The following is a 69,725-nucleotide window of genomic DNA, read 5'->3' as shown; positions in this document are numbered from 1 at the left end:
TCCATTGGATGCATCAGAGAGTAAAGCTATGAACCCTATTGAAAATCACAAAATGAAAATTGTCTGAAGAAAAAGATTATGACTGCTTTTCCCTTCTTTTTTTTGCTACTTTATTGCAAACAGGGCAAAGAAATGGTGGAATTGTTGTATGCAAAGTATGCATTGTTAACTTGTAAACCCAGTTCACATTTAAAATGTCACAACAAGGTTTCTTTGCACACCGAATTTTCACTTCACACAAATTATGTTGTGTCATTGCAACGCTCATGTTTACTCAAAATGAGATTGCATTTATAGAAGTGCACATTAATGTATCTAGACCTGGATGATGAATTATGTAATACTCACAATGAATAAACCAATAACTGAACTGTCACACTTGCTAGTCACATATACATAATATCACAAATGCAAACGTGTTACAATAAATCAAAAGCTACTCAGCTGAAACTTTCGATACAGAGCCTTGATTATAAATTGTAAGCTTCTGGAGTTTTCAACAATTCCCGTGACTGCTGGCTTTGCAGAGGAAACGATACGTCCTTGTGCAGCTCAAGAATGTGGGAAGAAAAGAAGAAAAGGTTTACGGATGAGAAGTCTGAGCGGATTTCACCTTCTCCCACAGTAGAACTAACCACATCGGTTTGAACTACAATAGGGAGGGTTGGAGGTGTGGCCATCTGGAACTGTGCTTGTGATCATCTCTTCGTACTGATAACGGTTTACTTTAACTGCTTTCTCAGTAGACTTTGATACATTTTCATTTTTAGGATACAGAGTTTGGTATTTTGGACGTGAGGCAATTGGCGCTGCGAATCAATCTGTCAAACTGGACCTCACTTTTTCAATAGGGTTCATACTATACTTCCTGGCTGATAGGAAACGGTTTGGAAGCTTTGCTCATCTTTGCCTCGTTTCATTGCACAAAGTACACATTTCTTTACCTCGACTGAAAGCAGACGAGCATGCAGGGATTGTTCTTACACCTCATTTATTAGAAATATTGTCCATTCTCTGCTATGTGTTCCAGGTGATAGAAGTTTCCGCTTTGTGCATTGAAAAGATGTAAAGAATGCATGCTACAAATTGAGGTTGAGAAGGCAGTGTAAACCATTAAAGGAAATGAGTCAAAATGGGAGTACTTTCCCAGTGTTACACTGGTTTTTAATAACATCATGTCGAACTATATTTCAGATTGTAAAAAAACCAAACTATAGTATACAGATGACAGAATTGGAGCAATATTTACAAGGTTAGCCATTAGTTAGATTTCTGCTATTATCTTATTTTGACTCATGGCATTCAGTGCATGATTTGATGTTACTGCTTTGTAGCAATAAAAAGCACATTCTCTCCAGCTGCTCACACCTGTGGCCGTATTACAGAGACATATTCATATTTGTCTTACAGATAGAAATTATGTGCGGGAAGACTCTTGTTTACCCGACCAGGCCAGTGTACTTGAGGATTTGGCAGGCGCGGCCCCTTTGGCTCATGACGATCTAGGCTGCCCCATCAGAAGAGACAGGCTTTACCAACAAGATAACATGGGCGCTACGGCCAAACCTCTGTCCGGACCGCCAGTTTCTCCGAGCCTCTTCAGATGCCCCAGATCTAATGCCCCATCACCAAAAGCCATCAAGGCCAGTATCAAAGAGTCAGCTACCTTGGCTGCAGCCATCAGCATGCAGTGGAAGGAAGAGGTCTCGGCCATGCGTCGAGAGCTGGCCGATCTAAGGAGGGACCTCTGTGTGGAGCTCCGTGCTTTCAACAGTAATTTCAACACTTTCACGCAGCATTACAACACTTGGTCTCCCCAAGGTGGCAACTTGGCTGCAGGAGCTGGGCGAGGTTTTGGTGGACGTGTCGGGGCAGGAACAGGGACGGCCCCGAGGGCAGGAGCAGGGTTGGGTGAAGGGGTGGGAGGACTTGGAACCTCAACGGCAGATGGAGGCACTGGATGCACCGGGGGAGCTAGAGAGAAGAAACCCCAAATATCCAAAGTGTCTGTGGGGACCCAGTCCAGAAGCAAGGTCCTGGTCCGGCAAAGCACCGCAGATGCAGCCGTCAATTGTCCAGAGGAGAAGGAAGAAAAGAAAGGTGCCCGCCGAAATCTACCAAAACAGCTCTCTATGGATCCAAGCATTCTTGCCTTTCCGCAGTCTATGTATGTCGAAAGTGCCATACCACTTTCTTTGGGTCCGATACTTCCAGGGTCCGTTAGGGCCGCAGAACCAGAGACAATTGATTTGACTGCTGTGCCCTCTAAAGCTAAGCCAGAAAAGAAACTAGAGCTAACCGATGATGCAACCGTGGGTTCATCTGGTACGGTTGTTAATGAGCCAGTCGCCACACATGGTACAGTGCCAGTTACCCCAGAAGCAGCCTTAGAGTGCCCGCCGTATTCTGTAACACTGGAACAAGAAGTTATAGTAACTCCACAGCTAATAAGTACAGGGCCAGCTAATGATTCCTATTCGGATATCGAACCATCTCACCTTGATTACATGAGATCCACAGACTCTGATCTAATTGAAAAAGGTAGGATACAGCTACCGAATCCAGTTCCCGTAGTTATTGTGTCTCCACCTGAGGAACATGATGATGAAATCATGTCAGATTCCGAGCCTCTGGATCCCATCCCTGTGGAGAAACATGATCTAGTCTCTCAAGACCCTGCTGCCGTGTCTTTGCCATATTCAGGATTAGATGATACAGATCCTGCAGACCCAACAGAATTGGAATCCAAACCATCAGACTTAGCAATAGTGCCCTCACCTGACCCTGTCAGTCAAGGCCCATTTTCATTATCTGATATACCCACACTTGATCTTGTTACTGCTCCATCATGTAATTTAGAGACTGACATCATATGTCCATCCATTGTGGTGTCAGAGTACCTTGACAATGATTCTCCTACAAGTCTAACTGAAAGTGACACAGATCCAGATCCCATTATAACCTTCCCAGATTATCATCCTGACTCTCCCTCAGAGCAAATGGCATCAGCAACTGCCTTTACTTTTGTAGAAACTCAACCCAACACTGACCCGGAGCCAGAGTGGCCACCCCTTCCTGAACCCCTTGATACAACCCCTATATATCATGCTGATCTAGTTCACTTTGACTTAGTCATGTTGACTTCCCTAGATCAAGATGATCTTGACTCCGTGTTCATGGACCCCGAACCAGATCCGTTTGACCTGAGCGTTGACTATCCATCTATTACAGAGGATTTCTTCTACCAATCACATTGTTCAAGTTCACCCCTACCCACTGTGGACCCTGCCACAGTGTGCCCCTTGGATCCTTCTCTGTCAACAGAACCTGTCCGTCTGGGTCCAGCTGTAGAGCATCGCTTAGCTCACACGCTTCAGGAAGTAGCCTCAGAATTACAAGAGAACCCACAACCAAAGGTCACTGTCACAATATCCCCTCCCAGTTCAGTATCTCCTGATACATCATTGGAAATGGACTTTGGACCGACAAGCCCAGTCCCGGATCCCCTTGAACCAGACACAGATTCAGCACCACCGGATCTTGAGGACATACCCTCAGTGGACCTTGCACCCAAAGACCCAGAGAATAAGATTGCAGAAACACTGGAGTGTATATCTGAATCCCAGGAGTATGGGGAACCGTTGGAAATAAAGGGCGCAGGTAGTCCGGAAACATCCTCAAGCGAGCAGGCCTTCCTGTGGTGCAGGTGGCAGAAGAGAGGCCAAAAACTAGAAATGATGCACAGGAGCGCCAGCGTGGAGCTGTGGAGCGGGAGATACGAGTACAACAGTGCAGAAATCTCATACGTGTCGCTCACTCTGTGAGCTCATACCTCATTTTTAGCAGACAAAATGTAGCTCAAAGTTTATTTATAGCTCACGGATTGTGGCTGTCAGTACGCTGTAGCGCACCGCACGGATCTAAATGCCATGTGGGCATTGGCATTCCAAGCAAGGACCTCCTCATATAAAAACCGGTATTATTCCATGAGAAAAAAAAGCACCAATGTCAAGGATTGCATCATGCAGCAAGAATGCGACGAACCCACGGTGGTGATAAATTAACGGAACAGCCCGGCTTTCAGGACATTTTTGAAAGCACTATGACTTTTTCTGAAGCTGCTGTCACCATTGATGTGAATCATCTTCCTGGACGGTTCTGCCTTTTTAAATCCATGGATACGCTAACAATGAATGTTCTTGTTTTGTCCATGTATTACATCAAAGACATTTTACATCTACTTTAAGAGACTCTGTTGTAAACTACACTGTTGTTTAATGTATACAAGGTCCTGATAAAAAACTCTCTGTTTATTGTCACTCTCGAATTGAGTGAAGTAAATCTTTGCAGTTATCATATAACTATAAGAACTCTCTGTTTACTATGTGAGCTGTTGGATGGACTATAAAGGGAAAGGGTGTGATGCTGTGAAATTTTGCACAAGCCTTGGCTGAGCTGGAATATTGTACTGTTAACAGAAAGTAAAATGTAACTCCAGTTATTCAAATGTGACAAACCAGTACAGTTATGGTATGTAGCCTCTTTGTACACGCACCAGACATACAGCCTATACACATACACACACACACACACAACCTTTCTGGACAATAATTATGAGGTTAGATTTATCTGGAAAATACACATTACATTAATAACAGGCCTTGTTGCGAGGTGATTTGTTAATTGATATCATCTCAATGCTCAGGAATCACAGACTAACAGTCTAGTGCTGGGACACAGGTGGAAAGACGCGTTGACTTGAACTCCTTCGTGAGAATAGGTGCACAACATGTGGGTACTTTTAACACGTGTGACACTGAATGATGAAAATGATGTTGTAATGGCGCATGAGAGACGGCCTCAATATTTTGTGCATTTCGTTTACAGTGCATCATTGTAATTATTTGGTTTCTGTTCATTGTTTCGTTTTCGACAGTCAGTCAGTGCGACGAAAGGAGCCGACATGCTCCAGAATACTCAGACTTCTGCTACCAGCAATGAACAACTCAAAAGCCAGGAAAATCACAAGATGTATCTGCGCTATCTGTCCGATTAAATGGGCTCTATATAGAATCGCCCACTGAAGTCTGTGCTCTAATAAAAGTGTGCTGGAACAAAAAGAATCTTTCAGCTGAACATCAGTGAGCCGCCAGAAAAGGATTTTCCTGTGTGCCGTCTCCCGAAATTGAATATGTGCAGAACACTTGGAAGTTTGATGAATTGACTGAATCTGAAAGGTTTTCAAAGGGGTTGGAAGTTAATTAGGTTGCATTGTTGTATTACTTTTGTTCATTGGCACCAAATGCACCACTTGCGTCCATTTTTAACTTTTCATTTGCAACCTAATTTCTTTTCCAAAACTACCACATAACTGATCCTCTACTGCAGTGGACTTCTGTTTATTCATTAGATATAATCCAGATATTGGAAATACTGCTTCAGGACAGTCACACAATAATATATATGCTTAAAAATCCTTTTGGCGCAGATGCAATGAGTAGTTGTGAAATGTTTGTTCATTTGAAGGTAAGTTGCAGGAAAGCGTTTTTACTTGAACACAGATTCACATCATATTATAAAAAGGCCTAACAAGGAAACCAATTAGTTCAGTGGCTTGCCAGAAGAGAGAACTGCTCTCATGCTGTTCCCATAATTGTTTCGATCGCGCTACGCACACATATTATTTTCTTTATTGAGAATGTCATGCAGTTTATGGGTGTAATTGCAGAAACATTGTCCGATTATGAGGTTTAATCAGGATCATGATCTTGCATCCGAATAAGCACTTAACACATAATACATGCATAGCGATAACGATGCTTTCATTAAACAGAAATGAACATGCATTCTTACACTATTATGAATATAAATGTCTTAACTAATATGGCATACCAGTATCAAGATGGACTCACATTTTCAAGAAATAATGAGTCTTAAGCTAGACTGCTGTTCTTTGGAATCTATTTTCTATATTGGGTGGTATTGTAAAAGTGTAGAATTTTCCGATTAGTGGTCAGGTCATGTTGGGTCAAGGGTCAACCTAAAAAAGACCTGTCTATCCCCAAAAAAACCCCATCAGAAATGTCAAATCCAAGTGCATGGTGATAGATGGAAAGAAGCAGTGTGCGTGCCGGTCGCTCGATGTCCACTCGGCGTCATGTTCTGTGCAGTAGATTGTGCTTTGTGTTTGGGCAGAAATGCCCGCTTCTCTGAATATCCACCCCACTCCCTTGTCTTCAGGGATCCAGTTCTGCCTCCCCTCCACCTGCAGCATCGATCGGACGCTCCAACAAACGCCAGGTAATGCGGATACCAAAGGGGGCGTCCTCCGTGGTTTCAATGCAAGACATTTCATTTAAAACTTTGAGTCGTCCCCAAGCAAGTAGATGTTAAGCACCTGTTTAAATATGGCATGTGATATTCTAACTAGCAGTTGGGATTTCATTGATTCATGAAATGAATCATTCACGTATGGCTTTCATGAAGCACTTGGCTTGATCGCAGCTCTGAGGAAGAAGGTCCGTCTTTCCACAGAAACAATAGCGCCTCGCGTCAAAATGTCTATAATTGCTGCTGAAGGGTTGTTTAGTTTCATCGCAATCTTTAAACTTTTTGTAAACCATCCACGGTCTGTTAAGTGAGTCTGTCTTATTTGAATCTATACTTTTTCTAACGGTAAGCTGGGGTTAGCCGCCGGGCCTCCCTCACCCTGCCTCGCCCCCGCCATCCTCTGCATATCCTTAAAAGCCTGCTGCAAAACAAACTGCAGCGTTTCCTTAACAGGTGATAAATCCAATGGAGAAGAAAGAAACTCGTAACGACGCTTCACTCAGCCCCCTCCCTCTCCCCCACCCCCCCCCCCCCCCTCCCTCATGTTAGCATACAAGCCAGTCCTGATAAATAGAGAGCTCCAACAAAGATGGAGCGGTTAAATCACTGCCTTTGTGTCTCACGTTAATCAAACCCACTGGCACTGTGCTAGTTGTTTTACTGGCACTGTGTGTGTGTCTGTGTGTGTGTGTGAGAGAGAGATTAAATGGAATATTCATATTTAATACATTAAGGAGCTTCTAAAGATGCCGCCGTGGTTGAGAAAGCTTTTTTTTTTAAGCTGTACTCAGTGAACATACTTCCATGCTAAGACAAGGAGACACCCTGCTGCCATGGAGATGTTTACAGAAGCACATTGAGGAGACGTCGTTAAGACGCTGAGCTTCTCTCTAAGATCTTTAGACTTGCATGCCGCGTGAATCGTTGGTCGCTAACTTAGACCTCAGTTTCCCACAGTCTTTTAGGAACGTTATTCCTTCATACCCCCTTCAAAGCAGTTTGTGTTTTGTTTTTTTTTAGATTATAGTGGCTGATTTTGTTAATAATGCGCAGCCTCTCCCTGCCGGATGGAATGTAAATGCCGGGTACCGCTGCCACCGCGATGAGATGGGAGCAAGAATTATGGCTCCTTTTTGCTCGACTGACCGGCTTTATAATGGCTCTATTTTGGTCCTCCTGCTGAATCATGCCCCCTGAATGGGTCATCTCTTTCCCACTTCTTTCTCTACTCCTCGCTGCCTGATTTATCTTCGCTCTCAACACACCAAAAACTCTCCCTCTCGTCCTCTTCGGCACGGACCTGCTCTCCTGTCCCCGCTCTCACCTCTGCATCTCTATTTTCTCTCCTCCGTGCTCTCCCCTAATGCATGAAGTCCATTTTATGAATGGACAGCGGCAGCATGAGTCATGAAGCCCCCCCGCCCCCCCCCCCCCTCCCACCCGACGTCCGGCTATTTATGAACGCAACCAAACGCTGAATGAAAAAACGGCCCCAAAGGCTTTCACGGGTTTGAGGTGAAGCCCCGGCTGTTATGTCTTTAAAAAAAAGCAGCTCATCAACTTAAAACAGATCACATTTTGAACTTGCGATGACCTTCTGGGTTAAGAAAGCAATTTGAAACACGTGACTCAGGCACTCTCAGCTTCGATCGAACCCGCAGCGAGCAAAGCATGCGCTTCAGATGCTTCAGATGCTTTTCTGCCAAAGCCTCGTTTGAAAAGAAAGACACAGTCAGCTTAGAAGCCGCTTGTGACCAGCTCCTCGGGCCCTTCTCTCTGTGGAATACGTCCGTATTCTCATTTGCACTTGAAATAAGGGATCCCCTCCTCTTTCTGTTGTGAAATGGACAGAAAAATAAGATGAAATAAGATAAGAGGCTCCTCACCGGGCTCCTCCACACACGAGTGCTCTTGATTACTTTGGAGTATTTTGTACCGGCATCGTCATTGTGTCGTTTTGAGTGACTTCAAACTCCACGTTACTCCATCGAATCCCGCAAAATATATATATATATATATATATATATATATATATATATCCCTCTCCTACAAAGCCACATTTTCACACCACCAAACCACACTTATTTTAAAACATATACAGGCGTCGTGAACAGAAGGTCCTCACTTGGATTGATAGCGTGAGCTTGGACACGTTTAGTCAGTGGCATCAAGTTGTGAAACAAACGGCGTTGCTGCCTAATGCCCCATCATAATTGGCTTGTTACATTAGCTCGTACGCTAATGAGGTCGTCGGGCGATGAAAGTGAGCTAATTGAGTGACAACATTCATCAATAATCCACCGGAAAGCACTGTCCTGAAACAGCTTGTCGTCACACAACCCCGTTCCATGTGTCGGTGAGAAACAAATATTTGGTGTTAAGTCGAATTTTTTCCTCTCTTACGGGGTTTACTCTTTAGCTGTGGATGAAGTGTAATTGAACTTTTCACACTAGATGCAGCGTTGCGTAACGGCACGATAATATGAATGCAGCATTTGAATGATAAAAAAAAAAGACTTAATATGTTTTTTTACCTTTTTCCCAGCCATCACCTACACCACCAACTACAAGAAGGCCCCTCCTCCCGTCCCGCCCCGTACCACTTCCAAACCCCTCATCTCCATCACGGCCCAGAGCAGCACCGAGTCCACCCAGGACGCCTACCACGAGGGGCGCCACCCTCGCGGCGGGATGTGGGCCCCCGACGGGCTCAGCCTGGCGCTGAATGCGGGCCGGGCCCTCTATAACTCCACCGACAGCCTGGACAGCACCAAGGCTGTGACCATAGCCATGGAGGCCGCCGGGGTCATGGCCGGAAAGAGGCACCCGTCCACCGACAGCCACAGCTCGGTGCTCACCTGCGACAAGGCCGTGCTGGTGTCGAAGGCCGAGGAGTACCTGAAGACGCCCCGATCCTCCATAGGGATACAGGTCAGAGCGCGCTCCCACGCGGGGAGACCTGCGACCTCGAATGCATGCAAATCCAGGTCAAAAGTTTCGTTCGTTTGAAAAAACGTGAACCTTAAAGTTTTGGTCTTAAACATTGAAAAATACAGGGTTTTGACTCTGTTTTAAATATATATATATATATATATTATTATTTTTGTATTCATACACACCCATTTACAGTTGATGCCCCGCCCCCTACGCCACATCAGGTTTAAATGTCTGAATGTGTGAAAATATAAAATCTGCAACCGAAAAATATAGTGAAATATTTAGTGAATATCAAAAAATAAATACAAGTGAAAAAGTTATAAAACTGAGTCAAAACTATATTCAACCTAAAAATACATTTCGTGCGCTTATTTATATTTTGAATACCTTGGTGTATTTTTCAATGTTCAAGACCAAAACTTCCACTTTCAGGTTCACATTAGTTTTTCCAATGAACAAAACTTTGGACCTGGATTTGGCTCCACACGTGAAGAAACACACAAACGCACACGTGCATTCAACTCAGGGGGCAATGTTCCCTCTCAAGAAGCTAAAAATATATGGAGAGTGCGTCACCTCGCCGCGGTCCGTCCATTTAAGACTCAACTGGTGCCGCAGAAGGTTTGTAGTGAATGGTTCACTCACTGCTCCTCCATTTACTAAAACCCTCCTCTCTCTCTCTCTCTCTCTCTCTCTCTCTCTCTCTCTCTCTTTTTCCCACCTGAGCGGAGGTTCACAACCACGGCGCCACTTTATCAGAGCAGACTCTCAAAGGCATTGTGTGAATTTTAGATTTTCAAAAGCATCGCTGGCGTCTTTTTTTTTTGCTCTTTGCATTGTTAGTGGTTGTTTTTATGGGGTTCTTTTTCCTGTTTTTAAAGCCTAAATCTTTAGGTCGTTACTTCCCCTCGTCCGCCTCTAGTTTCTTTCATCTCTCCCTGTGTGCTCAGTAATGAATGCTATTTACTCAGCCCCACACCCAAAATTACACAGGAGCCATTGGCTGTCATACTGGGGAGCCGGTCAGCGAAATGAAGTAAATTGATCCTGCTCCGCTCTCTCACATCGTTGTCTCGCATCCAAAAGAAAGAAGTATAGAAGTAATGTGTTTAAATGGAAGCCATTCAAACACATTACTTCTAGGAGCCTATGGCTTTCAAACCCTCCACCTCCAGCGACGTGTGTTGATGCGACAATGACTTTCACACCTGATGCAGGTGCAGTAAATGTCTGCATTGACAGAAACATCAAAGGGGGGCAGAGATGTGGATGAGGCAGCTTCTACATCGTAGTTTCTGGGAGTTTGCATAAAGGACACTGAGGTGAATTTTGTCTTATTCATATTCAGTGAATTCAATACACAAGAGGGGGGGGGGATTCAGAAGCCAAATCAATACATTCATACTCAATTTGTCTCATTTTGATTTCTTTTGGATTAACAAGAAAAAATGTATTTATAGTTTATGTAAAACGGACTTGTTATCCTCCTTTAGAAAGCATTCAGTGAGACCATATTGGGAAATAATAGTAACAGTAATGCGTTACTTAATTTCCTAATAATTTCCAAGGATATTTTCTAAATCTTTTCCATTCCGATTCTAATTTACAGTTAATTATTTCAAATATAATTTGGTTTGTTTACACGCAGCTGAGAACTACTGCTTTTAAAGTCACATATAATATTTCATTTTTCACACTTCAATACGGAAACCACCGAGTTGTTGTCTGCTTAGATGAGATGGCGACAAGGCGTCGCAGCAGGCAGCTCAAGGGGCAAGTTTTGATTTCCCTATGAAGCAGATGTCTTCATCCTGCATCGGCTTAGTATCTCCTGGCCAATCAGTGTGCTTCTCCGCCGGCATCGTTGACCTCCGTTAGCCTGCCGCTGTGTCGATTGGTTGTTTTCCGGTTTGACGCCTCCATGCCGGAGAGGGTCAGCGTGTCTTTGACCTTTCGACCTTTCGACCACTTCCCGTTGTCCTTAAGGACTCCTTCGTACAACAGAGCCATCAGCTAAAGTACAGGCGTGTTTGTGTTCCAGGGTGCAAAATTGTTGCATCTACAGAAATGGCTTTTAATCGGAGGATTTAAGTCGAACATTTTAACCCTTTAAGCACATCACGGGGAAAATGTCACCAGGTGGCGTTTCTTGTGTTCTGGCTTCCTCACATGTGCTGACGATGAGACTGTATGTAATTACTGATGCAGTGTGTCTGTGTGTAACTCATTCTGTTTTCTGGTTTTTACACATGGGCGCCCTGTGAGTGCCTCATGAGCTGAAGGTCCGTCGATGCCCGAGGATCTAAAGGGCCTCGTGTGGCTATTTGTGGCTCTTCCACTGGCTCTCGTTTGGATGGGGAAGGCCTCGTGGTGATTATTGTTGGTAGGACAGGAATAATCAGATATTCTAGCAGCCGTTTGAGGATTTTCTCGGGCTCAGTGGTGCTAAGATTTTTAATTGGCGCCGAACGCAGAGCGCGTCTGAGGCAGATGGGAATGTCATTCGTGTCCTATTATCGATCTTCGGTCACTAACCGAAAAATTGGATGGCATGTCTCTCATTATACGGTCCTGGGCTGGGCAATATATTTATTTAAAAACCATGACATGAGAACAGATTCTGGATATCCTATTATGGCGTAATACGTGTCTTTCCAGCTTAAAAAGGCTGCATCGCAGTTTTTTTCCATTCTGTTTTAGCGGCCCAATTCCATAATTATTGATCAACATATTTTGTAAAGCCCCTTCAAACAGTCGGATACAGATGGATAGAAGTTGGACGGTGAGACACGGGGCTCCTCCCTCACATCCCATAATAACCACTAACGCTGGCCTATCCGTCACTGTGTGGTCGCACAGCGGCGGGTACTTGACAAGATCGATCCACACTTTTCAACTTTGAGTACTGAACATTTTTCTTTTTTTTTGCCTTTAGTTCAACAGTTTCCTATTTGCACATTGAGTAGACATGGACACCACAAGTTATACATTAAATGACACAAAGCTGACAATCACATGGGAGCAAATGTGGTGATTGTTTGATCACCGTGTGTTGTGCAATACAACATACAGCACATTCTACTTTTTCTCATTTTTTAGAACCTAAAATCAAGGAAACCTCCTCCGTCTCTTGGCCTTTGCTGCCTCCATAAATCACGCAGTGTTTACTTTCCGACAGCCTGTGCACAGTTAAGCTGCTCCGTCCGGTACCGAGCCAATAAAGCCCGAACGGACCCCGGGGGTCCGTGTGGAGGCTTGCATAACGAGAACCACCGGTTGGTTTGTCTCGTTTCTTCAGGTCGAAGCGGCCACGGACTCCGAGTCCGAAAGCAAAGGTCTGCGAGAGTACCACTCCGTTGGGATCCAGGTGGAGGACAACAAGAAGGGGTGAGCTAACGGTCCTGTGATTTGAAGCTCATCAGAACCCCTGTCTTCCATCTCGCCGTTAGCGGGCCCAGCACGCGTTAATACGTCCTTTTCCCCCCCAACCGCAGACAAGGCCGCTTCAAGCGCTCCAACAGCGTGACGGCGGCGGTGCAGGCCGACATGGAGCTGGAGGGCTTCCCCACCATGGAGGACAAGGGCCTGCAGTTCGGCGGCGGCTTCCAGCGGCACTCGGAGCCCAGCACGCCCACGCAGTACGGCGCGGTGCGAACCGTGCGCACCCAGGGGCTCTTCAGCTACCGCGAGGACTACCGCGCCGCCTCCGCCGAGCCCTCCAGCCCCCGGGAGAGCAGCGGCGAGGGGCCCGGCTGGCAGCTGGAGCCGCCCTCCCCGAGGAAGGGCGCCGCCTCGCCCGGCGACTCCGGCCGGGCGTTGCCCTCCCTGAGGAGGGACGGGAGCTGGTTCATGCAGCTTCTCCACACGGAGACCAAGAGGATCGAGGGCTGGTGCAAAGAGATGGAGGCCGAGGCCGAGGAGAACGACCTGTCGGAGGACAGTGAGTGCTGTAATAATGTAATAATGATATTCATCATTTAAGAATGAATATGCCAATTATGGCAATTTCACCCAAATAGAAAGAAAATAGTGAGGCCAGGATATTATGGACGGGGCATACATGCAGGAGGCGGGGCTTCTTGTTTGTCATGTACTGCACTGCATCAGTTAATATGTCCTGTGTGTGTGTGTGTGTGTGTATTAGTCCTAGGTAAAATCCGAAGTGCAGTGGGAAGCGCCCAGCTGCTCATGTCCCAGAAATTCCAGCAATTCTACTGGCTGTGTCAGCAAAACATGGTAAGAAATCCACCCGCGGGAGTTCGGCTTTTTCGTTGATAACGACAACAGAAAGCAACACAAACAACATTTTTTTTGGGCCAGGTGTGATCACGTCCACATGATCACACGCAATCGTCGACCACTGGACAGTCTTCACGCAGCCCTGCGTGATTTAATTCTAACCGTCCATGAAGGGTAAAGCGTCCAACGAAAAAAAAAAGCTTTAGAAAATGCATAAATGTGGGAGAAACAAACCAGCTGCCTTTTTCATTATTCAAACCACTAAATTATCCATTTTTCTCCGCGTTGCTTTTCGTGCGAAGCCTTTGAAGAAAAGTTTCTCTTTGTTATTTCCACGGCGATAGAGGGGTACTTAGCTTTTCAAAGTCCATGTAACGCTCTGGTAAAGCTTCAGATGAACATCCGAAAGCAGAGACGCTCTCCGCTCTCTCCTGTACGCGTACATCAGAAAACATCACATTTAAATGTTCAAGCCGCCGCGCGAACAAAGCAAACCAAAACTGTCACGAGAAACAATTCCACACTCCTTTGTGCGTCCCTCGGCCTTCAGCAGACGTTTGATGCTTCAGCCGGGCGCTGACCAGCTGAATCACAGCTTCTGAGTTGAATTCTTCTGAGTTGTTCTGAGATGAATTGCATGGACAACGCGGAACAATACGTCACCGTGGCAGCGACGATTCCATGTGCAATGAGATGCAACATTTTCTCTGCACGTACTCACTTAATTTCACGTTTAGTTCAGGCTTTGGCCTTAGTGGGAGGCGAAATGAACGTCCCTCAAATTGGCCGCTTAAAAAGACATCTAATTTCTTCACACCTGGATGCGGTTCCGGATTCAGAAAGGCTCCCCCGACGTGAGACGGGCGGTGTTCATCCCTGGGAGGAGATGCGGGATTAAAAAGCGCACACTTTCCGCTGGGCGGCTTAAAAAGCCGACGACTTCGTCCAAATCTGCCCCGTTTCCCTGGGAATGTGCAGCGGGGAGGCGTCTGAGGCTGTTCTGCAGAACATCGCGAGTTCGAGGGTCAGAATAAAGCCGATGAAGTGCAGAGGCTCCAACTTGGCAATTAAAGATAACCGAAATGTGCTCTGTTGCCTGCTTACCTTGATGGACTCCTTCCAGTGAGATTTATATTCATTATTTGGTATAAAAAGGAGAATTATTATAATCTTGTAATGTTATGACAATATCACTATTATAATATTATGTCAAATTAGGAGGACTTAGAGACCAAAGGAGATATTTTTTAAATAACTGTCAACATTAATCCCAGTATCACTGACACAATAATGAGGAATAATTTGTCTAAAATAATCGGATTCAATCATTTGTAACCAAAGGAAAGCTGAATAAAAAGGTGCTTTTCTTTCACATCTTTCAGTTGTTCATTGTGAAGCATTTAGCTTTTATAAGATCATAGCATCTTAGCATTTAGCATCACATATATTGTTTGTTAAAATTCTGTAGTACGACGGGACATCATGCAGGAAAATCCACTAGGGACCAGAAAAAACGAAATGATAATAAATACATGACTGATAAAATGAAGCATGGGAACTAACAGGCACACTTTTTAATGCATTACTCCATCAGACAGCTGCACCCCTTGCCAGCTGATCTAAATGCCATGAGATCTTGGGGTGGGCGGGGGGGGCGGGGGGGGGCCGTCTCTGTTGTAATCGAGTCAACGCGTCCCATCGCAGTTTTAAATTGCTGAATCCTCGGGGCTTTGAGACCGACGGGAAGAAATCCAAAACTGGGACAGCAGGTAAAGCACTAAAACTCTGCAAAGCAATAAATATGTGCGACCACTTTACTTTCAAACCACCACTGCAATCAGCCCTAGCTATTAGCATTATGTCTATGCATCTCACAGACATATCAGCCCACGTCGCCATCCTACACCTCGTTTTGTTAAACATTAAAACTATGTGAGATGTTTGAGAGGTCAAGTAGGTAGGTGTGTATTTATAGTCATAGGTCGCACTCAGTGATTAATAGTGATGCAGCTTGTTGTTCTTTACCAGCATCTCTGTTCATAATTAAATCTAAAAGGAGGATTCGGTGACTTTTTGTGGCTTGTGATTCATTTGACCTAAAATGACCTAATGAAATCTATTATTAGGGGCATTGGAACAGAATCCCATGACTAAACAAAGCTTGCAGCGACTGCGGCCCTTCGCTCCTCGGCAGGATGTTTGTTTTTATGTCATGAATAAAGGCGACGAAAAGACCGAACTGACAACAAGATGATTATTATTTCTGGGCTCATTCTTTGAAATAAGTTAAGATTGGTCTCCATCACAAGCTGTTATCCATCATTTCAACCGAACCCCCCCCCCCCCCGCCCCCCCCCCAAAACTGGCGTTGGTGCATCTTTTGGTGAGTCTGACGAGGACATCTAGTGGCTCCAAGCGGAATGTTCAGTAACTTGTGTCTTTTGAATGTACCGCGTGAGTTTGGAGGAAGCCCAACAATGATTATCATGTGGACTGCATCGGACCGACCCGACGTGAGGCGTGTCTTCTCCCCCCGGCAGGACCCCAGTGCCATGCCGCGGCCCACCTCTCAGGACCTCGCCGGCTTCTGGGACCTTCTGCAGCTCTCCATCGACGATGTCACCATGAAGTTTGACCGGCTGCAGCAGATTAAGAAAAACAACTGGAGGCCCGTGGACAGCCCGGAGAAGAAGGTGAGGGACTAAGACAAAGACATCATTTTGATGTAAACTTCAAACAACATACCCTTCTCTTCTCAGACCCATGTGGTACATGTGCAGACCCCAAGTAAATTGTTGAAGTGGGCGGTCCAAAAACCCCTTGGTAATCCTCTCCTTCTCCTAAAGCCACCAGCTCCTGTACCAAAGAAGGCGGTTCGACAGCGGAGCCTGGTGACCCGGGAGAAGTCCCTGGACCTCCCGGACCGGGGCCGGCAGGAGGCCCGCCGGAGGCTCATGGCGGCCAAGCGGGCCGCCTCCTTCCGGCAGGACTCGGCCTCGGAGCGGGCGGACAGTATCGAGATCTATATCCCCGAGGCTCAGACTAGACTTTGAGACCAACGGGGCTGCAGGGGGTTTGAGGGGGGGGGGGGGGGTCTCCCTGCTCCTACGCTCAAACAACCTTAAGAAACTAGCCTTTTTTTCTAGACCGCTACTCTCTGTAGTCTTCTTTTATCCATCCGTCGCCTCTGGTCCGGACCGCCATCCTCAGCGCCCATCGCCGCCACCGCCGGCCTGCAGGATGCGTCGAGCCTGCTCCCCCATCGCCAGAATAAGTGTTAGCGCATATGTGCATATGTTTGTGTGTGTGTGTGTGTGTGTGTGTGTCTGACATGGGTGGGTTGGGTTTCTCCCGGGGGGTTTTTGCTGGTGATCGCGTCCACGAGCTCTCTCTCATCCAATTTTTCCCGGATGGGTTCGTCCGTAGTTTTTCAGCATTTGCAAAGTGCCATTTAAAAAGTGCAGCTTTGAAAAAACCTACCAGCAAACCAGGCCTTTGAGCTACGAAGAGCAAACGAGAAGAAAAAAAAAATGTATTTCAAGTTGTGCGAAAATGGTCAACGCGAGTAACCCTTCGGTATTTTTCAATAACATGCGTTTACATTGCGACTCTTTTCGTTGTCTTCACGGGGTAAATGTTAAACACGAGCAAAATATCACACAGTTGTTGTAAGTTCAAAAAAACTTTGAAAAGTGCCAATGCTTGAAATACCTCAACTCTGTGCACGTGGCACTGATCACCCCTTCAAGGTCATCCAGGCAGCCCTGGTCAGTGTGGTGAAATGCGTTTTTTTTGGGTGCGAGAATGACATCCGTCACATTTCAAACAGCGTTCCCCATATATCCTCACGCTCCTGTTGCCCCGACTTTCAAAATTGACATATACTTGAAGCTGAAAACATGCAAGTCTCGTGCCAACGTTTTCGCCATGTCGATGCAGTAGAAACGATACGAGGAAAGCTTGTGTTACCCCTTAGATCAAAACGTGTAGACGAATGCACTTATGCACTTAATACAATTCTCTCTATTTCCAAGGGAAATGTACAGACTCAAGTTCACAATAGTACTGTTGTATTTTTGAATTGTGAACGGGAATAATATTCACAGTGTACAATTTTTCTTCCCTCGTGTCCACGTCTCTGTTGCTTTTGGAGGAAAAAAAAAATCATAAGAAATTTGATGGAATTTCAAGTGGCTCCCTCAGCCGCAGTGAATGGGGAGTGAAAGAAAAACTGCCAAAACATTTTAAAAAATCTCTGCATATTTGTTTCATTTATCCCAGAAATTGTTTCTGATCTTCATATTTCTTGAAAGGTTCTGTGTTGGGAAGATCTCCTGGAAGCAGGGTCTTAACTTGATTCAGTCCCTTCAGGAAAGGCTGGAGAAATAATGAAACTAAAGTAGGGCAGAGGCATTCCGTAGGGATGCAAATAGCACGTCCCAAATAACTCAAACTTCAGCCCTCCGCGGCTTTGCGGCGCAGCGCGTGATATTTTGTCATAACACGATTGAACGAAGCGCCGCGTTGTCATTTGCCTTGGAATCCCGTGACAATGTGGAGATGTACCAACAGCACCAGCTCTTCCTAACTTTAGCTCTGTGGTGACAGAACGTCTTTTCAACGCCGAGTGGAGGATTCTACATTTAATGGAAATCGGTTGACCACACAGATAAAAAATCCTGTAGATTAGTACCAGCGACCTTTGTAAAGCTGAGAGGTTTGATGTGGCTCGTTTCACTTTACTATGAGTGGACATCACACAGGCCGCTGCCGGCGCCGGCGCCTAAAAACACCAGACGGCACCGCTGACGTCTCTCTTGGCATGTTCCACCATCAGCTCCCCGCTACCAGGACAACAAGAAAACACCCCATCTGCCCATCTCGGGTATACCTCACCTGTCCCTTCCCATCCCCGGAGGCTGCCAGGATGATTGACAGGTTTAGCAGCTTCACTCACCTGAACATCAGTAAGTGCAATAACAGATTCTTCCTCAAAACAAAATAACAATTAGTCCAGAACAGGTAAGCAGCACATGGCACAGTCCATTGCAGTGTCTCCATCCAGCTAACTGTTACCACTGGCAAAATATTAGCTTGTTAATATATAGCAAGATATTGAGGAGTTGAAGTCTTTACATGAAATATATATTGCATGACATTAGGCTGGAATAATAATATCTGAATTATGAAGAGTTTAAACTTACATTTCATGAGTAAGACACAACTCTTTTGCAAATTCTGGTTTGCATTCATTACTAAATTTACGAAGAGCTGGTGCGACCCAATCATGGTACGTTCTGCGTTGCGGGTTCTTGTGTAACGGTCTGTAGGGGTTATAAAATGTACTTCCAGGTTGTTACCAAACACATTTTTCACATAGTTGTCTCATCTTGAGCCAAAGCTCAAATTCTGCTGCTCTTTATCATCAAACTTTGGAGTCAGAATCTTGAACATCAGTCTTAAATGCGTTGCCAATATTCAAATTACTGACCTAAAAAACAAAGTTTATAGCTAAAAATGTTGGGTAGTCAACCAACTAAATGGTGCTGCTTTTATTTAACAGTACTATACGAACAATCAATGCAACAAAATGCGCTGTCAGCTGATGAACACATCACATGAAAATCTATTTTTATGACTTTTTGGTTAAGTAATGTGTTCCTTATGGGTAGGACCTGGGACGTTTGTCATGTGGCAGTAACTAGAAAATACATTTGGTGTTGTTGTTGCATTTCAGTGCTGACACATTCAGTGTCAGAGAGGGTGAATTTCTTTTTCTAATAACATATAATGCCATTTAATTTTCTTTTTTTGTGCCAAATGTATTATCTAAAAAATGTTAAATGCCATTTTATCCATACGCAGGGGTCTCATGGAACTCTGGGCCTCACCCCCATCGTGACTTTCAAGTATAAATGTCTTTTACTTTCAATTGTTTCCAACCCCTCATCGGATCAGAACGCACGAGGCATCATTTACTCTCCGGAAAGCTGAGACGTGCAATCAGTCGCGGTGCGATACTTTCAATTAAAGATCGGGCTTTTAATAGCCCAAGGCTGAGTGTTAGGTTACACTTTTCTTTAAAAAGCACACCCATTTATAATTCTGCTAGGTGAGGGAGGGAGGGAGGGAGGGAGCGGGGGGTGGTGGTGGGGGGAGTGTTCATGACAGAGGCAGGGATCTTTAACAGTTTGTGCATCTGGGCGTGTGATGCAGTTGGCGGAGCAGAGACGTTCCCCTGCTGTTGCCACAGCGGCAGGCAGACGGAGAACGGAGGGAGAGAGAGGGAGAGAGAGAGAGAGAGAGAGAGAGAGAGAAATAGACGGACCCCGGCCTCACACACACACGCTGGCTCGGAGGAGACGGGGCCGAGCGGCTGGTGGTTTTCCTCCCGCCTTTTGAACAAGCAAAGCGGCTTATGTAAGATTGGGGGTGCTTTGGCGAGGGGGGAAGCAGACAGCCTCCCGGGGCCCTCGAAGCATGCGTCGATAAATGTTTTGCTGAGCCGTGGGCTGGAGAACTTGTTTCCCTCAGTCTGTGCTCAGCTGGTTTTACCGAAGGCTTTCTTTGAAACAACCGAAGGGTTTCTCTTTTGTGCAAACTGATCAGGGCTGTGAAACTCACAAAGTGTATCCTCCGCCTTGGGTTCAGTTTAATACACCTCTTGCTCCTCCAAGAGGCACTCGCGTCACTGCAACGAGACCAGGCCATTTTGGGACGTATCGGGGGAATCATCAGCTAAGCGAAGCATTAACAATATTGCTCAAGTTCTCCAAGCTATATTTAGCTACTTCAAGTCTCCCTTTGATCCCATTGAAAATATTTTCCATTCACGAAAAGCTTCTCACCAGGGACCTGGGATTGAACGGAGGTGGAGTTCGGGTAATGTTTGTGCCACATTTATTTGTCGTGAGGGCGGCAAATAACTCCCAAGTACCATCTTTTTTGACTTCTCTGGCATGCTGTACAATCATCGCTCTACGCTGCCCCATCGTCCCTCATGAGTTGATTTGTGAAAAGTAAACCGTTCATGCCGTCGACCTTCCTGCCCCCCAGTTTCCAACGACGTCTTTCGGTAGTTTGAGCTCGTACCTTGGCATCCGTGGCTTTACTTCTGGTTCAACTGTCTGCTTTTAACTCTTGAACCCGCGATAGGAGCTCTTTCAAGGGGACTTTTTTTTGGTAACCGTGCCGAGAAGAGAGCATCTGCCTCGTACGACACTTCCCTCAACTCGGAATGTGAAACCACTCTATAATTACTAGATCAAATAAAAAAAGGTAGTCGTTTAGCTAAAAACTATTTTCATCTCTTGTATATCATATCTATAGTGAGGATGAATATAATGCCAAATATTCATTATTTGTAAAGAAATATATATAGAAATATAAATATATAATATATGCTTCATTGAAACATGACTATTTTCTGCATTTGCTCATGTTATTGTTGTCATTTTTTCTTTGTTATGGTTATTTTATAAGCTGATATGATGGCATGCGAAATACTGATTCTGAATGTAGACTTAGTGATTCATTTGGGAGAGTTAGAAATTATTCCACCGTCCCACTGAGATGTTACGTATTTATTTAAGTCAATGACATTTGCATTTTTTATGTGTGTTATTTTAGTGGAAGTTGCAGTATCGTTGGGTTCTTTTTTTGTATTATTTAGGTCGTTTGAAACCACAATTGCATTTTCCTCCATTTCTTTCCATGTTGAGCTATTGAAAGACTTTTGCCTCTTTGAGTAGTTTGAGCATTGCTGAGGTCATTCAGTGTAAATAGTTCTGCAATTAAATTTTTTGAAGAAAACATTTGGAATGATTTGTCTGTGTGGTGCTTCTTTACAGAGAGTAAAAAGTTAAGGTTAGTGAAATGTTTTATATGAATCTTGTTTTTACATGTCGTCAGACATTATACATGTTTCAACAGCCATCAGATGCTTGACATAATAACATCGGCCTACCTTTTAGTCTGGATGGTCATCTGTGTTTTTGCCTTTTTTTAGAATATACAGTAGATTTAATATTAAAATGTTTCTAAAACAGACTTCCAGCATAAGTCTGTATTTTGGAGAAAGATTGTTGATATTTGAACTTGGCACCTATAAGTACTCATATAAATGTATATATACAGTATATCCTAGCCTTTCTCAGTTTAGATGACATCAGGAAGATGACAATGTATCTTATGAAATGAGCCATAAAAACCTATTGAGTGCCCATTCCGTAAGGACATTTCTGTTAAAAACTACACAGAACTCAACCCTTGACCTCAATCTAACAATTTCAAATATACGATTAAAGATCCCCCTCTGTTGGAAAAAGAATGAAACGGGTTGATTAGTATTTATAGTTTGTAGTTAGATATCACAGAACAAATGTCCTTTATTACCCCCCCAAAGAGTCTAGATCTAATTTAATTTAAATAATGATTAATCTCTACACAGTGATATCAAAAACTTTTTTTTTCTTTTTTTTACTTTTTACTATTCCGCCAATTAGTTTTGATCCACCAGTGAATGATATCCTCAGGACTTTTATATAGTGCTAAGAGATAATCCACGACCTTTTCAACAGGTGACCTGCTGTTTTCAGTTGCAAGCAGATGGTGAACATTGCAGATACTGTGCCTCTGATAACTGGCTGAGAAGCATATGTTAGCATACATATCGCACTAGTGTAGCAGCTCCTGCAGGTCTGTTATTGGATGGTGTGTGTGTGGAATCCATTGTGGAACCACAGAGCACCTCACATCATAGCCACCAGCCTCTTGTGCTCGGTGCCTGCATGTTGTCCTTGCGTCTCTTTGGATTCCCTCCAGCAGTTCTCTGTGTCAATGTGTGTTATCACTATGGCAACCTGCTTATCACTAAGTGGTCTCTTGCAGCCCACCTATGTAAATGTGGAAATGTTGTCTATATTTTCTTTTTGCACAATCTGTTATAATAAAGTACTGCTATTTCAATTTTTCACCATATAATATAGAAAAGCACTATATAAGTCCGTTTTTATAAATCTGATATTTGTGACTAAGTTATGTTTCACTGACAAATTCCCAAATCACTCAACACATAACCGGAGAGCCAGGAAATAACCAATAGCAGAGGGTGCAAGAGCGGCAATGACCAATGGGATGTCGGTGGGCGTCTTAAAGTGGGCGTCACTTCCTGTTTGGGGTGGGTGTCACATGACCAAATTGAAAGCGTATGATGTGAACGTTCCTGTGATTAACTTTACTTGGGGCTTGAACACAGCACCGGGACATCGTCCATTAGAGCCCCCCGCTGTACGGTACGTATGACAGTGACTTGTTTGTGCCGATAACAAAACAACAACTTAGTAGATAATAGTAAACGTTGCTCCTTGAGACCAGACGTGTTAGCATTCCGTTAGCTTGAGTCGGCTAACGTTACACCGTTTGGTTGCGGTTTTTTTTTTAGTTTACACACTGTTTTAGGTCGAGGTTGACGACGTGAAAATATGAAATATGTAAATGTGTCGTGTTTTTAAAACGTCAAACACGTAACGTGACACTCTTTATTCAGTGTCGAACTAGTTATCGCGTCTTTACCGAGTTACAACATGGACGGGTCGCTCTTACTTAACGTTAATTCATTTCAGGTCCGGTTTGTTGCTGTGTTTTTAGTGGAATAAAATGTCTTTTCTTCCCTTCACCAGGGTTCGGTTGTTCACTACAGGGCCACACACACACACACACACACACCATGCACCCGCCAGTCTCTTATCGCAGTGCCCCCCTGCAGACGAGCCTCTCCTCGGCCTGAGCTCCAGTACTACCCCCCTCCTCCTTCTCCCCCTCCAAACAACATGGATCCCGAGCAGCGGACCGGCCCTCCAGCCCGTCCCGGCGCGGACCACCTCTCGTGGGACCACCGCCTCCAGCTCATCTCCCTGGGCTTCTGCGTCTACGCGGGCATCTTCCTCCTGTCCCACCTGCTGTCCGTGACGCTGTCCCGCACCTACACCTCCCTGGTGGCCAAGGAGAAGGTCTTCTGGAACCTGGCGGCGACGCGCGCGGTGTTCGGCGTCCAGAGCACGGTGGCCGGTCTGCGGGCGCTGACCGAGGACTCGGCCCTGACCAGGGACCGGACGCGGGGACAGGAGGACTGGTCGTGGTTCAACGTCCTGACGGCCACCGGGTTCTTCGTGTTCGAGAACGTGGCGCTGCACGGCTCCAGCGCGGTGTTCCGGTCCTTTGACCTCCCGCTGGCCACGCACCATTTCTTCGCGCTGTCCGGGTTCGCGTCGTTGGTGGTTTGGGACTCCACGGGACACTTCCTGTCCATGGTCACGCTGCTGCTGGAGATGAGCACGCCGTTCACCTGTATCTCCTGGATGTTACTGAAGGTAGAGCATTGGGGGGGGGGGGGGGGGGGGCGGCTCTGTGCCCTTTTCACATTTAAACAGTTGTTGCACTCGCCCAATTGATTTCTTATCCTCTGATCTGCTACCATAGAGATAACTAGAGGACACACGCGGTTTCAGTTCCTTTATAAGCCTTTTGCATGTTAAGATTGTGCAAAGATAGCATTCTTAGAAAGAGGAAGTTCTAAAAAAAAAGGAAGCATTGAACCGGTACCTGAACCTTCTCTGGTCCTCCTGCTCACTCAAGGATGTGAATTTATGTGTTATTGTAACGTGTGAAGAAAATAATCCCAATTCTTAAAATATTGTCCTCCCTGCAGGCTGGCTGGGCACACACCTTGTTTTGGAGAGCCAACCAGTGGGTGATGATCCACTCGTTCCACTGCCGAATGGTGCTCACCTACTTCATGTGGTGGGTGTTCTTGACCCACTGGGCAGAGTTCAGCTCCCACGTGGCCCTCCCCCCACGCCTGCTCCTATTCACCGGCCTCGCTCTGCTGACGTTTGTCATCAACCCCATCTGGACGCACAAGAAGACCATGCAGCTGCTCCATCCCGTGGACTGGAACTTTGGGGAGAAGCGCGCGCCCCTGACCGGGGCCGCGGGGGGTCGGCCTGCGGTGTCCGTCAAACAGCACGCCAGCTGAGGGGTACCGAAGGGGGGGGCGTTTTTCACCATCTCAGAGATGCCATAGCTTTTTCTTTTGCTAATGAATGTTGGAACGCTCTACAAAACAACTTCCTTGTGCTGTAAGTGGACTCTGTTCAGCACAAAGGAAGATTATCAGGTTTTATCTTCAGAATATTTGCCTCCTACATTGTCTTCCTTCAGACTCAATTTGCATAATTATTTTTCTTTTCATCCCGTGTTCTTATCATTTAAAAGGTTTGCTTGTGTAGAGCAGTGGGAAGGAGCACTAGCTTGTTTGCATCGCATTTCGAGACACTGTGTTGGGAAATTTCCAGTTAACCAATCATGTATTTGTTATTTATTCACAACTGAAGAGGATGCATGTGATGGGGCTTCTTACAGGAGCCTCTGAGGTGCTAAAACTTGCAAATCAAAGTCCCGTTTAAAGCGGATGCGTAATACTTTTCGAGGCCACTCTCCACCTACGGAACTGAAAGATTTACACCCGTTGATGCTCAAGGGAGTGTGTATGTTTAAATATATATATTTTAAATATACATGTTTAAATATACACTTCTGCTTTTGGTCTTTTCAGGGAGGGCTTTGTCATGTATGGTTCCTGCGGTGCTTTTACAACAGACATCGTTGTTCAGCAGAGTTAAGTTTTATGAATGGGGCTTGGTCGGTTAGTCATTGAAGCCATTACATACTAAGAGGACAATTGGATCAGTCCACTCATGAGTCACATTGGCGGTTTTGGACTGGGAATCGTCTTTCAGCAGAGACGGGAATGTTCGCCGTGGTCATGAAAGATAAGGCCGTTTAACACAGTCTCTATTCACGCAGGACTGGTCCTCTCCATAAAGGCTCTTTTGTCCGAAATGGAGATGTCATGTGGGGTAACTAAAGCAGTCTACTGATTTTAACCAAGCTATTTGATGGTCATAATGACTTTGGGGTTACCGTATGTGTCAAATTAAGTTTTCATTTTGACATATGCAAAAACTTAAATACAATGGCCTCATTGTATAGGAAGCCTTTGGTTTCTCAGTCGTTATCAAATCTGTCATCAGCAGTTTTGTTTAATTCTCTCTCTGCTGTAAACTCTCATCCTTTACCGTATTTTACATTTACCAGCAGTGTTTTGGCTTTAACGGTATTGTAGCTCATTTTTTATTCTATATATATATAAGCCAGAGAGTATTGGACATTTCATCATTAACATTTTACCATCGGTATTCATCTAACCCAACTTCTTGATGATGGGAATTAACAGTTTTATTTTATTCCACTCTTGTTGGGTAGATATTCTTTTGCTTTTATATACATTGAACAACCTCGGTGACTTTAATGACACATAAGTTTCAAGAAAATGTATTAATAACAACCCTACATCAATTTCCCTCTAACTGTATATTTGAAAAGACTATTGTTACTAAATAATACTTTTCTCTTAGTAATAAAGCCTATAATTGGTACAATGCATTGGGTGGAGGACTCTGTAAGATCCAAGCTTCAACATTTTTGTGTCGTGAAATGCTTTTGATGAGTGACACAATAAAATGTTTGCTGCATTGATCCCTGTGATTTTCTTCAGGCTGTGCAACAGAGCGTCCGCCTGCAGGGGGCGGAATAAGCGTAACTCCGTGTGTTGCCCTAGTTCTGCTCTGACCTGACATCCATGGCGTTGACATGTTTTCCCTGCCCATATAAAGTCCCAAAAAGATGAGTGCATTTATTTTTGAACGTGATGTTGCAAATTATACAAGTTGGTTTTAATTAAAATAATGTTAATTATAATCAAATAATGGTATTATAGCGTAGAGATGTTTTCTTTCTGCGCAGTTTGGAGAGAACACACATTTTCAAGAGAGCACTCTTTCACCAATTGCTGATATTGCGTAGAAGTTCTTTAGTGTGACCCGTTGAGTTTTGTTATATTTAATCATCTTCTGCTGAGGTTGTTTAGTTTATATGCATGTTTCATTACAAGATAGTAGACCGCCATACTCCTTTTTCTTTGTAGAATATCATGCACCTGGCAATAAAAATATATAGAAAAGCTAGTTCAAATGCCCTGTTTAGTTAAAACGTTAAAAATAAAAGAAAAACAAATCAAGTCAAACATCCTCTCTGGCCAGATGTTCAAAGGGAGCCACCTCACGAGTCACGTGGGCACTTTGGCACTCCTGCGTACGATCCCGAACCGATCCCACCGCAAAGAGACGGTGGAAGAGGGATTGGCGTTTGGCGCGGCCAATCACAGCTCGGCCAGGTCGACGCGTCGGCCAATCCGCTACCTGGAGTAGATCGAGCGTTTTCATGGATGGAGTCAGCTTGCCTCGAAGTGAGAAAAGTTAAAACTAGGACACCGGGCGAGCACTGGGTGCGTTTTAATGTGTTTTAATCTGTTTCTACGTCAGAAATGCGTCGCGTTTGACACTTGCGAGGCGTTTCCGCGAGACGGATGTTATTGATTTTCAGTGGAAAAGTCATAAAATGGTGAGTTGAGGACTTTTTTTTTTCACGTTTTCTCTGATAGTTTTAGTTTTCCCCTGAACACCGTTTATATGTCAAACCAGCTGTTAACGCCAGCTCAGCTGTCGCGTTACGTGACACAAACGCGACGTAAAGTACCGGCGCGTTGCTGGTTTTCCAGTGGGAGACATAACGTGGCGCCTCAGTTAACTTGTTGCCAAGTTGCCGATACTGTCAACTAAAAGTCAACTTCCTAAAACAACGTCGACTGTTTCCACGTCAATTACCGCGACGTTTTCTCGACACTAGCAGGCTGCTTGCCAGAAGTGTACCCGCTAAACTTTAGTGTTTTCTTTAATTCTTTTTTTTTTTTTTTAAACTCCTTATGCGTCATGACACATGTTGACGTCTCGGTGCCTTTCTTGCTCCCCCCCCCCCCCCCCCTCTCGCGACCGCAGGTGCACGATAACGTTTTGCCCCGCACACAGAAAAATAAAACAATCCCTGCGGGTTCGGCACGTGGAATGGTAAATAAGTGGCGATGTCCTCCTCCTGCTCTGCTGCAACAACCACACGTCCCAGGTAGTCATGCATGGCATTCCTGAGGCCAAAGCCCTGCACAGCTTCAGTCAACATGCAGTGGGAGCACAAGGGAGCCAAACTATGCACCTGCAAGTTGCCCCCTCCTCTTTCGGGAAATCCATCGCGTTAAGCTTCCAAAAACACTTTCAATATGACCACTGGCTTATTTGATCTTCCTTTTGTTTCATCTAGTTTCTCCTGCGTGTCCTTCCCTTTTACTCGGCCAAGGGGGATGTCACACACACGTGCGTGTACACAACAATTCCCACTGGTAATTTGTTAAGCAAATATCCAAAGTGACGCAGACGCAGCCGCTGCGATGTGTCCCCCTGACGGCACGGATCATTTCTGTCCCTGCTCAAAGCCACTGCGATTTGGTGTGTGACACAAAAAAAAAATCATCCTAATTTCCCTTTTGCTGCGTCATCTTATCAATTTCATCTGTCATTGCGTGATGTCGTCAAATGAGCTGATACCCCCCCCCCCCCGGTCGTTGTCCTCCACGGGCCTTCTGTTTTGAGGTTTCACAGGCTATTGATTGACTGTCCGACCCCACTGAGCCCCCCACTGTGACCCTCAAGCCACAGCTGGGACCCTCGAGCCACCGCTCCTCTGCAGGTGGAGTTGCTCACACACCAGAGGCGTCCTTTCGTTCTGACCTGTTGTTCCCAAGCTGCGAGGGGGCCTCACTTATTTTGCGGCTCGAAGTTGTGTTCGAGTCCGGTTGTATTTATGCCTTTTTTACAACATTTTGTGATGCGTCGTAACAGTGTGTCACACTCTGTGAGCTGATGGACGACACTAACGCAGCGTTGAGTCCCCCCGTGGCAACTCGCAAACCCCACCCCCCCACCCCCCTCGCACGTCCAATAGATCACACCTCGGACATCAAATGAAAACTGCTGCAGGCCCAATCTATTCGCCGCGATCCATTCCCATTCGGCCTTTTAATTATAACCGGTAGCCGCCACTGCAACAAGAGGAGGTTTAATCACGAGTGGGGATTGCAAGCGAAAGCTGTGCTTTTTGTTGCATGTCCATGAATACGCTCGTAGTTTGTCCCTCGCTGATCTGATAACACAACGCTTTGAGTCAGGAGACTACATTTTTGACCTCTTCCAAGGCCAGGGCGAAGTGTTGGTGTGGGTTTTTTTTTTTTTTAGGGTCGGTAGGGCCTGATGCCGTGGCTGACCTTTTGATCCGAGACTTCGCTACGTGCCGCGTCGGATGTACCTCACACCGACTTTCGGTTTTCTTAAAGGGCGTCGTGAGAGCGAGTAAAACACCGTTTGCCATCCGACAGAGAAGCTCAAACCCGTTTTTTTAAAAAGAGGTGGAGCTCTGAAGAGGTGTCTTGGTGTCTTCTTTTTGCCCTTACTTTGTTGAGCCTTGAGTCTTGTCCTGCGCCCTTTTGCAGGCCAGAGACGGGTTGTTGTTGTTTTTTTCTCGGTCCAATCACTGTAATCCTGCCAGAAGAGAAGAGAAGAGAAGAGAAAATTGTGACTCGCCGCTCAATGAAACGCTGAGCCAAAGGCCCGACGCTCTCTCCCAAGCAGCCGCCATCCTCCGGGCCTTTTGTTCGTGCCGTTCGGCCTGCGTGTGGAATGCCACTCGTCGTTAAGTGCGCCCCAGAAACCCCCCCCCGCCAGAGGAAAATCTAAAACCAGGGGGGGGGGGGGGGGGGGGGGGGGGTTCGATGTGGAACGGCTCCCATTTTTTTTTTTTAACACGCTGGTTGGAAACTGTTAAATTCACAGGAGAGTTAGGGACCGTATGTATGTGTCTGCCTGTCAATCATTCCGCGGTGGAGAAGGTGTGTAATTTGTGCGTTATTATGAATTTTAGAGGAAAAAGTGACGTTGCAGGAATGGAGCGCGTCAAGTTCCGCTCGGCCCAGCTCTGAGTTTAAATAATACTAATCTAAAACCGCACATTTTAAACTTGAAACAAAGCTTTCGCAGGCCGAGATGAGACACTGGCAGGTTTGTACTGTCAGCGTGATTTGGATCTTTGTTATTGTCTGTTCTATCGCATGGGTTATGAGGAGAAAAAAAAAAAAAAAAACCCCAGGCGGGTGAATTGTCCGCCTCTCACCGGGAAGGCGTAACAACTCTTTTTCCATTCCGCGGTGCACAACTTGCATCCCAGCGTGTAATGACCCGCTCAGCTGAGCCTGTCACCGCCACCCCCCCCCCCCCCCCCCCCCCACACAGCTGATTCCACGTCTTCCGCTCGGTTTCCCCAATCATTGCTCTCAGATTGGGCCGTACGTTTTTCTCTCTACCTGCCTTGCTGTGAATGAGATGCTGTTCACCATGCTGCTGTTTTGCTGAGATTGCTGGCAGATGCTACAGATGTAAGGAGAGCGCTTTTGGCCTGAGCCAGGTGTTTTAGTGTGTGTGTGTGTGTGTGTGCCCGTACCAGACGTGGTGATGTCTCTCTTCTGTGCCTTCGGGGCACACCCGAATTTTTTTTTACTTCCTCCTGTCGTCGACCTTCGAAGCAACGCGCTTGAAGGGAGGCGTGAGTCAGCCTTCAAAGTCGGGGCCCGGCCCTCTGTGCCCGCTGTGCCCTGCCGACAGGGCGGAGGACAACAAGGAGCAGAGGAATTCACGTGATGTTTAGACACAACAAGCGTTCAGACGCATCCCTTTTGGATGTGAGTGACTCATGCCTTTTTTGAGGTGTGTTTTTTGCTTAACCTCCGTGGTGCGGGGTTTGTCTCATGCTCCGAGGTTTAAACGCTGTGGGCTTTCAGTGTCATTTCGCGGCTCCTGTTGCACGCGTAGATTATGGGGGCGTGCGTGCGTGCCGCGACAATGGGGGGCTTTGTGCGTCGCTCTGGACGTCGGGACTCTGTCATCTGTTCATCCGACTCCTTCCAGAAGTCTGAAAATAGCAGAGCGACAGAAACCGTCACCTCTGGATACGTCGCCTGTGGAACTGTATCGTCTTCAAACAAAGGCCGCGCCGCTGAGGAATGCAATGCTCTCGTGCCCGTGCGGGTCCAAATGTCTCGCCTGCCTCAGCAGGCCCGATGGCGTTTCCCAGGGCTGTCCAAAGGACCCATTGACCTCTGAGCCTTCTGTGGCGCTTACATGTTGTTAGTTGGGCTGTAGTATATCATCGTCACCGGTGGAAACCCAATAGACTCAATGATGTACTTGTTTTTTGCAAGGATGTGTGCACATGTGACTACTGACATTGTGTAGGCAGTTAGGGTGGTAGCTAGGCCCATTTTGTATACCCTGTGACATCACAATTAGCACATGAGACCCGGTGAGCACACTTCAACACGTGGCAGTGTCAACAGTCCCCCGGGGAGGGGGGGGCGCAACATAAGAGCTGCTTTTTGTTCCCATTCATTTGTTCGAGTTTGCTCTGCTCCAGATCCCGGGGTGTTGACACAAAAGGTACCAGACCGTGACCACAACGCGGCCGTGCCCCCCCCCCCCCTCCGCTGACAAATGGCCGCTGTGATTGAGTGACGTAGTGTAAGTGGCGCGGGTTGGGCCTTCGGAGGCTCGCGGGTCCCCCTCCCCCCGTGAGGCTGGCTCCAGCGCTGGATTCGTTGTGTATCAACCCCCGCCTCGTTTGACATTTTACGACGTTTGTCTTTTCCCTGCAGGAATGCGTGTCGGCGTAGTTGATCCCCTACATGCCGCTGTCTGACCAGCTTGTGCAGGAGAAGAGCAGAAAGCATGGACGCGGAAGACTTTCCTCCCCCGCCTCCTGAAAGTAAAGGCCACAAAGCAGACACACACACACACATGTCCGTTATGTTAGTGCATGATGGTAATAACGCCAAGATGGCGTGCTCGATCCACGTCCTTTTGATTTGTCAACGTTCAAAAAGATGCAATTACTCGGGGGCCTTATGTCGAACAAAAACACTGCTAAAGTTGGAGTGTTTGGACCACCTGCCAGCTTCCGTAGGTCATCTCATGGGTTCACGTCGCTTCCCGCGAGGGCTGCTGAAGCTGGACCGTACCAGTAAACAGCACGGATTCCTCTCCTCGGCTTCTCCTCCTCCTCCTCCGCTCCGCTCCAGTGTGTGGGCAGGGGAACGAGGCAGGGAGTGGGGAGGGCACAATGTGCCGTGCTGCTGTGCATACCAGACAATGTGCCTCAGTAATATGCCGAGGGATTGACACGGGCCAGAGAAATGCTTTCGTCTCCTGCTGGCCAGCCACTTGCTTTGTTGCCAGGGCGATGCCGGAGCAGATCGCAGCGCGGTGACTCATGTCGACATGTAGTGGAGTGGAGATGGGCCCGCCGAACTGAATCCATACGGCCGTTATGAATTGACAATGGGCACCTCAGAAAGTGTGTGTGTGTGTGTGTGTCGGTCTTGTACTTTTCCATACCCACATGTCCACCCATGTCTAAAGAACAGAGAAATCCTCTCTCGGTGTGCTTGTGAATGTAGATTAGCGGTTCCATAAGGTTCTACGCATCTCCCTGCATGTGTGTGCGTTTTGGTGTAGCGTGTAGTCGTATGTGTGCTTACGCAACATTTCATGCCCTAAAAAAAAAAAAAAGAGATTTTTAACAATTTGTAAAAATCTACTTCAGTGCATCATGTTCATTCGAATCCTGATCCTCAGCGACTGTGTGTTGCGAGCGTCTGGTGGTTTTTCAGCTCATGTCTCATTGTCTCTGGCCAAAGTCGAAGGTTTTTTTTTGCGTAGGATCTGCCTGCGCGTCACAACACGAGTGCACACACACACACACACACACACACACACATACCACAGTGCTGGACCGTTAGCCAGCTGGTTGGGCCTTATCTTCAGTGTCCTCACCATACATCATCGCACACACGGAAAGAAGACGGATACCGCGTCTCTTCTCTCATAGTTAGTCGTTAGTCGTGGGCGCAGATGGACACATGGGGGGGGTCGACCCCCGGAGCATCAGTCACAGGCCGCTCCTCCATGCGCCCCGCGAGGTGGAACGAACCGCCCCCGGCGCAGCTGTACGGGTGATTTAGGGATGTGCGCATTGCAGAGAGGGACTTCAAAGTCACCGCCTTCTTTAAGTTCAAGATCTACTCTGCCACTTTGAATGGGCCCCGGGGGGGGCGGGGGGTGGGGGGGGGGGCGGCGATGGTGCGAACGGCCTTATCTGCAGAACTTTCAAAGGCCCTGTAAATGCTTGGGTTGACATGGGGAAGGTTGGAAAAGCGTGCTGGATAGTGATTTACGTCAAAAGGGTCTAGACGGGGGTTGAAAGTGACGGGGTCAAGATGACGGTTCCCCCAACTGAGCTATTTCAGCAGAACTTGACACACCTGATTTGTTCCTGTTGGGAAAGCACCTGTGCAAACTTAAAAATCCTCTCGTTATCTTCGCGAACCCGAGATATTGGTATAAGGCTTCAGATTGGACGTTAATCCAACCGAGCTGGGACCACTGATGAAAGTGCTCTCAAAGAATCTGTGGGACGCTGTGACAAAGAACATCATTCTGAGAAGCAGCCGACGGGTCAAATGGAGAGATTTGGGAGTTGCTTCCTTCCCGTCTATCCTTCTGTGAACCCAGTTTAAAGAAAACTCAATATCTTCCACAACATTGAATTCATTTTCTTTACTGGGGTCCTTTTTTTTTTGCCACTGAAACCTGAAGAACTGTCATTTAGACGTTGAGCTCGGGGCCAAAACATGAAGCCGGCTGCTGAAAGTTGAGCCTCTGCATTCCTAATCCGTTAACCCTCTCCTGCCCGCCCCCCCCTCCGCTCCGTTCATCAGATCGGAAATAATGCAAATCTCCCTGCCGCTGGTCACTGGAGGGGAGGGGCGGGGGGGGAGGGGTGGGGGAAGTACCTCCTTCCTGCCGGCCTAAGTGCAGTGTGGAAACCAGGGAGGAGGGTTTGCTGTTCCCTTCCTGTCGAAGCGAGCGTTCACTGCGCCCGCGAGCGCTGCAGCGACCTGATCCACGGGTGTAAGAATGATCTGTCAGAAGAGGGTGGCGCTGCGGCAGACCCCTCCCCTTAATTACAAGTCTGTTTTCGTGGGCTCAGTGTTTTAACTTGAGCAGCCCCGAGGCCTCAATAGTGCCACCCGCAGCGAATCTGTAAACAACCTCTCGAGGACTGCGTGAAATGACAGGATTATACAGTTAAATCCAGCCTCCGTTAAACTTATGTTTAGCCAAGTCCTGAAAAGCATACAATAAGCCTTCATGTCCTGTGTGCTATTAGTCAACGCTAATCTCTACGCAAAGGGTTTATCTACTCGCAGTGGTTAGAAAAAGGTACTTTATTCATACGTCATCACTGTCCATTGTTAAAAGTGGACCGTACAGATTATTTTGTACACCTTAAATGGCACGTGGTACATTGCAGGTGCTAAATATCTACGTTCATCTTGGAGTTTAGATTTGTAATAATAGAATATTTGTGATAGACAATACATTGTTATCTCAGTTTTTATATTTCGGGGGAATTCCATCGCGACTGCGTTTATGGAAGAATATTTGCTTTATGCGAATCCAGTGAATCCATAACCACATTTTAAAGTGAAAGCTACCGCTGACTGATCTTCATCACCTCTTTGTAACCCCTGACCTTTCTGATCTCCGATGTTCTGTGGATCAGCGATGCGTCCCTCTGAAGCCCGCCTCTCTTTGCAGTGTTGGCGGACGACGCCCCCTTCGGCGATGAAGATGAGGGTGAAGCCTTTGAGTTTGACGACAGCGGCGACGACGTCCCCGGAGCGGACCCCCCGCCCCCCGCGCCTCCAGCCCCTCCCGCTGCCGGCAGCGCGGATGACGGCCGGGACGTCGGTCCCCCCGAGGGCCGCCTCGCCGGCCCGCCGCCCCCGCCGCCTTCGTCCACGGCCGCCGCAGCTCCGTCATCGGCAGACGCAACAGCTGCCACGAGCCGATCCACCGCGGCAGGTGGAGCCGCAGCAGCAGCAGCAGCAGGAGGTGGAGAAGAAGGAGAAGAAGGGACATCTGGTGACACAGACTTGACAGACTTGCCCCCACCTCCACCCCCTCCTCTCGATGAGGACGGAGCAGGGACAGATCCTGGAGAAACAGGTTTGCATCCCGAAGCATTTAGTTGTTTGCTCTCGGGGGGGGGGGAGGAAAAGAAGGGAGAGTGGGGAGGAAGGAGGGGGGGGTGTCTCATCTGGCCCCTTCAGCCCCCACAGTGGGTCACTCCGTCTCTCTCGTGACACCACTTGTATCTCTGGGTGCTTTATTTGTCTGGCTTCCGTCTCCCCCCGACTACCCCTCCCCCCCCCCCCCCCCCTTGAAGTTGTAAACCTATGGAAAACACTGTAGTGTGTAACCGAGATGGAAGCAAAGACATTTTTCTTCTCCCATATTCAGAGATGGGGATTTTTGACGTGGACCGTCCCATCAGTTTCTCACTGTTGATACAATTGAAATCTATGGAATAAAACAAACCTGGAAGGGATTTGTATCCCTTTTTAAGTAAAATATTAAATATAGTTTACTATAAAATGACTCTTTGTTGGTCTGTAGTCAATATGTGTAGAGCAGTAATACTCAATGTGTTTCATTATCCCTGTGCCTGCCGTTTGTGACGTATCTTTTGTCCCCCCCACCAGGCAGCGAAGTCCAGGATGACGCTCACCCCCGACAGGCCGTCCCCAAAACCTCCCCCCGAGGCAGAGTCAACCCTTACTCTGTGATTGACATCACTCCTCTCCAACTGCAGCAGCAGCAGCAGCAGCATGACGGACCCTCCTCCTCTGCCCCCGGCTCACCGATGGAAGCGGAGGGAGACTCCCGGGATTCCCCCGCCGGGCCTTCTGCTGGCCTCCCCCCAGGACCCTCGCCCCCGGTGCCCTGCGGCTACGCCACCCCCTCCGGCGTGCCGCTCATCGCGCCGGCGTACACCACGCCCGTCATCATCCGGCACCTCTCCGTGGACGAGGATGGTAAAGAGCTTGAACGGGGGTTCACCGAGGCCGATCAGACGTTGCCCACTGTTTTTTTTTTTTAAAGGCTTAAAATGAAAGAGAGACACAATGCAATGACACGTAATACGCGGCCTCGGGCTCTTCCATCCTCTTTCTTCTTTCTCTTGTTTTTCCTGAAACCTTGGCACAAGGAAGTAGGGACTAAATTTAGCCCTCCCCAAAGATCTGTGCTTGCTGTGAGGGCTTTCCGGTTTCCTTCAAATGTAGCGAAAAGCTGAGCCCGAGCCTGCAGCCCGGCACGCTGATTACACGGTCATTATCTTACCAAGGTCGCAGCAGATGGAAAACATGGACATTTTTCAGTGAAAAGAGTCAGGAGAGTCACAGATGTGTGTGTGACGTTCGCAGTGCAAACAAAGCGAGGACTTCGTCTCCATTGCCATCACACGTTCCGAGAAGGTTTATCATACCACAGAACGTTTGTGTTGGGTACATTTAGGAACTGAAATTTGTGCAACATGCATAATAAACTAAATCTGAAGGTAATTCTGGGCAATACCCATCGCGATACCCATTAGTGACACCTGGTGGCTCATGAGCAAAGATACAAGTCTAAACATTCAACATTCAGTGAGCTGGTTTCTGTAACAATTATATTAGTGATTATGTGTTATAGATAACGTGTAATGGGGTTCATTAATTAGTCACATGACATCTTTCTGCTTGCATCATGATCACTGTGGGAGCTAAAGAACAGCAGTGCAAGGTAATGTGTTTGCAGGTTGTCCTCCGGTAATGACCCCTCTCTCTCCTACCCTCAGTCATTGTGGTGGGGGCTGCCGGCACCTCTGTGGACAGGTACGTGGCTGACTAAACCGCTGGTCCGTACCAGTCCATACAAGTCCATACCAGTCATCTGCTACATTTAGATGAAGAATGCCGATCACACATTTCATTAAGAATGAGTAAAGGCATGCCATAGATGTGTCAGTTTCTATCAATAAAGCCATGGCACCGCCCATTTGCACACTTATGATTTAGTTTGTTTTTTCTTTTTCCCCAAGTGTTTTCAGTGAAGAGAGTCCTGCCGTTAGGGAAGAGGACGCTTTGGCTATATGGGCATCCGATCCCGCCAACACAGCGTGGATGGAAAGTAAGGAATGACGTCGGCAGCCATCGCACATCTTGTAGTGAGGCGTGAATAATCTCCGCGGAAAGAATGCTGCGGTTGTTTCAGTTCTCTGTACTTGCCTCTGCACACACACAATGCATGCCTTCAGGGGGAAGGGGTGGGGGGGGGGGGGGTACTATTTTCTTTCTTCATTTTCTGACACTGCTGAATTCCCAGACACTTCCTTCCCTGTTCTTTTGAGGAAGCGGACCCCTGTGTGTGTTTTTTTCTTCTTTTTCTTTTTCTTTTCTCTTCCACAATGCATCGTCCTGTTTGTTGTTCGATGTGAGAAATCACGCATTAGGTGCTTTTTTTAAAATTTATTTTTACGCCACAGATCCAGACGAGGTGATTTACGATGACGTGCCCAGAGACAACTCTGACTCCAACACAGGTTTGTGAAAAAAAAAAAAAAAATCCAAAAAAGTAAACGACAACCAGCCCAATCGACAAATTCAAGCCTGTCGTCTCATATTCATGGAAATAACCTGACTCACTGTTCTGTGTGGGGGGGGGGGTCACTGACCTCACTCAGACCCGGATGAGATGATCTACGACGACGTGGAGCTCGGCGAGGGCGGCTGCGACAGCTCCCTCGACAACGGCTGGAGCTCCAGCGAGTTCGAAAGCTACGACGAGGCCAGCGACGGCGAAGGTCGCCCCGAGAACGGCCTGCCGCACGCCTTCATGAGGGCAAACCCCCCCCAGAGGAAAACCCACGTGTGTACAACCGTCGCCAATTATCATTGAGTTGACATTGATTTACAGTCTATTTGAGGGCAGGCGTGTGGAATCCATATTTAGTTTGTTTCTGCAGACTTGAGAAAGAGATAATTTGCAGTTTTGCAGTCGGCAATCTGGGACGTTTTGTGACGTGGTTTTGAGGATTCGGATTCACTTTTGTTTTCACAGAACCACGTATGGACGTTAACGGTTGTTTCGGACCAAATTATTTTAGCACATTTTATTTGCTCTGTTGATACAACGTTTTTCAGAAACTGTCAGTTTAGTGTACAAGTTACATTTTTCAGGGGGGCCTTCGATGCCAAAAATGCCCACGGACATGAGATTGAGGGAAGCGATGCACTTTGGGGAAAATAAAATAAAATTAGTTTACAAAATCCAACTTTTGGACGGGGTTTTCTGTCCTTCGACACACACACACATACAGTACATGTATGCTAAGATTAAAGTGAGTTTGCTGGGGGATTTTTTAGGTGGAAGGTCGTTCCATAACCAGTAAACGCCTGCTTTGCTTCTGTTCAGCTCTCTCAAGATCTGACACGCTTGAAAGAACACTATGAGAAAAAGATGAAAGATCTAATGGCAAATACAGTGGGAACGGTAGAGCTGCAGCAGTTAAAACAGAAACACGAGCAGAAGGTAAACCACCTGAGGCTCCGCTCACCTGCCTGTGCTAAACCGTAGTCCCAAACCCTTAACTCTCATTCTGACTCGGTAACCTCACGCTGCTCTCATGTGAATGACTTGTGGTGGTGGTGGTGCTGCTGGTGGTGATGGGTTTGCATTCGATTCCTTTGCTTCCCCCGTCTGCTGCACTCACCTGTGGCACTACCTGTGTGTGCATCGGGAGGCTGCGGAGCGATTGAGTTGTTGTATTTTATTACTGTTGCTTCATTTAAAATCAGTCATTCTGTATTCATGGTGTCAAATGCTGCCTTCAGCTGACGTCCCACTTCTTGTGTCGTTCTCTGGTGAACTTACCTCTCCTGTTTGTCCTGTATCACACGCTCATCTTCACCTCTGCTCTAACACTGCTCCCGTCAGCAAAACAAATACTGTGCCTACCTGTGTGTCGTTTCCTCTGCCATGTAGCAGAAGAAGTTTATTTATTGTGTTTGATCAAAGATGCAAAAGCTGATGAAAGCAGCTAAGGAAGGGACCAAAGACGGGCTTGAGAAGACCAAAGCTGCAGTGAAGAAGGGACGCTCTTTCATCAAAACCAAGTCATTCTGTCATGGTATGTAATCTGCCCCCCCCCCCCCCCCCCCCCTTTAGCTCCTCTTACAGTGGTGTTAATGTAACGAGCGTCAGCCTTTTAGCAAAAGGCAGCGCAGATGTGGAACAGCTGTCAGGTAATTCTGGCTCTTCGCTCGCCCCCTCTCGTCTTTTCACCTTTCCAGAGAGGAAGTCGGCCTTCTTGGAGGATGAGGAGTCGGAACTCTTCATCGAGGTGGACTGTTTCAACGTAGAGCCGGTGCTGTGTCTCCCACCGCCGGGTCTTTCGCAGCAACAGGTGATCAAGCACGCCTTTTCACCTTTTAAACCCCACGTTCTGCAACACGTTGCCAAAGACCCTGGGTGTGTTTCCTCTGCAGCTGGTGAGAAGATGTATCTTGGGATCCATACTGGAGAGCGAGAAGAACTACCTGGAAGCCCTGAAGAGGATATTGGAGGTATGCGACTGCGCCCCGCGAACGATCACCGGATCCACTTTTGAGGTGTTTCGTTTAGTGCAGTTGACGTTGTCTGCCTCACCAGCAATACGAGAAGCCCCTGTCCCAGCTGGAGCCGAGGCTGCTGAGCGACAGGAAGCTGAAGATAACCTTCTATCGCGTACGGGAGATCCTGCAGTGCCACTTCCTGTTCCAGATCGCCCTGGCGAGCCGCGTCGCCGAGTGGGACAGCCTGGAGATGATCGGGGATGTCTTCGTTGCATCTGTAAGCCTTTTATTATTATTATTATTTTTTTTTTTAAATGCTTTTGTTGCGCGTGCAGATGCAGATATGTCGCTCGGTTGCCGTGGCAGCGTGTAGTCCACCTTCCTCCCGCTCAGCGACTCGGATGCAGGGGGTTCCTCGGGAAACAAAGGGGCTCGTGCTGCTCCCAACTTTACTTCCTTTTGTTTTGCACCAAAAAAACGGGGCTCCTGGCAGGACATCAGAGGAGCATCGGACATCTGCTCGCTGCCCCGCGTCACCTCCTGGTTCACATCCCATCATCAAAACAACAGCACACCGGCTTATTGCAGCCCTGGGAGCAACAGATACCGCTTTTCTTTTCTTTGCCAGAGCATTTGATGGCTGTCGATGTAATAATAACAATTTTGACTAAAAAGTAAAAAAAGAAAAAACTTGTGTTGTGTTTTAAACATCCGTGTTCCTCAACAGTTCTCAAAGTCCATGCTGCTGGACGCCTACAGCGAGTATGTGAACAACTTCAGCACCGCCATGGCCGTGGTGAGGAAGACGTGCGCCTCCAAACCCGGCTTCCTGGAATTCCTCAAGGTGAGAGGCAAACCTAGAAATGGCGTCGCGCCGATTCGAGCGATAAATACTAAAGAATTTGTCTCAAAGCCGTGTCTTCTCACCTCCAGCATCGCCAGGAGACCAGCAGCGACCGCATGACTCTGTACGGCCTGATGATGAAACCCATCCAGAGATTCCCGCAGTTCATCTTGCTCCTTCAGGTTGGAGGAATTCTCATTTTACAGTGATCTGTGACTGCAGTGTGCCGTGAAATATGCTCCTCGGCCAGCAGAGGGAGCCCCGTACACATAAATCAAGGCCCTTTGTTTCTCAGAGTTCTTATCGCCTCTGGAAATTGCCTCGGGGAAATCATTTCCTCAGATCAAATTTTTTTTTTAAATCTTTTTTTCAGAAAATACCTTATGAACACGTTTAAGAATAGCTCATCGGCTGCATTGGATTCTATTCTTTTCTAATAGATGTAGAAAAAAGGGATGGGAATGCTGCTGCACGCCGTTCTGCAGATGTTCGTATATAGTCATGTGACCCCCCCCCCCCTCTCCTGTGCGTCCTCACCCAGGACATGCTGAAGAACACCCCGGTGGGTCACGCCGACCGCCTGCCCCTGCAGATGGCCCTGGCTGAACTGGAGACTCTGGCAGAGAGGCTCAACGAAAAGAAGAGGGAAGCCGACCAGCGCTGCGAGATCCGCCACATCGCCAAGGCCATGAACGAACGCTACCTCAACAAGGTGCGCCTGGTTCGAGGCGATGACTTACCCGTTGCTCAGTCGCTACACGCCTTCTCTCTGATAATGATGATGATGATGATGATGATGTGGGAGTTGTTTTGTTTTTTTCCTAAAACATATGCTTTCTGTCCCAGTGTGGGCGGCTGTCCGGTACTTGAGCGAGCGTCACTTTTTTTTTCCCCTCTTGCCTGAATAGCATATTTTAGCGTTTTTTTTTTCTTCTTCACATTTGCACACAATACCAGTTCTCCCCAAGGTGTAGGGTGCAGCCGCCCACTCTGGCATCTGTTTAGAAGCGTGTGTTTACAGGGTAACCTGTGGAGCTTTGGTCCTCGTGGCCTTTTAATGGTCTCTGTTGATAGCCGCGTGCTATGTGCCGTTACCCAAACTGTCCCCACCCCCTTCCCCCCCCCGTCTCCCTCAAGCTCCTGAGCAACGGCAGCCGCTACCTGATCCGCTCCGACGACATGGTGGAGACGGTCTACAACGAGCGCGGTGAGATCATCAAAACCAAGGAGAGACGCCTCTTCCTGCTCAACGACGTTCTCATGTGCGCCACGGCCAACATCCGGTACGAGTGACCGCCCCCCCCCCCCCCCCCCCTGCCCTCGGGTCTTTTCTTTTACCGTTTCACACATTCAGAAAACAAATTGTCGTGTATTTGTGTCAGTCTTGAGGAATGAAGCCTAAAGACTGATGGGGGGGCTGTAAGAAGCCACACTGCATCTGTAGCTTTGGAGTCACATGTGTCCACTGTACAACAAATAGTTTTCTAAATGCGTGACATTCGCCTCTTCTTTCTTATCCGCCGTGATGCCAGGGAGACAGACATTCATTCCTCGCAAACTGGGTGTCGCGAACCGCTTGTCTCTTTGCGCTGTGTCCAGGTGCCAGGACGGCGGCAGCGGCGGCGGCGCCCCGCCCGACCAGAAGTTCCTTCTCAAGTGGAGCGTGCCTCTCAGCTTCGTGGAGTCGCTGGAGTTCGGATCCGGCGAGGACATGGCCGACAGCGGCCGCTACCCGGCGTCCCACTCCGGGGAGAAGGTGGTCGTCAATGCCAAGCCAAGTACGAACCACGTCGTGTCATTTGCAACCAGCCGTGGCTGTTTCTTCCTCTGCTGCAGTGGGGACCAAAAAAAAAGGGGGTCTGGTAGAAAAGGATTAGCAGGGTGGATATTATCTCGGCTACATGTGATTCTGTTCTTGTTGTTTCGAGCACATTCGCGTTTTTAAAATGGGGTCAGTCTATTTCATTTTTCTCCCATCTGCAATCCTCCGGTCAGCTGGCTTGAGATGGAGATGACTTCAGTCTTTCCACCCCCCCCCCCCCCCCTCCGGTTGCAGACAGCTGCTCAGCCGCTCTGGAGGAGGAGGACGCACCAGAGGCATGACGAAGGCGTGTGTTTTTTTTGTGGTGTGAGCGCTGGCGTTTTTATTCTGGGATGTAGATGTCTGTGGGCGAGGGGGGGTGAGATGGGGAGGGATTTGACTCCGTGTCTCGTCCCTGGTTGGCTGTAGTCGAGCTGAGGTCGGAGGCTCAGTCCACACCCTATAGTTATTTCAATGTAAAGATCATCGGATAGGGCTTTAAAAATGGAATGAATTAGCATCTTAGTTGACCTTCACTCAGTTACCTTGCTCTCTTAGCTATTCCCCAATGTCACCTGTGTGTGGGCATTGTCCAGGTGAAAGTTTCAACCAGTGGAAATAAGTGTTTCTTATTAAAGGAACTTCTGACCAGCCCGCTAGAAGGCATCAAAAAGGTTCTCCATCATGTGACGTCAGCCCGTTTCATCCCTTCTGCTTCAGCTCTTCTTCTCCACACTGCATAGCAATCAATCCCCTTTATCCCAGATGAAGTTCTCTTGCTCCTCAGAGTCAGCGTGTAATTTGTCGATGTGTTTTTTTTTTTTTAGGATGTGTGTAATTGCTGGCGTGTCTCCTATGGCGCTGCTCGCCGGGCTTCATTTGTTCAGGGACTCTGGGCGTTTGGCACTCTCTCAAAGGGCTCTCGGGAAGTAGGAACCAGGGTGAAATGAGCTGCACAGCGCCAGTTCGGTTTGTCTCCGGTAATGTGCACGTTCCCATTTGTGCTATAAAATGGTAGAACACGAGGGAGAGAACTGGTGACACGTCTGCAGAGTTAAACAGTTTAAGTTTAATTTTAGCCTGTTTGATTTAAACTCAAATAACACAATGACTTTTAAACCTTGCCGACAAATCTCTATTAAGTTGTCTTAGGAATGCGCTTCGCTACCTATAAATACGCTGTTGTAGTTGCATGACACACCGTAAAGGAAACAGGAGGAGCATTCGGCATTCCTGACCTCAATTCAACCCTCTGAGTCGTTTCTGCTGTATGAGGTGAGCCATAAAAATTGCACACAGCTCCATTATAGCAGGGCAGAAGAAAAAAGGAAGAAAAAAACCCCCCGTAACAATACATTGGTTGTGTTGTTTTGGGTAAAGATGCATGAACGTGTTGAACTGAAGATGCCTGTGATTTGAGCCAGTGAATGAAATGCACTGACCCATCCGATCCACTGTGGGCCCGCTGTGTCCTGGGCTGCTCGTGCATGTGTGAGGTCCACAGTGAGGTTCTGTGTCAGCGAGCAGCCTCCCGTGTACAAACTCAAAGGGGGACATTTTTCACCTATTCTCCCGGAGACCACCTACAAATGCGGGCACAGCGTCGGGTTGCCATGGAGCCGGAGCACTAGACTGTGGCCTTTTGTAGGGAAAGGGGACGAGGGGAGGAGGAGGAGGAGGGGAAAGGAAGGAATGAAAAGGGAGGGGCCGAGGGAGAAAGTAGAATGGCAGCAGCAAACAAATGCCATTTAGATGCCACAGACTGACGCCGTGCAGGTGGGACGGCGGCCTCGTCCCGTCACGCAGCGGCGTGAGGTTTGACGTCTTGTGCTCGAGTGATGAGCGGCAACAACGAGCCGAGAAGGATCGCAGAGTTTGCAGAGCTGTCGCCGGTCCCCCACCCCCACCCCCCGTGGGAAGCTGACGGAGCGACCCTCCATCGATCTCTGTCTCCGAGAGTGTCTCCCTCATCAGACTGGTGGACGTGGAGCCGTTTCTCTAACGGGGGGGGAGGGGGGCTTGTTCTTTTTGTTTATGCTTCTGCCTCTCAGTTTCTCCTGAGTTTATTCCCTCCGGCCTCACAGTTGGGTTGTAAACATGAGTCACTGCTATCTGTGAGGTGATGATGTGAGGTGATGAGCTTCACACCCATTGCAAGCCACACAGAGCGTAAGAGTGGTGGATTACTGAGGAAAGCAATAACAGTGTGTGTGTCTGTATGTATGTATGTGTGTGTGTGTGTGTGTGTGTGTGTGTGTGTGTGTGTGTGTGTGTGTGTGTGTGTGTGTGTGTGTGTGTGTGTGTGTGTGTGTGTGTGTGTGTGTGTGTGTGTGTGTGTGTGTGTGTGTGTGTGTGTGTGTGTGTGTGTGTGTAGACAAGCTGTACATGGGCCCCGGCCAGCTGTACCAAGATCTGCAGAACCTAATCCACGACCTCAGCCTGGTCAACCAGATCTCCTCCATGATCAACAGCCTCAAAGGCAACTACCAGGTACCACAAGCACTGAACTGAGAGGGTGAAGGGGGGTTAAAGTGCGTATAAAAATAAAATGTAATCACATTAACTCCAGATAAGCATTAGTTTGTCATGTCTGGGAGGGAAATTACATCTAAAAGATCAAATAAGAAGAAGAAAAAAATACTGACTTCATTATGGATGAAAGTCTCAAATGTGATTTATTTTTTGTGCTATAAGAGTTGGAATAGTTTCACTGTCTATTAATATGCTTGGAAGCTCGCCAAACGTGGACCTCCCACGTACCTCAGGACCTTTTTTTAAAATCCCATTCATAGGGTTTCCCCTGCGACGTCTACGAGGGCTGGACCTTCACGAAGACTCACAATGTTCAAACTGTGGAATGCGCCAGAGAGTGGGCAATCTGTCACATGGGAAACAAGGAGTCTCTCTTAACTCTTAATTTGCACCATTTAAGTCATATTGTGTGCCCCTCCCCACACTTACACGCCCCCGCACACACACACTGTTAGTGTGCTTAGGGTGGAGGTTTGGTTTGCACAGCGCGCGTGTGTGTGTGTGTGTGTGTGTGTGTGTTTGCGCGTATGTGTGTGTCGGCCTCTCAGAAGCAGAGTGGGAGGCCGAGTAACCGAGAGGCTCTCAGTAAGAGACAGTGTCCCAGAGATGAAGGAAGGAAGGCAGGGAGGGAGAGATGAGGGAGGAAAGAAAGAAGCAGGGTTGAGATGGTTGAGCCGTACACTGCTAACCGAAATGATGCTGACAGTCGTGTTATGACGCAAACACCGACTGGCAAACAAATGTAATACAGTCGAACTGACGTATTGGTTGTTTACGTATGATTTGTCCATTATACGATACAGCAGTTTATGCTGTATCGTATATAGTCCACTATAATGTAGTCCCATACAAAAACACACATTTCAGCTTCAGAAGTATACCTGTCATTTAATGCATAAGAATGTTTAAAGTACATTAGATTGATTCCTATTCACATTATTGGGCTTTGTTTTGTGCCTCTCTCTCTCTCTCTCTCTCTCCATATATTTTCTAAACTTCTTTGCCTCCCTCTGATATCCCTGCGTGCAGAACGTAAACTCGGCAGTGGCCCAGGATTGGGTGTCAGGTCTCCAGAGGCTCATACTGAAGAAGGAGGAGGAGATCAGGGCGGCAGACCGGTGTAGGATCCAGCTCCAGCTGCCTGGCAAACATGACAAGTTTGTGTTACACACACACACACACACAGCTCATCTAATTCATCGAGTCTTCACCCTTCCTTCCTCCCTGTGTGCCTGTAGCTTAAGGAGAAAGTACCAGAGCACGTTTAAAAATGTGGATGAACTTCCTCCACCACTTTTAATCCAGGCCAGGAATCCCAGGGGAGTTAATGTGCATCAGTGTTTGCAACCAAAGGCTCAAGGCAATCGTGTCACACATTTACACCCTATCACTGTTTGCATACGCGGCCCCCCGAGGGGTGCGTCACTTTCACAACGGAACCATTGCGGCCTTTCAAATCCCTCGTCCCTGCTGCTCCGAGCGGGTGAGATTATCCGCGGGTGTGTTTGGAAACACAGCTGTGCCTCCGTCACTCCTCCCCTGATCCGTCAACTTGGAAAACGCACAAAACACCCGACACAACAGCGAGGGATGCATTTCAGACAACACACACACACACACACGCTGTGCCGACATGACAGAACCGATAATTGCCATTGACTTCTATTGCTTTCCTGTCAGTGTCTGTAATCACTCAGCATTGACTGGCCAGACTCAATGACCCCCCCCCTCCCCCCTTCGGCTTTGATTCAATCAAGAAGCAGAGGTCTTTTCATTTGAACACGTTGGTTATTTCACCCTGAAGGAAGCTCACACACACACACACACACACACACACACACACACACACTCCTGGAAGAATATTCCAACATCAACAACTGCTTCATCTCCTCCTGTTCTGATCCGTAGTGTTTTTTTGTTCCCTCCCTCTCTCTCTCTCTCTGTAGGTCGGGCCGACCGACCTATTTCAGTGCAGTGTTCAACACTCTCGGCCCGGCCATCAAGCAGTCATGGATCACCAACTTGCAGATGGCCAAGCTGGCCTTAGGTAGGTTCCGTCCACTTCCTCCATCTATTGAGAAAACATTCGCAGCTTTGCCCCGTCCACCAGCGAGATGAAGTGCTCCTTGTGTTTTATGGTTCACTTCAGAGGAGGACAACCTGCAGGGCTGGTTCTTCGCAGAGGAGGACGGGAATCAGATCAAAAAGCAGAAGCACCCTCTCCTGCTCCGACAGATGCCCGTGGTGATGTCCAAACTCCAAGAGTTCAAAGTGAGGCCCTTTTTTTTTTTCTCCGTTGCTCGGGACAATTTGAGTGCGGCGCTGCAAACGTCAGAGATCCGTCTCTCTTAAGTGCATCAAAGCTCCCAGTTATTCTCTCCCAGCCCAGTCAGACTTCATCCATATGTGACATCTAAAATCCCAAATTCCTTTCTGAACCTCGCTGTTAATTCCACTAAACATCAGACCACCAGCGAATGTCACTTGGTCCTTTTTCACTATTGTACCGTGGCACACGACGTGTGTGATGGCATCGGATGATTTACTGCTGATGGCACATGTCCCACTTGTTGTTGGACGCTGATGTGACACATGATATATAACGGGGTGCTGCTTTATGTTTCATTTGCCCCGTGGGCTCCCACTCGCCTGACGTCACCCTCTCTCTCGTCCTCCTTGCCGTCCTGTGACAGGTGGAGTGTGCGGTTCATAATCCGGAGCCGCACGTCAACACGGAGAGCACAGCGGATACTCCCGTGGTGGGCCATGGCTGCGTCTGGGTGAGGACTTTTCTTCTCTTTTTCTCTAGCCTGTTTATTTAAAAAGAAGGAGAAAAAAAATGGGTTTGCTTACGTTTCGACCGGCGTACCAAATTAGACTTTTTATCCCAAGGTTCACAGCAGCTACCTACAAGGAAGACATTGATGTTCACTGCAAATCTGACATCAGAGTTACTGGAGGATTCAGTGGAGAGGGTTGAGGGGCCTCTAACAACTGTTGGTCTCACCTCTTCTCCGTCACTGAGTCCGGCCTTTTAGTTTTGTCAGAAGCTTGTTTGTCCCTTAAATGTGTCTCTTCAGATGTTGACTCGGCAGACAGTAGTTTATTTTTTTTTTTCTTTCCGCCGTTCGATTGAAATGTTCTAAAGTGCCCTTGAGAGAAACGACTTTTTCAGATTCAGAACAGAAGTTTTTTCTCACAATAAACAAAGGCTGTCAGAACGCAGGTGATCGCCGCTAACGCAGCGTTCCTCTCTGTCAGGGAAAAACCTCGGCTCTGTTAAAGATATAAACAACCCTCTGGTTGTTATTTCAATGCTGAGGTAATGTATAAACGTTTTAGATTTTTTTTTTTTTCAGAACATGTTTAAAGCCATAGAAATGTATTGGTCTTGTTGGATTTTGCCCCTGAATCGGCACATCCTGGTGTGAATTGGATGCATACTTTTCAGAGTCCAATCCTTATTTGTTAAGTTCTGTTTGCTTTTTTTTTTTTTTTTACTTACACCGGAGCTTCCATGCTGTGTATCTCCTGAAGATGCCCCATTGTTTTTCCATTATTAACAAAACTATCTTTTTCAGGTTGCGAGTTGCACCAACCAGATGGGCCAGATATCCATCGTGGCCATGCAGAGCTCCAGCCCCAAAGTGACGGAGTGCTTCAATGTGGAGTCCCGCATCCTGTGCATGGCCTACGTCCCCGCGGAGCAACCTCAGGAGAACGGCGAGAGGATGCCCGAACACGAGCACGCCCCCGCGGCGAAGGCCAGTGATTCTCCCAGTGTGTGTCTGGGCATGGAGGAGGGCAGGTGCAGCAACACAGTCTACTTCCCATTGTGTCTCCATGCTTTCTTTTTTTTAATAGCTTTCATCCTTTCCAGTCATCTGTGTGCACTGTTACGTTTTAACAAAAGGTCGGCTATTCATTCCGCATCCATAATTGATGAATGTCAGGTTCTAATTACGCATGTACTATTGCTGAAAGAAAAAGGGCATCTGTCCAGCTTTTTTTTCTCGTTAGTTAATCATTCTAGAGAGAGATTAAACATATTTATTATTATTATTATTATTATTATTGAAAATTGTGAAATGTAATCCGAAATGACACAAACGCAAGCGAATAATGACTGAAGACACTCCCGCAAACCGCGTCCACCGTCCAAACGTCCCCATGCCGAGACGCCCACTTGCGTGAAGGGTCTCTTCTGATCCCGTCTCCTGTCCGGTCCAGCGTCATCGTGTACAAGAGCAGCCAGCGGTCCAAGAAGGTCCGCCTGCAGCACTTCTTCAGCCCGGACAAGTCCACCGTCACCAGCCTGACCTACAAGCAGCGCTGCCTGTACGTGGGCCTGGTCAGCGGCTCCGTGGCCGTCTACCCCAGATCACCAGGTGTGTGTTTCAGGAGGGTTGTGGGGGGGCGGGGGGGGGGGGTGGTCTCTGAATTTTGATGTTTGTTGATACTCAACAGCTGTAATTACGAGGTGAGTCCCAGTTGTTGAAACAGAAACCCATTCATTGAGTGTGGTTGCTGTTTACCTCGATATTTAGTCCTGACTCTGTGCAGCTTTAACCCGAGGCCCGTGAATAAGCGCAGCGTCGGCAACTTTTATTGCTGGATTTTACAGCAAAATCACTTTTCCCAATTACGTGCAGGACATTTCATGTTGCGTAAGTGAAACGTCTAAACATTTTGGGAACACTCGAACAAAGGGCTCATTCTGGAGGACATCAGAGGTGTCGCTTCGTGCCGCTTCGCTCCAACTTTTTTTTTTCCTCTCTCGGAGCAACCGGGTCAGAATCCCACTGTGTAGCTCGAAGGGTCAGGGGTCTCCTCTGTTGAGGTTTTGTTCCCGTTTTTTTTTTCCTGTTTGCCCCGTGACCTCATTTGAGGTCTTCCGTCCAGAAGCGATCTGGGCATTCCGAGTGTCTTTCCATCTGTCGTTGGCTTTCACAGGGGCCTCCTCTCTCAGTCTCATTTTCTCCGTCTGCAGTTTTTTTTTTTTCCTCTCGGTCACAATGTGGGTCAACAGAAGTACACATTTCAGAGCATACTCCTTTACAATTCCTAATAGAGAGGCAAGAGGCTTGTTTTTTTTTTTTTTTTTTTTTTTTTTTTTTTTTTTACGAGCCTCAATCACACCCTACGTGTCACACACACACACACTCCAGCTGTAATGTGCTGCAGGAGAACTTTATGGCAGCGACAAGCCTCTTCCCTGTGTCCCTCATTCAAGTAGAAGAAAGAGGGCAGAACTGAGAAAATGATCGGCTTTTCTCCCCCAAACCCCCCCACCCCCCTCCCTCATTCCGCCACGCTGGCTCTTTCCTTTGGAGACTGACTGACTGTGTGAGAGATGGAGAGAGAGAGAGAAGGAGGCAGTGACTCCGCAAAGGTCACACGTCACAGCCAGCGTGATGAAGAGCATGAACGCTGACCCCGCTCTGCCGCCACACTTCATCCACTTCCTCGTGTGGAGAGTTTGTTGCAGCTGTGTCCAAATAAGACAAGAAATGATCGACTTATTTAGTCGACACTTACACACACACAGACTTACACAGCGATGAGCAGGTTATTCCAGCTGACACTGAGTTGAAGGAATGCTACACTTGGCGAGTGACGTGGGCGGGCTTACGCAAGACTGCAAGTCCTTTCCTTTCCAACCTCTTCTCCTTCTCTCTGGTGGAGATCTACCTACACGGTACGTTTGTTTAGAATAATAAACACGGGGCCTTGCTGGAACGCTAGTCCCACCTGGCCCCCCCCCCTTTTTTTTTTTTAGTGGGAGATTGGCCTCGCTTCCCCAGTCATTAGCGTACCTCCTGGAGGGGCACCTCCTCGCCGCGTGGCACCTCTGCCTTTCAATGGCCGCCTTTGTGCCTTCTCCCAACGCCGCTGCCGCCGTCGGTGAGGAGGCATTCGCTTCCTGGCCTGCGTTGGCTCAGGGAATGTGGTATCTGGAGGAAATGAAGTCTGTATTTACACACGGCCCCTCAAAGCAAAATTACATGTAAAGAAAGGGGGAGGGAAAAAAGGCCACTTTAAGGCCACTGATCCCTTTTTATGTGTCTATTTATTGAGAAAATCTAGTAAGACTATTTCCGAACAAAAACCTTTATCGATATGAGAGGATATTGGTGCTTTTACTAAATATTTCAGCTGTGTGTGTGGTGGTGGTGGTGGGGGGGGGGGGGGGCACGCAGTTGAAGGAATACAGCCTGTGGACATTGATAAAGGCACCGCGCGGGGTGCTTCGTTGCAGTCGAGCTGACAGTGTGTGCGTGCGTGTGTGCGTGCGTGTGTGTTTGCGTGGGAGGCCTTGAGTGGGATGGAGCTCGGCTCTGACTAATGCCTCGCAGCCCATCTGTATTCATAGCGAAGGCCGTGAAAACCATCAATGGCCTCTCCAGTGGCACTAGCGGACCCGTCGATGCAGATGACCTTTTTCCTGTGATTGTTGTAGATCGAGCTTCAAGGGAGGTTTGCAATTGTACCGATAGAGGAGCTGCACAGTGCCCGTCTTTTGTTGACGGTATCGTGTTTGTCGTCGCAGACGGTTTGTGGCGCAGCGAAAAGCCCGCGGTCCTAAAACTGGGCGTCCTCCCGGTGAAGGCCATGCTGGCTGTGGGAGAGCACCTCTGGGCCTCGACAGGCGGACAGGTCTTCATCATCAGTGCCCACACGCACCGTGTGGAGGTAGGTGGCCTCGCCTGGGCTACTATCACTCACACACACACATACACACACACACCTACAGCACGTCATTGTGTAAGTAACACTTGTACATCTGTAGGAGAGGTGAGTGCAGAGTAAGTAGTAAGATTTCCCTGCAGTTACTAAAAGAACCTCGATTGGATGAAGGTGCCTCATTTCACTTTTTGGGAGTTCTTCTCTCCTCAGCCTGGAATATGGATGATATTGTGTGTGTGTGTGTGTGTGTGTGTGTGTGTGTGTTCTGGCCTGGTTTAGGTGAATTAAAGAACCTGCCATGAGTCCGGGAATAGTAACGTTCCCGTGACATACACTCACTAACAATCCGTTTAGCCTCATTAAGCTCATTATGTCGGAGCACCTGCCTGTCTTACTCTCTTTTGCCACCCCCCCCCCCCCCCCCCCCCCGAGGATTCAATCAGACTTGCGTAATAAAGGATCAAATGCAGTTGCATAATAAATGGCAATGGTTGAAACGTGTTAGGAATTACATTAACATGCCATGCTCCCTTTTTGTTACCATATTAAAATGTGAAACTGTACTCGCATGTTAACAGGCTCTCCTTCGCCAAACATAACTACACCCACACGAAAAGCAGCGTGTGGAGACATTATGTAACCAGTTTATTGCTCTCCGTGCCCAGAGAATTCAAAATGCCACCCTGCACATGTTGGAAGCTCTACTTGTAAACACAAATGAAAGAAAGCAGAATTAAAGAGTCATGGAAAAATGATGTATAAAAATGATGTCTCTCTGCGCCCCCCCCCCCCCCCTCTCTCCCCCCCTCCCTCCATCCAGAGGCAGCTGGAGGTCCACCAAGAAGAGGGCATGGTGGTGTCCCACATGGTGGTGGCCGGGGTGGGCATCTGGATCGCCTTCAGCTCCGGTTCCACTCTGCGCCTTTTCCACACCGAGACCCTGGAGCACCTGCAGGACATTAACATCGCCACACCTGTCCACAACACGCTACCTGGTAAGACATGCACACCTCCAACGCCGCATTTGATGGGTCGAATATTCAGCATCACAGGCGGAAATGCAGGCAAGTGAAACACGCAGCACTTTGCTGGTCGGACGAACGCAATTTGTTGGGAAATGGGAAAAAGTGACCTCTTTTTAGAAGAATTCTTGCCAGGTGATTAGATGGACCTTCTGTCAATCACACTCTCATTAAAGCCAGTCGAGACTGAGCAAAAAAACCTCTTTTCCATCGCTTTGAGCTTCAGCTTCTATGAATGAGGTCATACTCCAGAGATGGATGATGCTTTTGCAGCGTTTACATTATTAAATTACAGCCCATCATTGGTGGATTGTGATGCCGGGACAGGGCTGTGATTGGCTAGTGCTCGTCCAGGCAGCCCTTGTTATGGCGGGTCTGTCACGCACTCGTCCTTTAGTCTAAACGGTGAATCGGGGAACCTGTCATTTGGTTTCTGTTCTGTTGCGTAAAAGAAACTTTTGACCTCGTCGATTCACTTCAAGGAAACTTTGTGCGCTCTGGGAAGGAAGAATCGGTTCGGATGTCAAATGCGGATCCATTCTTTTGCTAAACGACCAAACAAAGACGACATGAATAATGACATCACGTGTATATATTGAGTTTATGTTCAAGCTGAGCTACGAGGTCAGCAAAAAAACCACATTTCTTAGCAGTCTGAAACATTGACCGTACCGAAAAGTCAAGAGCTTGTTATGGAACTCACTATTATGCTAATACATCCCTCAATTAAAGCGGGGGTTATAAAAGGACTAACGTCAGCCAATCAGAATGTTATGCTGTCGAGAAATATGGACCGTAATGGCCGACGCTATTTAGATCGACCATAGACAAAAATGAAGCTTTATTTCTCTAGTTGTATGAGTGAAAGTCATTGTAGGGAGAAATTATTTGTTTTAGAAGAGTCCATATTTTTGAAGTTGTGTGTGTGTATATACGTGTAATGCATCGCCTTTTTCACCGCTCTCTTGAACGAGCGGTCCAGAGCGGGTGGTTGTGTTGCCATGGCGACTGTCGTCATCGCAGTCGACGTTTCTGTGGCTGCCGTGTGGCCGTCGGTTGGGATTGCGCAACAGTTTCCTGCCACGTGCGTTTTTTTTAAAGTCGGACGTTGAACCAAATGAGGTCCAGCGGGACCGTCGCTCCCGCCTGGGCGGCCTGCTGCGTTACATCAGCTTCACGCACGCACGCACACACACACACACACACACACAAGCCTTAAAGGATGACTGTGGTTTGTTCTTCCGTCGGTAGAAAGTCAGGATTACAGCATGCTGGGGGGGGGGGGGGGGAACAAAAAAAGCGTTTAGCGAAATGACAAAAGCGAGCGTCGGGAGGTTGTGTTTAACATCTGCTAAAGCACGCTGGCTTCCTTCCGTCGGGCGCTTGTCCCGCTCGAGCGGCATTTATTAACCGGCAGCCGATTTGGCAGATCTCATGCTGCCGGCTTTTGGCCGCGGCGGTTTTTAAACACCGCTTTTCTTCCGAATCCGATGACGTGTGAAGGCTTAAGTACGGGCTGCACGAGAGAGCCAATCCGCTCGCCGCTTTTTCGTATCCATGGCTACGCGTTGTTCATGGTGCAGCGACGGGGGTTCCACTGCATTCACCGACCCTCAAATTCCTAATTGAGCGTGAAAACCTCCCCAACCGGATCCGACCTGACACTCGTGTGAGAAGCTCACCCTGATGTTCCCCCCCGGGTTGTCTGGAGGAAACATGTGGGAGGCCAGATGTGAATGATAAAATCAGCTTGCCGCTAATGGGACCCATGCAAACCGCACAGGAAGCTGGTTCTGGAGACGGGCGACCACGCTTTCGCCCTCCGGGCCCGCGCTGTTAGGAGCTCACTTCTTCCCGCAACGCCATTGGATGGTTTTAAATCACCAACAAGGTGGCGCGGTGGGGATTTCGGATGTTACAGGGAGTCCACCTGTCTGCTGCTCCTTTTTGTTGGTTTTTGGGATGCGCGTTCTTTCCCAGAATGCTCGGCCCATCTGCGTCTATTAGAGCTGACTGAGACAAAGGGAGAACTGAACAGATTCTGCAGTCGGTGTGATGGAGCTTTCATGTGCGCTCCTGTGACGGAAGCCCGAGTCATTACCAACTATTCGGGGAAATTTACGAGATTCGAACACACGCCCTCTGATTTCAGATCTCTCAATCCACGGGAAGTCTGCACTGTTAAAGAGGTGTGTTTTATATTACAACACCTAGTGCAATCTCGGCACCCAACGCACGATCTCCTTCGGTGTGAATGCGGCTGCAGATGGTTCAGTGTCGAATGCAGGCGTAATCCTTCTCATGTTGACGCATGTTGGAGCAATTCTGCTAACTCCCTGCATACAACAGACAGCTAATGCGCCGCTACAGCAGCTGGTGTTTGTTAAGGAAATGTATGCGGCTCATGTGCTAGAGTCGTTAATCCCAAGTATCAATCTGAAAACAAATATGTATGCATGTGTGTATATATGTATTCCTTTTAAATTGTACATTTTATTTATGTGAGCTCCCCATTGGACAATGGATTTATTTCATAGAACCCTTGATACCCGGGTGATACCCACTGAACCTCGTTACCATTGGAAACTAAAAAATATTTTAAAACATGAATGAAATACTGATCTTTTGAGAGAAGTTAGGAGAATGGCAATGCAAATAGTTTGAATGTACTAAGAGAAGAGTAGTTGTCCATCAAAGCAGACCACGTCTCTGAGGAAGGTGGCTTAAGGTCCCCCCTTTGTCTGTTGCTCTGTGACCTAAATAGTCGGCCATCCACGGCTTAATAAGAGACAAACATCGAGGGGGGGGGGGGGTCAGTAAATAACACCTCCAGCTCTTTGTTTGTACACCACCAATGTTGCAAACACCCCTTTCCCTCAGAGATGCAAGGACTGAGCGGCTGACAGTGAAAGGACGCTCTGGTTAAAACTTGTCTTTTCTCCTTTTTTTAGAAATGTTTCCGATTGAGGTGGAAATGAGGAATTTAAGACATTTAATGTGTGAAACTTATAGACGAATAAAAAAAAAAAAAAGAACTAGACAATCAGGAGGATAGAGCCCCCTGACTATGGCTGGATCTTGAGTAGCGCACACACACTAAATGACACCAGCTGAGACCCCCCCCCCCCCCCCCCAGCGCTCCTCTAGAAAGGAAGCGTGAGCACTTTAAGCTAGAAGTGTAACCCTTCGCGATGGCATCACAATTACAACAGGCGCATTAAAGACGGACCGAAGCGGCAACCCGAAGCCGATCGGAGTTATTTCGAGACGGAGCGTATTTATCGTAACGCTCTGGATCCGCTGCTCCCTCCTGCTGTTGCTTGTCGAGTGCAGATCAAAGCGGCGCTCCGGCGTAGGATCAGGGCGAGAGCCGTGGGGGGGGGGGGGCGTGTTGACGTTCACTCTGGGGTTTATTTTAGTTCACCCTCTGGGTGGTGGGGGGGGGGGGGGGATCTCTGAATATTGTGAAAGGAGGAAGTTGAGCAAAGCTCCCGCTAGCTGTGGTCCCTCATTAGAAGCACATGTGGGCCTTGAACTCTACCTGCATGCCGATCTGCCGTGGTCCCGCATGGCGTGTGTGTGTGTGCCCCCATGCAAGGGGTCAGCTTTAGTGAGGGGGGCGAGGAGGGGGGGGTCAGGCGGAGAGACTGGCAGACATTTTTTTTTCTCCCTAAACCCCAAGAGGATTAATTTGAGGGAGGAAATACGAGTCAAGCTGTTGCAGCAGAGATGACTCATGACTCCCCCCCCCCCCCCCCCCCCTTCCTCCTCCTCCCACGCGCCGCGACCGAAAAGGGCTGTTTTTACTTAAGAAAAAAAAGGCGTAAGAAGGGATGATAAAAAAAATGTCCTTCTCAGTGGGGACAAAGCTTCTGTGTGGGGACGGGGGTCAAACTCCACATGATAAGTCACCTGAGAGGTGCTGTAGAACTAACACTCGCGCCCTTTTTTTTTTTTTTGAGCCCGTTGCTTAATTACGGCATCACGCTCCGCTCATTCTGTGACAAAACGCTTTTTGTGTTTTGTTTGTTTGAGTCCGAGCGGACACGTAATGGTGCATTTTTTTTTCTTTTTTCCCCCCGCATTCAGGGGCTTGAAAGGAGCCGCTTTCATCCGGGGCTCCTCTCTGCGTTGCCCCCGGAGACGAATAACCGAACTGAACAGAACGATTCAGTTTGGCTTGTTGTTCGCTTTTGTCCCGCAGGAAACCAGCGAGTGTCGGTGAGCAGTCTGCTGGTCTGTCACGGCCTCCTGCTGGTAGGGACCAACCTGGGGGTGACCGTGGCCCTCTCGGTGCCCAGGCTGCAGGGGATCCCCAAGGTCACAGGTAACACCCAAAACGCCACTATGCCACATTCGGATGTCCCGTGAAAAATGTGGGGATTAAAGGGGTCTGTGCCCGTCCCCAGGTCGGGGCATGGTGTCCCTACACGCCCACAACGGCCCCGTCAAGTTCCTCAGCGTGGCCGACGCGGTGTGCAACCGGTCCCCGGGCCCGCCGGCCCCCGCCCCTCCCGCCTCGCCTCGGCCGCCGGAGACGGACGACGGGGAGAACCCGCGGGGGCCCTCGGATTCGGCCCCGGCCGCGCCGCAGGGGCACGCCGTGTGGCTGGGGGAGGCGGGCTGCACCTCCATGGCCCTGCAGGACTCGCTGTCCTCCTCGTCCTGCGGCTCGCTGGCGGCGTCCCAGGGCTCCCTGGAGCATGGGCCCGAGGACGGGGCCCTCTACGACTCGCTCCACGACCCGGCCCGCCGCCAGAGGGGCCGCCGGGCCAGCAAGGTGGACGTCAGCTCCCTGCTGGTGGTGTCCGGGGGTCCCGGCCACCGCAGGGTCAACCGAAAGGCCAAGCAGTCTCGCCACGAGGACACCACCTCCACCATCTTGATCTGGCAGATCCCCTTGCTCAACATGTGACACCACCCCCCCCTCCTCACCTATAACGCTAGCACTCCAATGACTTCTCCTCCGCTCGATGTAACACAGCTAACCCATTCCCCCCCCCCCCACCCCCCGCCCGTGTTTGTGCCATACCAGCGGACCGTGAGGGACGGTGGCGTGCAACCAAGGAGGGGGGGGGGGCTTTGAATCTGTCCCGTTAGGGGTTCATTGAGATTTGGTGTTGACCTGTTGGTCGTCTGTGGAGGCCGCTAGACGTGAAGTATGACAACGTCATTGTGAGTTTTGGGGTCATCTTTAGTCAGATATCGATGGCTCGATGGGAATCCCTGGCTGGCCAGGTTTTTAATTAATAAAGAAACTAATGTGTTGTCATCACCAGGAGAGATTCCCCCCCCCCCCCCCAATGAATATTTTTGTCTCACATAAGGATATTTAAAAGAAGAAAAAAAAAAAGGAAAAAAAAACTTTATACTTTTCTCACAATTTGTATGTACTTCTTTGTTTTAACAAATACATAAACTGTTTTATTGAGCAACCTTGTGTATTTTATTTGAACCAATTATCCAAAGCAAGCATGCAGTTCTGGGAGTTTTTATGATGCATTTCTCATTTATAAAACCCCCGTTTTTGTTTCACACAGAGTTTTGTGGCAATTCCTGCAATTTGTTTCTTTTGCAGTTCCCAGCTGAACAGAAATAACACCGGGGCCTTCCCACAAAGCACCAGTTACGCTATCAGACTTCAGTCATGTTTCGGACCGGGGGGAAAGGAGAGTGTTTCTACTTCGCTTTACTCGAGCTAACCTTGCCCTTCTACTCCACTCTGCTTGTGTGCAGACATCCGTGCATGCCGCGACTAGCAATGTGCCCCGAGGGGCCTCTGGAGCCGGAGCCCGACGCAGCTCACTTCTCCTTCTTCTTCTTCTTCTCCTCCGTCACCTTCTTCTTCTTCTTCTCCTCCCGTTTCGCCCACGCCGTTGCACAACCGCGTCCCACTACTTTGTTAGTTCTTCCAACAAAAGAGGCTCCAATGCTCTGATCGTCCTGATTGTGGGCTACTTGAGCCTGAGATAATATTTAACTTCTGTAACTGAATGCCGGCTTTTATTTATTAACTTTTAGTAAAACGCACAGAACCCACCGAGGTATCGGTTTGTCTGGCTGGGTGTCACCCATGCTCTCATATCAACACAGCTCTGCACCTGGAAGTCTTTTGTCTCTCCCCCCCCCCCACACACACACACACACTTGCATCCTGACCCTGACGTTTCCATGGAAACCCCTCGTTCTGTGTACCAGTCTCCAGCGAGTCTTTGTTCTCGGAACACCCGGCTCCCCTCTGTTCCTATATCTGATGGCCAGTTGTTAAACAGTAGGAGGGGGAGTGGGGGGGGTTATGGACCCCTGGATAAATGTGTGAGGTCATGCTATTCCTAGTCAGGTCTGGTCACGTGCTGCTGACTCTTATTATCACTGCAGAAACACAAACATTTTACTTTTTCCCACTCAATCCTTGTTGCTCTGAAAAGATCATTCCAAAAGAGGAGAGTGTGACTCCAGAGTGTGTTTGGTTTACTTCAGAGATCAATCGTGTCAGTTCTACGGATATTTTTGCTAAATATATTCATATATGTATAAATATACATCTAATGCGCAAACCAAAGCCTCCCGTCGCTGCACCGGGGACGCGGAGGGGTGACGCGTAAAGGAATGTCGCATCTCTGGGATGCGACGGGATCTCGCACAACAGATGGAGCCTCGTGCCCCTGCGGTTAGGGGTACGGTTAATACCGAGTGAAGGGGCGTGGTCTCCCTCTAAGATCACCGCCTCACTGTAGCACACTGTACATCAAAAACACACACACACACACACACACATCAAAACGCAGAGCCGTGGCGCGGCTCTCCGCGCGCTTCCACCGGAGGAGACGAGTTGGTCTGCACGAGGACGCGCGACCTGAAATGACTGCTCCTCTGATCGTGCCTCTCTGGATGCCTCGCCTCCGCCGCTGAACCGGAGGAGGAGGAGGAGGAGGAGGAGGGGGAGAGATCGGGGAACGGACGGGACACTCCGGAGCTTTTCGGGGAAGTCAGCGCTGCACGGCGGCTCCGTCGGGATCGCGCCCGCTTTACGTAACCGAGCTTCGTGCCGGTGCCGAGCTGTTGGATCGCCGCGAGGACGCGCAGGTAGGTCCCGCCCGCACTGTCAATGGACATCGATCGGTGATCGTAGGGACCGCTTTGATTTATATCGGGTTAACGTAATTCCTCCTGGGTCTCTCACACTGGGACGTTTTCACGTTTTCGTTGGACAAGAGCTTTTGTGTGATTACAGACGCCTTTTTTCAGTCATATTGGAGATTAATCCTCCCCCCCCCCCTCTCCTTCAGCGCAACACCATGTGCGCATGCGCTCTGGATGCCTCCAGCTTACCGCCACACGGCAGGCAGGGTGATGATTGCATCGGTTCCTTCATTTAGTTTCACATTTTACAAGGAGCTGCATGTTGGGATCGCTTCGGTTTCTTTGTTTCAAAAGTAGGTGTTGCACGTCGAGGCCGCTGCAGTTGGTTTGAGTCACCCGATGACAGCATGAATATAAGGTTTTCCTTTGAACTTCAAGGTTTCCACATGCAGTTTGATATTTGAGAAAGGGCGCCCCTTAGAGAATAAAGAAGCCTTCGCAGCTCCGGGGCTAATTTATTTTTTTTGGTTGAATTCTTCTTTTTGTAGGTTATACAGAGCGGAGAACAATCGCAAAAGCTCGTCCATCAACTCGGCATGACCGCTGAAGGCGCCGTCTCCGCCCACGAGTGAGCACGTCGGGATGAACGCGGGCCGCGGGCAGGACGGAGGGGCAGTCGCGGTGGAGGCCGACGTCATCCTCCACGCCGTGAACCCCGACCTCGTCACACCTTCTGACGACGACGATGGGCATTCGTCCTCCAGCTACGTCCAGGGGTTCCCTGTGGACGACCAGGACTTCAGTCCTCCTCCGCTGTTTGAGAAGGAATACCTGCTGGATGAAATGCTGATGGAGAACAACCACGTGGGGCGCCAGAAAGGCGCCGTCTCGTGGGCGGATCAGTACGGCGTCTCCAAGGGTAACGGAAACTGCGCGAGCGGTGACGCCCACAACGGCGCCAGAGCGAAAGTCTCTTTCAGCCCGGATTCCCCAGTTGGCCCACCGGATCGAGCCGAGCAGGAAAACGATTGGTCGGCTCTGAAACTGACCCTCGAGCGCAGGGGCGGCCCCCAGGAAGCTGGAAATAAGCATTCCCAAAACCCGCCTGATCTGGTCATCGAAGTCGGCGGGCAGAAGATCGACGTTCACAAGGCCATCCTGGCAGAGAAGAGCGACTACTTCAAGGCGCGGCTGTCCCGAGACATCTTGAAAGTGAAGGGCTTGAGCTACAAGACCCTGACCACGTTAATCGACTACGTTTACACGTCTCGGATGAATGTTTGCAAGGGCAACGTGGTGGAAGTGATCACGGGGGCCAAGATCCTCCAGATGCCCTGTGCCGTCCAGGCGGCCATGGACTCCATGTCCGAACAGATCACCGCGGAGAACTGCTACGAGATCCTGGCCATCGCCAAAAAGCAGCGACTCAGCGAACTGAAGGAGACCGCCTACGGCTTCATGAGCGACAACTTCCTCCAGGTCCTCAAAGACCCCGCCGCGTATGGCCGCCTCAACGGATCCGAGCGGGATCTGATCCTGAGGAAGCGAATGGAGGGGAGGCAGACCCTAATGGTGGCGGAGATCAACGACGTGTTCGATCGCGTCGGGAGCCGCCCGCCGAGCCGCTGCGGCAGCCGCCCGCAGAGCCCCCTATCGGTCGGCTCTTTGGAGGACAGTCACATGATTTACCACTTTAACGAGGCGGCAAACGACTGGAGACCTTTGACCGCGATGCCCGAGGACGTCAACACCAAAGGCTGCGGGATGTGCACCATGTACAACTACCTGTTTGTGGCCGGGGGGATAAAGGGCTACGGGGACAAGGGCAAGGTCTCCGACAAGGTCTTCTGCTTCAACCCCGTGACCAACCGCTGGGCCGAGGTGCGACCCCTGACCCAGGCTCGCGCCCAGCTCAAGCTGGTGTCCATGGACGGGTACTTGTACGCCATCGGAGGGGAGTGCCTGTTCACGGTGGAGAAGTACGACCCTCGCATGGACCGCTGGACCGCGGTGGCCCCCTTGCCCAAGGGCGCCTTCGCGGTGGCCCACGAAGCGACGACCTGCGGCGGCGAGCTGTACGTCTCGGGGGGCTCCCTCTTCTACCGCCTCCTGAAGTACGACGCCAAGCGGGACGAGTGGCAGGAGTGCCCCTACAACAACAGCAGGAAGAAGTCCTCCGACATGGTGGCCTTCAAAAGCTTCATCTACCGCTTCGACGTCAACCGCGAGCACGGGATCACCGTGGTCAAGTACAACAGCATCGTGAAGATGTGGCACGACTGCGCGGCGCAGAGGCTCGGGAGTCATCTGCCCTTCCGGTGCGCCGCCATCGGGAACTGCATCTACTGCGTGAACAAAAGCCAGACCCTGCGCTTCGTGGTGGAGGAGGAGAACGCCTTCTTCGTCGAGGAGACGCTGAGGGCGCCTCTGGAGGCCAAAGGGCTTCTTTTTCCTTTCGTTCTCACTCTGCCGGAAAAGCCTCAAAAAGTGACATAGTGTGTGTGTGTGTGTGTGTGTGTGTGTGTGTGTGAGCGGGCCTGTGTGTGTGTGCGCGTGAGGGTGTTCAGGCCAACAAAATAAATGTGTACTTGCAAAACTGGAATCGGCAGAAGAGCGTGTAAACATTCTTTAATGTCAGCTTCTATTTCGGTGTCTCATTACCTGCTTGCGGTGGAATGTGTGTATTTGCATGGCGATTTAGTGTTAAAGCCTTAAAGGGAAAACTTTTTTGTGTCGTTTTTTTCTTCTTTTTTTTTTAGAGTTGAATGAATGCAATGCTTACTGTAAACATGATGACAGTGACTGTAGGTTGTTTTTGTGGTTTAGGATTGATATCATTCAGAGCTTAATAACTAGTTGACTGGTGATAAGCGTTTTGTTGAAAGTGGTATAAAAGAAGGGTAGAAAGCAGTCATAGTGCGCCTTATGAATGATGCAACGCAGGTTCTATGCAAATGAGACCAAATAGACAGGTGGGTCTGCTGTAATGCTATTTAATAATGACTACAATAGGAATACAACGTGGAAGGAACGCAACAGTTCTTCTAAGGCATGCAGCAACTAGGAATATATATATTTTTTTTGTGATTAAGCAATTATTTTTGTCAGATGACAATGAAACAACACATTTTCTAATTTGCCATACCCCAAGAAGATGCATTCAAGTGTCCTGTTACAACCAACAGTCCAAAACCCAAATATTTTGGTTTATTATTATTAGAGAATTTAAAAGAGTCTCAGATCCTCACATTTGAGAAACTGAAAATGGCTAAAAAAAAACTAAAAACTAAATATGAAAAAAAAAAGTGAATAGATGATTAATTGCAGCTCTGACTCCAGACCTAATCTTCACTGGCTCTGAATCAAACCCCGAAAACAGATTTAAAATCCCTTAAACTGACTCAGTCACTTCACAGTTGTCCCTTGGGAGAACTTTTAAACTGGATGGTGACCTCTTGTTTGTTATTACAGGAAAAGCTGGAATTCCTGCTATCAAGAACAAAAAACCATAATCTACATAAGTTATCAGAAACTGAAGTACACATCAGTAAATGTCTTTACTTTTGCAATCAGAGAAAGCTGTTTTGGTTATAGTCCATAATCTACTCACAGGTGTCACAGGTCCTACATTTATCACCCTTGCCAAAGAAAAATAATCTAAACCTATAAAAGACTTTTGCATCTTTTGTGTATTAAACTCACAGATTTGAGTAATAAAAGGAAAGCAATAGGTGTTGTTTTTTTAAGAGGAATGATATTGTGTTGCTGCTAACAGGCACTTTCTGGGATGTTGAGGGAAAGTAAGACATTTAGAATACAAAACGACGTGATCTGTATGTATTCATCTCCCTGTAAGTGTTCAAGGAAACAGCCACACGCCCACGTTCAAGTGCTAGCGGGTCCAACCCCACGGTGCTGGAAGGAGGTCGGGGGTCATGACACTAACACTAACAAACCCCTTTGTTTTTGCCTTTCACAGTGTTTGCTTTGCAACAACACATTTGAATGGAGGTCAATGGTGATATACTCCTGGAACAAGTTGCTTTTGATACATTTTTTTGAGAACAACAATGTGACAAGGACAAAGTGGATGTGGTTTTAATATTTTGCTGGCTTGAAACTGTATTTTTGTGATTTTTTTTTTTTGGTTTGGATTTGCTGCAATGATGGACCGTAAAGTGGTGCAATGTTAGGCTTCCGGTTCGAGGCATATGGAGTGGGCTAACAACTAAACTAGCTGTTGGATAATGTATATCAGTCAGAACTAAGTGCTAAAAATAAAAATATATTTGTGTCTGAAAATGACCTGTTTCTCTGAATATGTCTCTAACGTGGTGGGGCGCTGCATGCTTTAGAAACCTGAAACCAAGCTGCCATCTAGTGGAGGCTGACTAACGGCGCCCAGTAGAGCCCTTCTGACACGTGCACAGTCATGTTTAGGATAGCACTTCAAAATCCGTGTTTTAAAAATGATTTCATTGCAGCTTTGTGCCGAGTGACTCAAAAACGACAACTACTGCATGTCACACATGTAATATTCACCACCTTCATTTATTACATTTTCATTACTGTGCTTTAAAGCTTTATGGCTTATCTTCTGTATATTTGTTTACTTATTGCAAGTATGAGTGTGTCTAATACTTTAGATTATAGGATACTCTCACTACAATTTCCTTCTCAAACGTTCCTTATAATTATTATTATTATTTTAAAAAAATGTATTATTTTATAGTGAGATTTTTCTCATGACTCTTTAAACAATTCTCAAATTGATATCCAACTACATGAAAAATAGCACATATACATATCTTTGTTTATCCTATATTGATAAAAGAAGTGTCACTCTTGTTAATGCAGGACACTAACTTCTGCTAAGCAGCGCCCTCTGTGGCTCAAAGGGGGAACTACAGGATAATGGCACGTTCCTTCATTTCCCAAGATTCCGTGCGGGTCAGATGCTTTAAAGACGTCATCATTGTGCGACCTTACTGAGTGAGATGAGGCAAGAACATGCCTGCATGGTAAGTTTTGCTTTTGTATGTGGGGATAAAACAAAAACATCTTTTCTTTTTAAATTACAAACGGTTCACAAAATATTTGATTTAAAGGTATATTTCAGCCTACCTTGTATGAAATAAGACAACCCATTTTTACGTGACATCTGAACTGTGCCAATATTTCTCATGAATCCTAATTAAGAGAATACAATATTAAAAAGAAAAATCATGTATTTGACTGTCAATACTCAATGTATATACATACACTGTTATGTACTCTGTGATCAGTGTAATCCACAGACCACTAATCCCTCCGTGACCAATCACACCCAGTGAAAACCTTTTATTGGACGTCATTAAGGAAACTTTTTACTGTGTAGTGTTTTTTGTAGTTTTAAATACCCCATTAAGAGAGCGCAAAAAGGATTTAATTTACCTTTCAATTTAGTAACCAATTGAAATTTAACCACAATCTACAGTTACAAACTACAGAAAATATGAGTAGACATAGACTTAATATTTAGTTAATTCCAGAGGTGCCATATTGAGCATGTGTCGCTTCTATTGTTTTCCCCCCCTCCCTCTATTTCTATGTTCACCAGTTTCAACACCGGAGGGCAGTGTGAGAACGATGTAAAGAATGGACATGGACACAGCATGCAGCATGTTGCATTCGGGGATGCTGGTATTTCATGCTCACTGCCACACGCGGGCCAGGCGTGGATTCATGATTTTAATTTAGTGGCCCCGGTGTTCTAATACTAACAGTTCCAATAACCTCAAATACATTTGGTCTAGAATTCAAGAAGAAAGCTTCGTTGCTCAATATCGAACCCGGACTCGACGCCGTGGGACCAAAATGATTGACAGTCCCCTGATGTTGTGGTTGAACCCACTTATCTGCTCCTCCAGTTCACCGGCTTCCCGGTTAAATGCCCTCTTGACTAAATTAATTTAGTGTTCAGCCGAATTCTTTCCTATACGTGGCTCATTTATTCTCTCCCTGTTTCATAAACCAATGAAAGCCGCACAATTACTATTTTTTTTTAAGTGATCAAATGTCACATCTGCCGGGCCTAATAGAAAAGTAATTAGCATTAGATTAGCTTACACTAGCTAGCTAGCTAGCTAGTTAGTTAGCCAGCAATACGTAACCTCTGAGCCAATTCTATTCTCCACTGAAGGATTTTGTTTCAGATTCTCTCAGCATGTTAATCATGTGTTAAAAGTTATTTAAAAATGTGACACTTGCGTACTTTGAAGATGGAACCTAGCTAGTGAAGTAGCAGTGAAGACGACGTAAATCAACACAATGTATCATTGTTTGAAGAGAACGCTTCTAAATGTCAGAGCTCAGTCAAGAGAAGGAGATTTGTTTTGTCACATTTGGTTGAATTATTCTATACCCAATAATTATGTTCGATACCCTTAGCTGTTTCAGAAAGGTCACACCTGGGAACCCCTTATTTAGACCAACCGCACATCACCACTCAGTGTTTCTCGCATCCCGTTTGACAGGCTCCTCCTGTCTGTCACGCTTTCCAATTTGCACGGGGGGGGGGGGGGAGGAGGGGCGGGACGTTGGATTTGCAACGAAAGGACCCCCCCTACTGAAAACATGACTCACTCCTGGAGAACCCTCCGAAAGGGGCTGAATGGGCCGGGGGGGGCTTAATTTCATCCGTTTTCACACAGACGGGTACGTCCGCCAGGATCAGGTCCGACGGGGCCGTCTTTGGAGGCGAGCAGCTCGCCCCGCGCCGCCGTCTTTTTCTTCTTCTTTAGTTCCCTCACTGAATGCTAATTACGTTTGCATAATTGGTTTTAGTCATTTAAATGAGGAGCTCGTGGAAAAGGAAAAAAAAAAAAAAAAATCCCCCTTGTTTTCACCTGCAGCTAAATTTAGCTAACAAGGTCTGTCTGAATCTGAACTGCTTTGTTCAACAACAACGCAAAAAAAAAAAAATGAGGCATTAGTTCTTTCGACTTCACAGTGCAGTGTGTCAATGGAGCTCACATCTTGAAAGAGTGAAGATAACATTTGAAACGACTTAAAACCGGTAAATGCCATAAGCTGTTGGGAATGTTTTTTTCTGCTGGGCTGTTGATCAGCTTTGAAGAAGAAAAAAAAATGAAAAAAACCCGACATTTTGTTTTAATTTCCAGTTGATTATCTGCGATTATGCACTAAAACAGCATGCTTACCCTTTATAGAGACAGACTACTTGCTGGAAATTAGAATCACCAGAATAAGAATGGCCCGGGGGGGGGGAAGCGGGCCGTAATGTGCTTTTTCCGTATCCACCCTAAACTCTCTCATTTTTGCCATTTGAACATACGCGGAATTATTTACACCTTCAAGGCTACTTGACTGAACTGCACATCAGTCAATTAGTAAATCAGAAATTTTCTGTGATTTCTGTTTAGTGTGGCGTCCTTGGCTCCCTCTGGTCCTCCCCACTCCCCCCCCCCCATCATCCCCCTTTTTAGTCTCCTATCCTGACAGTGACAAATTACTCCTCTGCTTGGCGAGATTGAAAATTAAAAGCATTTAAAGTTGCTCATGCATTTATGCTAATGAGAAATTCAGATATGATTTGCATGCGAAAGAGGCTCGTCTGGGAACTCATCAATGCCCCCACCAGCTCCAGCCGCGCCGTTTCTTTAGGCTCCGATTTTTCTTTTTCCTTTTTTTTTTTTTTTTTTCTCCTTGCACAATTTGGAGCAAAGAAGAAAGTGTGGTGCGTAAACACACTGATGAATGCGACATTTTATACCCGTAGCATTTTCTTACAAAGAAATCGTGTGGTTTTCCTCTTTCATGGGGGGGGCTTTTGTACAGCTTTCATGATGCATCCTTACCGATCGGTGGCCTCTCGTATCCGCTCAGGCAAATTGGGTCATTGTGTCTGGCGTCGTCACATCAAACTACAGGAGGAAAAAACGCATTGTGCAGTTGCTGCTCACGCCGCCCCCACCTCCCCCCGCCCCCTCGACGTTTGGATAGGGACCGTTAAGTACACGACGTATTTACTCGTGTAACATCGGCCATGGGGAAAACTACTCGGTGGGCATGAAGTGTGATATTGAAATGTTTTGAGATGGAGGAAAAAAAAAAGGGCTTTGTATTGTGAAAAAAAACACTTTGGAGCTGGAGGATTAAAACTCAGGGTTGATTTGTTTCCCCCCCCCCCCCCCCTCCCCGGTATAAGCTCCGTACACGTCGTCTTCTCAAAATATCAAAGCATTCCTTGAATTTGTTTTGTTTCCACAGTCGCTAAATGATTGTAACCTTGGAAACGGGATGCATTAGCGAAGGCGGAAAATGAAAGGGGTCTTTTAATTTGCCTCGGCGCTCGTGGCTGAGGTGAAATGGATTAGCTTTGATTGAGGTGCGAGATGAAGAAGGAAAGCGCTGACATGACACTCGTATTTGTCACCGTGTCATTTCAAGGAGGACGCTGCAGCAATTATAAATACGGGGTACACAGCAATTAAAAGCGGTAGCATTCATTAATAATTTTCATATTAATTTTTCAGTGGTCTCTGGAATAATTGCCGCTGCACACAGGCGTCACAATTATGCCGCTTAATTAGAAATGTCAATATTAAGAAATAATTAAACTCGGGAATCCATTAGGGTTGTCAGGAACACTTAAAAAGTTATGAGGATCGCTCAAACGATGTTTTCTATAATATGTTTTCCAATGATTTACAAGTAAAAGATGAGTCTTTGAATGTCTGTGGAAAAATGAACTGGTTAGTAAGTTTTGTTGTGTGTTGACTTTTCCTGTAGAGCCCCGATAGAAGAATCTCTCTCTCTCTCTCTCTGCTTGCTAAAGGTCCCCAAAGAGATGGCAGAAGGTGTCACAACATCCACCGGATCACAGGTACTCAAAGTCTCACTCTTCACATTAAAAGCATCACCCTCCTGTTTTTTTTTTGGGTTTTCATCGTGAGACACAAACTAACTTTCAGCTGCCTTTTTGATGGTCGGGACATATTATCGCATCCAATATGGATCTCAAAGGTAGCCGGCTATTGACACCAGTAGATTTAAGAGCGTAATAATCTCGGTGAGCCGTCACCTGTTGACGGCAGCTGAAGCCCGACTTGCGAGAGCGACTTGAAAGCATTTGCACCTCAAAGCGATGGCGGCCTCTAATGAAAGGATCGCGTTTGGCTCGGGCGCGTTGGCCACGTTTCCCTCAAAGCCTCGTGTGACAGCTCTTTAATTGGACCGCTCCGTTCCCACCGGCGCCGCGGAGTGCCGCTGGCCGCTCTTACCCGACCGTTGGCATAATTATTCAGCAAAATACACTGTAATGAAATCAAGCAAGACGATCTCAAGGATTTTTAGTACTTCTTGTACACTGAATACAGGTTCATTTGAACCTTGAGACTTATCGCATCATATCTAATAACCGAAGGCGAACTGCGCACGTTTACTGTGCCCCCGTCAGAGGGGAACCACTCAAACCAGGTCCCAGTTACCTTTTTCACGCGCCGCTAGTCGTGAGAGTATAAACTCATCCGTGGTCCCGAGGTGGAACCTGTGTGTCGCAACCCTTGACCTTGATACCTTGAACGCAAGGAGCAAAAAGACCCTTGTGAACCAAAGCCTATATGGGAAGGATGAATGTGTGTTTGCCCCCCCCCCCCCCCCCCCCCTCCTCTGTAGCCTGCGGCTGCAGATTGGCCACGAGAGCCAGAGGATCGCCCCCGCTCACGGACAAATGAGAAAAGCCGCAGTGGCCCTGGCAGAAGTGACAGGCCGAATGGAAGCAAGGGATGGAATGGGGGGGGGCAGCTGTGAGCGGAGCCTGCTATGCCGCTTCGGAAGGGGACCCCCTATGTGTGCGGGCTCCCGTGCAGCGATGTGCGTTGCTGACCTCCGCAGATGACCACGCACCTTTTATACCTGGGGGGGGGGGGGGGGGGACGGATGGAAGGCAGAAGCGATGCGTCTCCACGCAACGAAATGAACGCGAGCGAAGAGGCCGCGAGAGCTGAGCGGTGCGAGATGGAGGCCGTTCCTGCGAGCGTGCGTTGCATTGTGGGAGTGTCTTTGAAGCTCGCCCCCCCCCCTCGTCCTCTGCTCTCACCCTTCGACGCGGGCGTCATAATCCCTCCGCGGCGGATGAATCAATTACAGCCGAGCGCCATCATTTCCAGAGTGGAGCTCAACATTAAAGTTTAACAAGTCCAAATTATTAAAAAGTCCCGCTCCCAGGGACACGTGCTGAATATTTACTGTTAACAAATAACTTAATAACTTCCCTCTGAATTATTGATTAGTGGCTCACATTGTCTCGGCGTGACTTGATAAATAGTTAAAAAGCATCGCTTCTCTATTTGAGCGCCGCAGCTTTGGGGGAACAGATGATCTGAGCTGTGGTTTTGACGCCTGTTGACGTAATGACTGAAACATCCCGGCCCGAACGAATGCTTTGTTAAACTGGCGCGGTTTCTCAGCCTCGCTAACGCGGGCCAGCTAAAGGGCGGCTGCTGCTGCTGCGGCTGTTGCTGCTGCGGCTGCTGATGACGCTGCGGCTGCTACTGCAGCGGCTGCTGCTGCGGCTGCTGCTGATGATGCTGCTGCTTGCGGCTGCTGCTGATGATGCTTGCGGCTGCTGCTTGCGGCTGCTTCTTGCGGCTGATGATGATGTTGCGGCGGCGGCTGCTTCTGCGGCTGCTGATGATG

At 47.8% G+C, this 69,725-nt stretch overlaps 4 protein-coding genes across 8 annotated transcripts in view; all 4 read left to right on the top strand.

The window, feature by feature from the left end:
• dlgap2a (discs, large (Drosophila) homolog-associated protein 2a) overlaps positions 1–16,589 on the top strand; it is a 19,091-nt gene extending 2,502 nt beyond the window's left edge. Inside the window, exons 4-10 of one of the 2 annotated variants that reach the window (XM_062560401.1) lie at positions 6,241–6,300; positions 8,876–9,261; positions 12,566–12,654; positions 12,762–13,207; positions 13,412–13,503; positions 16,047–16,199; positions 16,353–16,589. In XM_062560401.1, the coding sequence (XP_062416385.1) occupies positions 6,241–6,300; positions 8,876–9,261; positions 12,566–12,654; positions 12,762–13,207; positions 13,412–13,503; positions 16,047–16,199; positions 16,353–16,559 (1,433 nt within the window). In that variant the 3' untranslated portion in view covers positions 16,560–16,589. Of the gene's footprint in view, positions 1–1,410; positions 5,492–6,240; positions 6,301–8,875; positions 9,262–12,565; positions 12,655–12,761; positions 13,208–13,411; positions 13,504–16,046; positions 16,200–16,352 lie in introns of those variants that run through there. The other variant, XM_062560400.1, reaches the window with a different exon arrangement.
• Positions 16,590–22,664: 6,075 nt separating this feature from the next.
• On the top strand, positions 22,665–26,274 carry cln8 (CLN8 transmembrane ER and ERGIC protein). The gene is made up of 3 exons (XM_037487268.2): positions 22,665–22,799; positions 23,187–23,876; positions 24,215–26,274. The coding sequence occupies exons 2-3, from the start codon at positions 23,337–23,339 to the stop codon at positions 24,539–24,541; spliced, it is 867 nt and encodes a 288-aa protein (XP_037343165.2). The 5' UTR covers positions 22,665–22,799; positions 23,187–23,336; the 3' UTR covers positions 24,542–26,274.
• A 549-nt stretch (positions 26,275–26,823) lies between these two features.
• On the top strand, positions 26,824–57,522 carry arhgef10 (Rho guanine nucleotide exchange factor (GEF) 10). Of its 3 annotated transcripts, none has more exons than XM_037487120.2 (29): positions 26,824–27,027; positions 31,214–31,323; positions 34,218–34,628; positions 35,165–35,497; positions 36,301–36,337; positions 36,544–36,632; positions 36,988–37,044; positions 37,186–37,370; positions 37,917–38,033; positions 38,520–38,631; positions 38,795–38,907; positions 38,990–39,067; positions 39,153–39,332; positions 39,783–39,899; positions 39,989–40,081; positions 40,441–40,611; positions 41,037–41,182; positions 41,499–41,677; positions 44,075–44,190; positions 45,262–45,389; positions 46,179–46,279; positions 46,382–46,503; positions 46,926–47,012; positions 47,814–48,040; positions 48,463–48,620; positions 50,783–50,925; positions 51,740–51,914; positions 56,146–56,268; positions 56,351–57,521. In XM_037487120.2, the coding sequence occupies exons 2-29, from the start codon at positions 31,287–31,289 to the stop codon at positions 56,854–56,856; spliced, it is 4,341 nt and encodes a 1,446-aa protein (XP_037343017.2). In that variant the 5' UTR covers positions 26,824–27,027; positions 31,214–31,286; the 3' UTR covers positions 56,857–57,521. The 3 variants fall into 3 exon arrangements, with proteins under 3 accessions (XP_037343017.2, XP_037343020.2, XP_037343018.2); XM_037487121.2 differs by having other exon boundaries at positions 26,833–26,911; XM_037487123.2 differs by lacking the exon at positions 37,917–38,033 and having other exon boundaries at positions 56,351–57,522.
• A 967-nt stretch (positions 57,523–58,489) lies between these two features.
• Positions 58,490–63,329, top strand: LOC119227957 (kelch repeat and BTB domain-containing protein 11). Of its 2 annotated transcripts, none has more exons than XM_037487169.2 (2): positions 58,490–59,027; positions 59,573–63,329. In XM_037487169.2, exon 2 carries the CDS (start codon positions 59,667–59,669, stop codon positions 61,518–61,520), a length of 1,854 nt encoding a protein of 617 aa, XP_037343066.2. In that variant the 5' UTR covers positions 58,490–59,027; positions 59,573–59,666; the 3' UTR covers positions 61,521–63,329. The 2 variants fall into 2 exon arrangements, with proteins under 2 accessions (XP_037343066.2, XP_037343068.2); XM_037487171.2 differs by lacking the exon at positions 58,490–59,027 and adding an exon at positions 59,038–59,377.
• Positions 63,330–69,725: the final 6,396 nt, after the last annotated feature.

The sequence above is a fragment of the Pungitius pungitius genome, unplaced genomic scaffold (genome assembly GCF_949316345.1).
Source record: "Pungitius pungitius unplaced genomic scaffold, fPunPun2.1 scaffold_65, whole genome shotgun sequence".
In the NCBI taxonomy this organism is placed as follows: domain Eukaryota; kingdom Metazoa; phylum Chordata; class Actinopteri; order Perciformes; family Gasterosteidae; genus Pungitius; species Pungitius pungitius.
Note: the sequence above shows the minus strand (reverse complement) of the source record. Positions and strands in the feature narration are given on the sequence as shown.

Excerpts from the sequence above, each read along its gene's own strand:
- cln8 (XM_037487268.2), top strand. The coding sequence starts at position 23,337 with ATGGATCCCGAGCAGCGGACCGGCCCTCCAGCCCGTCCCGGCGCGGAC. Across the intron at positions 23,877-24,214 it reads TCTCCTGGATGTTACTGAAG|GCTGGCTGGGCACACACCTT; the intron begins GTAGAGCATTGG and ends TCCTCCCTGCAG.
- arhgef10 (XM_037487120.2), top strand. The coding sequence starts at position 31,287 with ATGGACGCGGAAGACTTTCCTCCCCCGCCTCCTGAAA. Across the intron at positions 37,045-37,185 it reads CAACTCTGACTCCAACACAG|ACCCGGATGAGATGATCTAC; the intron begins GTTTGTGAAAAA and ends GACCTCACTCAG. Across the intron at positions 39,900-39,988 it reads GCTTCCTGGAATTCCTCAAG|CATCGCCAGGAGACCAGCAG; the intron begins GTGAGAGGCAAA and ends TCTCACCTCCAG.
- LOC119227957 (XM_037487169.2), top strand. The coding sequence starts at position 59,667 with ATGAACGCGGGCCGCGGGCAGGACGGAGGGGCAGTCGCGGTGGAGGCC.